At 33.5% G+C, this 72,089-nt stretch overlaps 2 long non-coding RNA genes across 4 annotated transcripts; one reads left to right on the top strand and one right to left on the bottom strand.

Moving 5' to 3' along the window:
- The first annotated feature begins 9,024 nt into the window (after positions 1-9,024).
- LOC139848255 (uncharacterized) lies at positions 9,025-11,787 on the top strand. Of its 2 annotated transcripts, none has more exons than XR_011759894.1 (5): positions 9,025-9,260; positions 9,780-9,919; positions 9,997-10,106; positions 10,455-11,030; positions 11,181-11,787. It is a non-coding gene; the product is annotated as an uncharacterized lncRNA (long non-coding RNA). The 2 variants fall into 2 exon arrangements; XR_011759895.1 differs by having other exon boundaries at positions 10,455-10,538.
- Positions 11,788-12,715: 928 nt separating this feature from the next.
- LOC139847858 (uncharacterized) lies at positions 12,716-28,722 on the bottom strand. 2 transcript variants are annotated; one of them, XR_011759719.1, is made up of 6 exons: positions 28,565-28,722; positions 18,784-18,985; positions 18,515-18,713; positions 16,898-16,939; positions 13,271-13,369; positions 12,716-13,080 (listed from the first exon to the last, which is right to left on the bottom strand). It is a non-coding gene; the product is annotated as an uncharacterized lncRNA (long non-coding RNA). The 2 variants fall into 2 exon arrangements; XR_011759718.1 differs by lacking the exon at positions 28,565-28,722 and adding an exon at positions 27,740-28,103 and having other exon boundaries at positions 18,784-19,142.
- Positions 28,723-72,089: the final 43,367 nt, after the last annotated feature.

Genomic DNA, 72,089 nt, shown 5'->3' on the forward strand with positions numbered 1-72,089 from the left:
AGATTGAATAGCAATACTATCTGTCAGGCCGGAACGTCTAATTAGAAAAAAAGCCGAACACCTCTAATTAACATATTATCTAGACGTGTTGACACGTCTAATTGACATATTTAGACGTGTTGTTGATAAAAATGGAGGAACACCTTTAATTAACATATTATATATACGTGTTGACTGCAAAGACGTGTTGTTGATAAATTAAAAAAAAAAAAAAGAGGAACACCTCTAATTAACATATTATTTAGACGTCTTGATCTCTAATTAAACACCTAATTCTTATCGTGGTTCCTCTATTAACCTAATTCTTCACCTGACCTACATTCGTAATAAACTCATACCCCATTGTGACGATCGCTCCAAATCCATATGGACGAACACGTCATTCATCGATTTCATTGCGAGGTATTTGACCTCTATATGATACGTTTTGTAAACATTGCATTCTTTTGAAAAGGCACACCATAAATGAATATTTAAATCAAAGGTTTTCGACATCTGATGATTTCTACATATAGACAATCACCGTAAATAATAGTTTACAATAGTACTTCCATTGACAATGCAGTCAAAATAAGATACATGGTGATGATTTGGTGAATGCAACGTTTCCTTGATAAATATGCCATGTAAGATTCCATGCACATAGCTTGTCTAACATATAAGCAAACAGCGGAAGACTTCTAGGAACCCGAGAATAAACATGCTAACAAGTGTCAACACAAAGGTTGGTGAGTTCATAGTTTTAGTGTTTCGCATAATTTGTATATAAAGGTGGATCACAAGATTTCAGTTGTTTCATCCGAAACGTTTATCAAAATATTCTACGAAATTGAGCACCCTGGTAACTAAACTTAACGTATATATAATTTATACCCTTTGTATAATCATCTTAATAATACACGCAAACCAACGTGTACGCTTCTCAAATAGCATACGTCCGTTAAAAGGCTAGTGCTCTAGTTCGGACGGGGATATCAAGCCCTATGGATCCATATACTACTACTCGCGCCCACCAGTTCTTATAACCGGCAGTTACTAGTTACCAAAGCTAAGGGATTTTCGGTTCAAACTCGGTGTAGAATTTAGTATGTACTTGTATCCATTGCGTTTAAAAATAAAGTGCATGTATTCTCAGCCCAAAAATATAGATTGCAAAAGCAATTAAAAAGGGAGCAAATGAAACTCACCTTAGCCGCATATAAAGTCGTTCACCAAAATGTGACCGAAACTCGGATTACCAAATAACCGTAGATCTCAACCTAGAGAACATATGTTGGTCAATAATTGTTTATCAAGCTAGGTCAGGTCATAGTGTATCACAATCCTAATGCTCGAGATCGACATACAATAGTTATCAAAAGTTATTTCAAAAAGTCAATCTGACTCCATACAATAGTTGAATGATCATGGCAATCGAATCATTTTAATATTTCACATAGTTTTCCAATTCTTGTAAAATTAAACTATAGTTTTTATAAGGCTTTAAAATATGATAAAACAATCAGTTTTGACAATTGTTCAACAAAACGAGACGTGCCTTATATAAGATTTCAGTTACTCGGCTGGTAATATTTAAAAATCCATTTTATCAATCTCGTAAACAAGTTGTTTATATCTTAATTGCAGATTCAAAAGCAATTTCAATTAACGTAAATCATAATTCAGTTGATCATATCTTTTAATCCATTTATCGAAACTATTCGATATCTAAATGAAAAGTTATTGATTTTTCGCCAGCTTTCCAAAAACATATGTATCATATACCTTTTACCAGTAATATATGTATTTAATTCGTAATTCATTATAACTGTTTAACGACGAAATTTAGCATACAAGCATGTATAAATATATATACTCGAGCACTGGACATGGATACACAATTAATATATAAAAGATAAAATATGAGTGCTTACGTATCAATATTGAGATTCAATATTGTAGGAAAGTACGTAAACGTAACGGAGATGATAAACACTAGGTTTGACTTTACCAGCATAATCCCCAAATCATACACATAACCTCCATAACTATAACCCATAATTTCCTTAGCTCTATCCCGCTCGAAAAACCATTTTGAAAGTGACACGCTCATGACCTCGTCGTAGTATTTTATGTATAATACTACTAATAATAATAATAATAATAATAATAATAATAATAATAATAATAATAATAATAATAATAATACTAATACTAATATTAATAAGATTAATAATAATCTTTAATTTAATAATATTAGTAAATAAATAAAATAAATAAAATAAATAATACGGAGTAATATCTATAGATAGATAGATAAGAAACAAATGAATCAGAAATCAAAAAACAGACCGAGTTTAAATAGATGTGGCCTGTCCAGACTTCCCATGCGATCGCATGGGTCTGAGGCACAATGGCCATGCGATCGCATGGCCTCTTTTTCCATCTCACAATCGTTTTATATTTTAGTTTGTCGACATATTTAAATATAATATATATATTATATTTAATTTATATAATTATTTATATATTATATTATATTTACGTGCATAGTTAACTTGTAACTTTTGTTCCGATAAGTCGTACGTCATCACTCGACTTATGTCCAGGTTCCGGTTTCTCGAACGCATTTTCGTACGCTTAGAAAACTAATACTTTTCGTTACGCGACGTGTACCTTTATCAAAAATTAAACTTAATCATTGATAAACTATGTCACTCGAAGTGTAGCTTTAATCAATTAAGTGTTTTGGTTATTTGCTTCTATAAATCATCGTCTCGTAGTATATATATATATATATATATATATATATATATATATATATATATATATATTCATTTTAAAATAGTGTTTTACTGTAGCAAAGTTAATTTGGCAAAGTTTTTTTTACTGTAGCAAATAGTGATTTTCGAAAACACTGTAGCTTTTCGGGTACTGTAGAAATTCGAAAATACTGTAGCAAATTAGTGTTTTACTGGTTCATCTTAAACGTTTTAGTTAACTTATCTAAATAACAATCGAATCAAACCAATAACGTCAATGCACAGTATCATTTTCATAACACATTGTTACGTTTTCAAGTTATAGCATATGTATCTATTTACATATAATTGTTCGCGAATCGTTGAGAACAATCGAAGGGTAATTGAATAGTTCAAAATTTTGAGATTTAACTTCATAGACTTTGCTTATCGTGTCGAAAACGTTAAAGATTAAGTTTAAATTTGGTCAAAAAATTTCGGGTCATCACACCCATAATCTTAATTAATTCGTGGTTACAAACACGTATCTCTCTATATTGATATAAACTCCTGCCTAGCCTGTTGGGACGAATCATAAGTTGGCGTCACCATCAACTACATTGGCTCGCTCATTCTTTTCAAAATACTTAAATTTGACTGAGCTTTCTATAATGCTGATTCCTAGGTGCCAATAAATTCTCATCGAACCATTCAGGTTATCAAATTTTTTTTTTTTTTTTTTTCAGAAGCAACATAATTTTTAATATTACCACTAATATCACATATTACATTTACATTTGTACATTGCAACTCACTGATTACATGAAACACAAAGAATGATGCTAAGGTAGCATCAAAGGAAATTAACTCACGAATCTAAGCTAAGAAAGTCGATAAGGCCAATCGATTGTTTTCTTTTTATATCTCTTCGCGATCCATTCGTAACTTTTGATTTGGATTTCACTTAACACCACGGGAGCGTTCCAACACTTATTCTTGAAGACTACTTGATTCATATTCTTCCATATGAGGTAACAACTTGTCCACACGACCGTTTGTAGAATAGACTCAGTCAAACCCGAAACCGAACCCGCACCTTGATTTAGATTGCCTAAAAGAAGCTCGTCTAAATTAACATTTGAGAACCCATTCAAACCCCACCAATTTTCACCAGCTCACATGCTTAAGTAGTTGATGATTCACCACCACTGTCATATTACTCTGAAATGAGGATGCTTGATGCTTGTGGTGGGGGTTCAAATACAACTAAAGCACTTTATTTTAAACGTTCATCAAAATCAAATGCAACATAACCATTTTATTTTAAGCATTCATCAAACACCATAGTGTAAGAAGGAAAAAAAAAAAAAGTAAACACATCCATTGCACTTAATCATCTGATAAGTAAAATACTAGAAGCAAGCAAGCAATTGATTTACTTCTTCTCCTGGTTCAAGAAGCGTAAACCTACTCATCATCTCTGTTGAATTATTGATGAATACGGTTTGAATGCCCGGATAAACCTTTGAATCGTGTAGTCACTTTCGCGATAAAGTATTTCGACCCTATACATGATTGCCTTAGGGTTACACGAAATCTTTATTCGGGATAAGACAAAGGCACAACTCCAATATAGGCAATTAAAATTGGAAGTCAAGAACATAGGTAATTTGTATATTGTGAATGCTCAAAGATTCATCATCCTGAAATGTGAGACAAATACTCTTATTTATAGAGTATGAAAGGTTACACCTTTTGGCTAAAGGGTACCATGAATGGTCACACCTTTTGGCTAAAAGGTGTCCATGAATAGTTATAACTTTTAATGAAGAGGTGCCATGAATGGTTACACCATTCCATGAATCCTTGCACCATTTCATTAAATTTTCCACCATTTCATGATTAGTTGTGTCTTTTGGCCAAAAAGACATCAACTAACAAACACAACCTTTCAATTAGATGACTTTAGTTATCTTAAACAAGCGTGTACTCCACACTCTCCTAACTTGTTATAAAGCTTAACTAGAAATCCACTTGTCTCAAGTAAATCACCTTATCACACAAAATGATCGATGACACTAAAATCACCAACAATCCCCCCCATTTTAGTGTAATCATTAGATTTACTTAATAGCTTGAACAAACACACAAACTAATGCGTAAAAGGAAATGTTCGTGAAGAATTGAATTTCCACTTAGTATATTATTTACGAGAATTCGAAAATCAGGGTGTTCGTGAAGAATTGAACCCTTCAATTCATTTGAAAACTATAAAATAATATACACATCAGTTTCTTACATTTCTCTAATGTTCGTCTTGACGCTTTTATAAGCCATGCGTCCATATCCTTTCATGAGTATATAGGAAGCCAAGTCCAAGCTTCTTTGAAGCGGCAAAACTTCATACTCACATAGGTAACTCTTTTCCGTCTTGCACCCGCATATGCAATTTTTCAAAAGAGGCATTAAGAAGTTAAACTTCAACCTACTCCACTTACGGGTCTAAACACATATTTTGGGATCAGAATATTAATGTGTTTCAATCTTCAGAAAGTAAGCTTACCTCATTGAATTCAGCTCCTAGCGTTGTACTAGAAGGGAATTGGGCGTCTCACTTTGGAAGATTTAATGGACTTCAATCCCATAACATTAGCCAACTTTTGCGCGCTTCCGGCTAATGCTTTTGTCAAGTGACTTTACCAAACTTTGTTGTGACCCAACAAAATCTACATGCATCACTTCATTCGTGATTAACCCACGAAAAGCAAGTATGTCTAAGGCATAAGTGTCTAGACTTTACTAATAAAATACATGCCTTAGTCATGTTACATCCCATAACTAGGGATCACCATGAATTTAATCTTTATTCATTATGACTTTAGTCAATTTCCTTTTGCAATCCTTTAACCAAGGATTTACAAAATTCTTATTTTACCATAAGAAACTCGCGTATCAAATTGATTGATTGATCAGTAAGTGCTTATGTCCACGTTTTCAGGACTCACCAATGTAAACGTATAATTTGTACACCCTTGATAATGGTACCTTTTTATCATTGTGTACACAAACCATTACATTAGATAGTTAGATTATAATTATAACCACTTCTAAAAACAAAACAAGAAGTAAAGACATCAAGGCATAGTGTCAATAGTTCAACGATGAATTCTTTATCCAAAATACATCATCTATACCAAGTTAAATATCTCAAGAACTTGTAGATGCAACACCTTTCATCTATACCAAGTCTAATATTCTAACCACTTGTAGATGATTATCTTCTTGATAAAAGTTTAATCAATACATCCTTAAAATACTCAAGGATCCCCGTTGTAAATTAAACCACAAGAATTCTACAAGTAATACTTAGATCTCATCACATAAGCATTTGTTGCCTTATTGGATCATACTTCCAATTTTCAAAACATAAGTTTGATTCAATAAAAGTTTGATTCAATAACGTAACTGTATTGACAGACAATTAAAATTTAATCAATATTAATGCTATCAACGTTTAGAGATCATATGATATTAACATGTGTACTGTCCAAACATGCCGTTTCAATTCTTTGAAACTACTTTGTGAATACCATTAATCGTAAATTTAATACAATGATACTCGGTGTATCATTCACCCGATTAATTTCCACACGCATGAATCAAACATTCAGAGACACTATATATTAATAAGTACACATCGTATAAATGTTTTATTATCCATGTCAAGAAGGATAAATACTCCGTATATAACCGTCACAACCGTCATAACAATTTACTTTTCTTTTGAAAACATAAATATTACTCCCTTTTCATTTGAAAACACGAAATGAAACGTTTTCAACTTTCAACAAATACCCATTAATAAAACACAAAATTCAATGAAAATAAAAGAATATTTTCATTAATTAAAAAATGGAGTTTAATACCCCAAACCAAATTTATATTAATATGTCGGTATGATCAATTACTAATGTCGGTAACACATGTCAGAACCAAACCGTTCGTTGTTGTAACGGTGCCATATGTCCCAAAAGTCAAACGTTGTTATTCATTTCATACATGTTGATTTAATTAATTCATACCTGTAATTCATGTTAATTCAGTGTATGAAAATTCATGGTATCATTCATATGTCGTTTCAAACTTAGATTAATTAATTTACTTTCATACCATCAATCCATCATCCGTTCATAAATTCTAAGAATAATGACCATTCTATCATCATTACTATCATGCAGTTCATACTTATTTATATCATGATTATAGAAAATGAATAGAAAATGTGTACTCGTTATTATGATTGAACCATTGTATTGATCCACTATTTGAATCTTCAATCCATCTCCATAAACGTGACTATCAACGGCGGTTTTATCGAATTGCCAACCGTGCGAGACCTTCGACATTATCAGTAGTAAACGTTGTATTCCATAAACCACCAACAACAAATGATTGCTTTTATTGTCTCTTGCCCATAATGTTGCCTTTTAACAATCACGTATCCCGAATCATAAATGCGAAGCGCATATCCACTTTGTCACAAATATTGACAATTTGGCACATAATCATCAAAGGTTTATCATCATATTATTATTACAAAATACTTTATCGCTTTGTTGAAATATTGATGAATACGGTTTGAATGCCCGGATAAACCTTTGAATCGTGTAGTCACTTTCGCGATAAAGTATTTCGACCCTATACATGATTGCCTTAGGGTTACACGAAATCTTTATTCGGGATAAGACAAAGGCACAACTCCAATATAGGCAATTAAAATTGGAAGTCAAGAACATAGGTAATTTGTATATTGTGAATGCTCAAAGATTCATCATCCTGAAATGTGAGACAAATACTCTTATTTATAGAGTATGAAAGGTTACACCTTTTGGCTAAAGGGTACCATGAATGGTCACACCTTTTGGCTAAAAGGTGTCCATGAATAGTTATAACTTTTAATGAAGAGGTGCCATGAATGGTTACACCATTCCATGAATCCTTGCACCATTTCATTAAATTTTCCACCATTTCATGATTAGTTGTGTCTTTTGGCCAAAAAGACATCAACTAACAAACACAACCTTTCAATTAGATGACTTTAGTTATCTTAAACAAGCGTGTACTCCACACTCTCCTAACTTGTTATAAAGCTTAACTAGAAATCCACTTGTCTCAAGTAAATCACCTTATCACACAAAATGATCGATGACACTAAAATCACCAACAATCTCGGTATATTGAAGATAGTTTTCAACTAAAGGAGCATGTGTACTACAATGAAATCGCCATGGTTATCAATAAACAAAAAAGTAAGTATGATCGAGGACATATAAGAAACTGATGGAAAAAGAATACTCAGCGTTTTATTAAAAGGAGATGTGATGTTAGCAATTTTCGTCTACAATATATTAAATTAGGATGAATAACACAATTAGGCAGACAGGTGTTATTATAAGTATATTTAACGTAATTTAAAATTGTAACATCATCAAAAAGTATCAAAATAGTAGAGTAATATTATATTATACAGTAGTAAATCACCTTTGTTCCTAGAGTAGGGTTTTATACTCATCTAATGACACTTTCAATAACTTATAGAATGACACTTTCAATAACTCAGGAACCCAATTAATGCTTTCCTTGGCTATAATCAATCAAACAAACAAACAAGTTGTTATTGTTATTGTTATTATTATTAATATGAAAAAATTTAACAATTGGGATCAATTGGCTTATTTATTTACTAACTGAAAGGAGGGAGAAAAGTAACCTTTCAAGTCTATGTGAATCAGCATCAAAAGCCCAACTGCAATGTTGGAGAACCGTTTTCCCCATGCATTCATATTTACAAAGTGAATAGTCCACTCAAATTCACGAATAAGATTTTGTAAGATTCATCATCACTACTTATTTTGTTGAACATGTCATTAGTGTCTTCCATCATTAGGTCGATTAGCCATTGTATCCTAAAATCGAAAACAGCCTGAAATCTAAAACAGATGATTAACAAACAAAATAGTTGAAAATTGATCAAGAATCAAGAATACAATAGAAAATAAAATGACTAAAGTGTTATATATATATATATATATATATATATATATATATATATATATATATATATATATATATAGGGGGAGAAATCAAGGGATAAGGAGCAAAATGGGGATAAGGAGATAACCAGATACTAGCCATAGATCTCATCAACTTTAAAAAGAACGCGGAGGGGCAAATCAGTCATTTGGTAAATCATCAGATAAAACATTTAATGGAAAAGAAAAAAATAAGCATCTGATCGCTATTTTCACTTCTTCAGTACAATTAGGGTTGCTGTTCTTCAAAACAATTAGGGTTTCTAATCCAAAATTGAACCGCAAACATCTTCAAAATCATCGTTTAGATGCTGAATATTCATCGTTCTTTGAGATTCATCACACGTTGTTAAAGTTTCAACTGAAAAGACCAACGAAGATTCATCTTTCAAACAAATTGACAAACAATACGCAATCATCGTTCATTCATCGACTTTGTTTACTCCAGGTACCACCCTTCTTAAAATTTATGATATATTGATTGATACTATACTATAATCTTGTTTATTTAGATTGCTTGACGATTCGATTGTCTGTACTTTCATGTTTGTTTCACTGTGAATTTTTGGATTAGGTGATATAGGTTCAGTTCATATTTTAATTTTGTATGAATATTAGTGAGATTAATATGAATATTATTAAAAAATTTGTACTTACATATCCAAATCAATATTCATTATATGTATGGGAATTCAGACTACACAGCCACAAGGCTTATAAATCTATCAAGTTAATTGCAAAAGGGCAGTCATTTGTAACAACCTAAATTTATATAAGGAGTAGAAATTTTCAACGATCATTAAGCATTTCCTTCCAAAATCACACCGAAATTACATATGAATCTCCCAATAATTGATAAACTACTACACACAAATCGTTCGAATGAATGCATATTGATTAAGGATGAAATCAAATGATTGAATTGTTTCAAATGAAAACGACACGACTGAATCCTGCTTGAACTCAGGATCATTTACGAATCTTCAAGATCAAACTAATCGAAATGCAACAGAAGAAATTTGGGGGAGAACTAAGCATAGATGAAGAAATCTGACGTGCTATAACTAAGAGAGATTGATGAATCGCTGATTGTTCGGCAACATTCAGGTATAAATTAGCAATTGATTTTGTATTTAAAGTTTCTAACTAGTTACATAACTTGTTCATCCATTTTTCTGGAGCAGATTGTTGGTGATGATCTCTTTGTGACAAACCTAATGGTGACGGATACAAATCCGAAGAAGCATGACGAATTATGGAACTAATGAGTTGATGATTATTTAGAAACATTCAGGTATAATTTAATCACTGATTTTTTTGTTTAAAGTTTGTACTTGTTACCTTGTTCATCTTTTTTTGTTCGTCTTCCAAGTTTGATAATTAGTGAAACTGGTGTATAAATTAAATGTGTTCGATGAATGTTAACTACACATTCCACTCTGAATACGAATTTCTTAATTAATATATTTATCTTCTTCACATTCAGTGATGCTAACATATAAATAAGTTGAAGAATTAAATTTAAATTTAAAATATGAAAGAACACAATGAGGTGTAGATGTTGAACGAGGTTTCTAAGTAGTTATTTCTTGATAACAATTTTTTTTTCTTCCTAACTTGTTTATATAATTTTGCTAATCAGCACCTGTGGCATCACCTCCAAGCACATTTCCAAGAGATGCACCACCAAGTCCTACATTGACCATGTCTTAACCAAATTCACCAGGTGAACAAAATTTTCTTTATCGTTAAATTAGTATCAGGGATGACGATTTTCACCCAATTGATAAAATGGGTTGGTGTAGGTTGCTGTTCAAATTGATAAAGTTTGCAAAAATGAAAACAAGGTCAACCCATTGAAAATTCACTCTAAGTGTATTCAAAAAACCTCCTAAATTATAAATTTGTTGATGTATGTTTAAATACTTATCATAAATTTTTTGAAACATATCAAAAGGGTGTGATTGTACTCTAGTGCAGGGCAGATTCACTTGCTGGGGACTACTTGGGCTGCTTTAACCTCTCTATAGATAGTGCTAATCTTATTGTCATTAAAACACACTTTGCTATATTGTATTGTTATCTATTGAAAATCCTTAGCATGTGCAAATTAAAATGATTCATGGTAATATACTCACCTCTTGTTAGTTTCAAATTGATTCCTTCAGGACGTGCTGAATGTGTTAGGTTTGTAAAAAACCTTTTTTGGCCTGTGCTGGTACAATTTTTTTTTTTCTTTTTCATTTTACTTTTTATTTATCAATCTTCTCAGGAGGTTCTCATTTAAGGCTTATATGTTACACATAGAGCACATTTTTTTTTATACGAACATTTTGTTTAGTTATAATAATTTAAATGTGAACCACAGGTTGGGAACTCTGTAATGCAGTCAGTTTTCAAACAACATTAGCCACACAAGCAGGTGGAAGCTCCATAGCAGTGACGCATCAAACGCTACGTGTTCAGGAAACCAACCGGGATGCAATTATTACAATACCCTCTGCATTACATCCTAGATGCATCATATTTTTATCTATTATACATACCAACTCCTGCCATTTATCAGTTTTTGAGCAACGATGCGTATCCCAACAACCTCAAGGTAGTTATCCATCTCCACAAGTGGAAACTCAAAAAGATCCACTTGCACAATACAAGCTTGGAAGTAATACTCGTAAATTGGGTCACATTGGAGTCCTAGGGTTCCTATGGCATGTCTCCAGTAGCAGGTTATAATCTGAACCCAACTTCAACAGCTGCTAATATAAACTCAAGTGAAGATCTTGGTGGGTCTCGGTTCAAGGAAAACAATGCTTATGGCGTCCAGCATGGCCAGAATTAGGAATATTACGAAATTTACTATGATGCAATTTTATGTAATTTTAGTAACAACTCATAACGTTAACATTCATCAAATGTATGATAATAATCTCTAAGCATGTTAACATTCATTAGATGCATGATAACATAGAACACCCAGAACGTTAATATTCATTTGATGAATAGTAACTTTATGTAAATTTAGTAACGATCAACACCCCATAACATTAACATTCATCAAATGTATGATAATAATCTCTAAGCATGTTAACATTCATTAGATCTATGATAACATAGAACACCCAGAATATTAATATTCATTTGATGAACAGTAACTTTATGTAATTTTAGTAACAATCAACACCTTATAACATTAACATTTATCAGATGTATGATAATAATCTCTAAGCATGTTAACATTTGTTAGATATATGATAGCATAGAACACCCAGAACGTTAATATTCATTTGATGAAAATAGTATCTTTATGTAAATTTAGTAACAATCAACACCCCATAACGTTAACATTCATCAAAATGTATGATAATAATCTTTAAGCATGTTCACATTTATTAGATGTATGATAACATAGAACACTCATCAGATGTATAATAATAATAATAATAATAATAATAATAATAATAATAATAATAATAATAATAAATCTCGTTAACATTCATTATATGCATGATAAGATATTAAATAATAAATATAAAAAAATCACAAATAATTAATGTTTATCATTGTTAATATTAATAATTTGGGAAAAAAATAAAAAGAAATTAATAATTAATATAAATTATTGTTCATATGATAATCTTTGACCAAAAAAAGTTTCAACTCATTAACATTCAATCATATGTATGATAATAACGTGAAACCACACATCAGATATCAGATGTATAATAACATATTAAGTGATAAATTAAAGAAAAATCACTTATAATTACTAATGTTTATCATCATGGATACATTCACTTTGAAGCATTTAAAATTAAGTAACATCTAAATTAATATAAATTTATTATTCATATGATAATCTCTAACAAAAGGATTCATCAAATGTATAATAATAATCTCTAAACCCAATAACAGTCATTAGATGTATGATAACATATTAAGTGATAAATATAAAAAAAAAAAATGAATCTAATAAATTGTAATATATTTTACATTGTGTGCAATATGACACCCATTTGACCCACAACACATTTTGACACATGTACAATCCAATTTGACTGTTTTTAACTTCCATCTTGAATTTGATATTTTAAGGTGCTGCTTCGGCATTTGATTTGTTGTTCTTAAGAGCGTCTCTTAGTTGTTTCTCGGTCACGACGTGTTCATTAGACCGTTTGGCATCAAGTAAACCAATGAATGTTGCCTTTGTACGGTGCAGGGGCATGACATTTTCAAAAATAATCCAGTAGAACAACAAATGAACAGACCTAAAATATATAAAAAAGATCACAATATGAATATGAATATGAATATGAATATGAATATGAATATGAATATGAATATGAATATGAATATGAATATGAGTACTATATGATAAGTGATACCCAATGACCACATAATATGTGAATCTCTTAAAGATCATAATTTAAAGAAAAGGAATTATGTCAAACAAAATACCCTGGACTTCCAACTGAGTACAATGTGGTGATGAAGTAAGGAATGTAAATGGCACCCCAAATAGGAACCTCAACCTTAGGGACCAAGATCGTGACATATCTGCATAAACCAAATGAATTCATCAATTTTAGTTTGATAAAATAATAGATAGTAGATCAAAGCACAAAACCTTATGGGATTGTGATATTAAATCACCATATGATATCTGGTGCACTACCATACTCCGTAAAAAACAAAACACGCATCCTCACTTGCATATTTTGCTACCTATATTGGGATCATGAACTGCCACATGTTGACATGAGTTTGACCCAAATGTGTATAAAGTTTTGTCGATTTTCAGTTTCTGCAGAGACCTAAAAACCCAAGAAGCTTCCTTTTGATTGCCACTTACAATAGATTTCATTGACTCAGAATCACCTTCAGACCCACTCAAATAGTTCTCAATGTGGTTTTTAATCAGTAAAAAAAAATATATGCGTTTAAACGGGCTGTGTGTGCTTTTATGGCAGCAAAAGAAACACCACACAACTATGACTACAAGTCTATAATAAAATAAACACATACAATAAACACCACACAACTATGACTACACCAATCATATATATAACTGTGAATATACATCAATTTTGTAAGCAAATAAGAAACAAGTATTCATTAGATTCAAATTTTAATAGAATCATATAACTAGATGCAACAAACCAATTACTATAAAAATCACGAAGACTCGATTTCGTTCATGACTTCTCATAACCATTGTATTTGGCTTTATATTGCAGTAAAACCATTTATCTTTCCGAAGCAGAAAAACAAACACCAAACTTCCCATGAAAGTCATTCAGGACAAAGCAAGTAAGAGTACAATGGACTTTTCACAAGAATTTGACACAAAGAAGGTAATTCAAAAGAATTTCTTGACCATATTCAATGCACATTGCTATACATATGCTAAGTCAATTTGCTTATAAATAGAGTGATTCGGATTGTGTGTAATCTCAAATTCACATGGGTGTTAGCCAGAAAGTTAAACTATTTCCTTTTTAAAAATAAAGTTAACTAGTCATAAAAATAATGAAAAAAACATAGTAAAAACGAACACGAAAAAAAAGAAAAGATACATACTAAAAACGAACACGAAGACAAAAAAAAAATAACATTCAACATCAAATACCTCTTAGCTTCTGAGGTTCTCAAATCGTTGTTGCACCTGTCCTACAAAAGAAAAAAAGAACACATAAGAAAATGAGCTTCAAATACATAGTTCAATGTGTTCATAAAATTGAACTTTTTAAAATGTTATTATCTCACTGATTAATGTGATAATTTTTGTCCTTATTGTTAAAATACAATGCAAATTTAGATAATATGAAATTAGTAATGTATATAAATATCTAGATATTAAAATGTAAAAGAAATATCTAGATATTAATATATATATATGAAGAAAAATCTAGATGTTTTTATGTGGTAAAAATATCTAGATATTTATCCATGAAAAAATCTAGTGTGTAGAAGTTTCCATGGAGTAGTATAAATATGGGTGTTGATTTCATTTGTGTGTAAGGTGTGAGTAAGTGAAGTAAGTTGTGAGAGTGAAATAAGAAGTGAGTAGTGAAGAAGAGAAGAAGAGTGTGCGTTAGCGAAAGTAGAGAAGAGAAAGCTTGTAAGTAATATTGTAATTGTAATTTAATATAAGTGTTTTTGTTAAGTTTCCCGATCAAGCCTTAGTTTATGTTTAAGTTCTTAGTGCACTTTTGTTGTTCTTATTATATGGTCGGCTCTGCCGCCTAAGTGATACATGGTCGGTTATACCGCCTAAATGATATATGGTCGACACTGTCGCCTAAATATTATTGTGCACTAAGGATTTATAAAATTAAATGCTAACCAACGTCAAAGTGTTGGTCTAGTGAGTGAGTATAACCTAGGTCCTCTATAGTGGGTGTGTTGGGCTCGTCGAAGCTTCCAACAATTGGTATCAGAGCGGGTCGTTCGGGACCATTTCTAGTGGAGGAAATCGGTAAACGTTGGACGTTTACATCGACTTGTTTTCACCAAGGCTCTAAGGGAGATTCTGTCGGAGCACAGTTAGGAACTGTGAAAGCTCATCGGTCAGGGACCAAGCTTATTGGACGTTGGACGTCATGATGACAGATCTTGCAAGTACGAGCAGTGGAATCAAGAGTCTCAATAACCACAACTATGGTTATTGGCGGACTTGTATAGAATCCTACCTACAAGGACAGGATTTATGGGAAATAGTTGTTGGTAGTGACACAATGCCTCCACCGAAAGAAAATGCCGAAGCCTTGAGAAAATGGAACATTAAGGCCGGAAAGGCTTTATTTATACTGAAGACTACAATCGAGGAGGATCTATTGGAGCACATCCGTGACGAGAAAACACCGAAGGCAGCTTGGGAAACTTTTGACAAGTTATTTTCAAAGAAGAATGAAGCACGACTCCAGCTCTTGGAAAATGAGCTCGCAGGTATCTCACAAGGAAGTTTGTCTATTTCCCAGTATTTCACCAAGGTGAAATCTATTTGCCGTGAGATATCTCAGTTTGCTCCTGAAGAGAAAGTGAGTGATGCAAGGATGAAGAGAATTATCATCCATGGCTTAAGATCCGAGTATAATGGATTTATAGCCACTGTGAGAGGATGGCCTACTCAACCATCATTAATAGAGCTGGAGAATTTATTGGCTAACCAAGAGGCATTAGCCAAGCAGATGAATGAAGTGAGCATAAAAGGAGAAGAAGAAGCACTCTTCACCAATAAGAAGAAAGCTATGTCTCGAAGACAAGAGTTGTCTTCGAAAGAAAGTAAGACATATGGGTGGAAGGGTCACCCAAAATCAAAAGGCAACGCTTCAGGGGGAGCTCAACAAGGAAGAAGAGATCATCGCCAACAATACGGGGAAAATGATAAGAGAAAGAATGGTGAATGCTTCAATTGTGGCAAGAAGGGTCATTTTGCTCGAGATTGTAGATTCCCCAGAAGGTGAACTTTCGAAGGAAATGTGTCCGCCGCAAGAGATGAGAAGAAAGAGGTCACATTCGAAGCAACTATTAATGGGGAAACAAGTATTCATTAGATTCAAATTTTAATAGAATCATATAACTAGATGCAACAAACCAATTACTATAAAAATCACGAAGACTCGATTTCGTTCATGACTTCTCATAACCATTGTAATTGGCTTTATATTGCAGTAAAACCATTTATCTTTCCGAAGCAGAAAAACAAACACCAAACTTCCCATGAAAGTGATTCAGGACAAAGCAAGTAAGAGTACAATGGACTTTTCACAAGAATTTGACACAAAAAAGGTAATTCAAAATAATTTCTTGACCATATTCAATGCACATTGCTATACATATGCTAAGTCAATTTGCTTATAAATAGAGTGATTCGGATTGTGTGTAATCTCAAATTCACATGGGTGTTAGTCAGAAAGTTAAACTATTTCCTTTTTAAAAATAAAGTTAACTAGTCATAAAAATAATGAAAAAAACGTAGTAAAAACGAACACGAAAAAAAAAAAAAAAAAAAATACATACTAAAAACGAACACAAAGACAAAAAAATAAAAAAAAATAAAAAATAACATTCAACATCAAATACCTCTTAGCTTCTTGAGGTTCTCAAATCGCTGTTGCACCTGTCCTACAAAAGAAAAAAAGAACACATAAGAAAATGAGCTTCAAATACAGAGTTCAATGTGTTCATAAAATTGAACTTTTTAAAATGTTATTATCTCACTGATTAATGTGATAATTTTTGTCCTTATCACCCATAAGTTTAACATTCATCAGTTAGATACATTATAAGAATATCTATCTTATTGCAACCGAATATACAAGACTTAACATAAAGGAATTTACCATAATGAGTATATAATAGACATAGAAAAACATTCACAACAGTATGCAAACTAAGCGAAGCTTCAGCAAATTTTCCATAACAGTGAGGTAATACGAATTATCATATAATTGAAGTAGAGATTGTATAACTGCATCTAGTTGGTAAAAAGTCAGCCAATATATAATCTACTATAAAGCTTTAAACTTATCTATGCAAATAAGCATAGTTTTATGGTAGGGAAATGACATGATAACATCCACTAGAAGTGATTTAATTTGCAGTTGGGACTGGAGATGTAAGATGTGGTTTTAGAATGAGTAACTAACCATGCGTGATAATATCATAAGTAGTAAATATAAAAAAATTCATCAGATGTAGATGTATGTTAACATTCACCGGATGTATGTATGTTAACATTCACCGGGTGTACAATAAATGTTAACATCCATTAGATGTACAATAATAATATATATCATATGTACAATAAAAATTTCTCAGCACATTAACATTCATCATATGTATCATAACATATTAAGCAATAAATATAAAAACTTCATCAAATGTATGTTAACATTCACTAGATGTACAATAATTATTAACATTCATCATATGTATGTTAACATTCACAGATGTATAATAGAAAAATTTCAGCACGTTAACATTCATCAACTGTATGATAACATATTAAGTTATAAATTTAAAAAATTAATGAAACATTAATATTTATCATCATAAACTAGATTAATGACCCGTGAATTTACGGGTTTGACGAAGAAATCGACATTATTTATAATATTACACCATTTTAGTGATTAAATGTCTTGAAGTAATGCATAGAAAGTCATATAGAAGCAACTAATTTTTTTTCCTTTGTTTTGTTTAGATGAAGACAAAATAACAACTAAAAGATGTATCATTTTTGTCCCCATGTCAGTAGCTTTCTATGCCCATTTCCAGCCTCACATTGTTATTTATAGGGAAGTGATGGAAGTGATATGTACACAACCACTTTTTACACATACACAACCAAACATGCTTTACAGTGTTGTACTGTACGACACTATAAAGCATATTTGGTTGTGTATGTGTAAAAAGTGGTTGTGTACATATCATCACCCTTATTTATATGACTTCCACCTTTCATTTTGACCCAACTTTTACACCAGTGTATTTTAGGGTGGTAAGTCCATTATATTCATCACTACAAGATAGATAATAAATTAAAAATCACCGGGAAATGTGGGTTACACATGTGGAGAATGGCTTAACCTCAACCTACAATTCCTTTGTATAACTTGCAAATACATATGTATATTCACATATATTATATATAAAATTCATAGCCAAATACAAGAGCGCGGAAGAAAAATTCGTTACCTTCTCAGGAGGCTTATGATTTGCGATAACTCTATAAGGTATTACAGAAACTTCCTCCTTGTGAAAAAAGAGTTTTCCTCAATTTGCATAGGATCAGAATGTAAAGAATATTTATTAGAGGAGGAGCGATATGGTAACAACCTCACCAAATCGGGGTGCAAAGTTCCATAAGTGTACACATATATATCTTTTCCTTGACCTACAAAGTCAGCTAACAGATGTCAGTTTCATGTCAGGTTCTTCGGGCTTTTTAAATTTAGGCATCTCACCTGCACTTTTAAGTCTCCGAGCAATTCCTCTTCTTGTATTCGCAGAAAATTTGGAGTCCAATACGATGCCATGGTTCAACTTTATTTCAGGCTTAATCTTTTGTTTGCTCTTGGACCACCCACGGATAAAAGCGAGAACGGAATTTATTATATAACTACTATGTTCAGTTAGTTGCCCGACCAAAATAAGAACTGATATGCACTGAATGTGGCAAGAAAGGCAGAGTAAATGAGTTGGTGGCTAATATAAGAACTTATATGCACCGAAGGTGGCCAAAATGACAGGGTAATTGGGTTGGTTAGCAGCTCAGCATAATGATCAAAACATGATACGAAAATTTAAAGACATTCCCATGAACCTCTTGTTGGAGTATGATACAAATTCAAAGCGAGCGGAAGCATTTTTAAAACTTTACAAAATCATACTCTTCCACGGATCATTGTACAAAACTTTAGCAAACAAAACAAAATTAACGAAATTAAACAAAAGAAGATTAAAATACAACCTTTGTAGCCTTTTGAAGATCGAATCTGAAAAACCCAAAGAAGAGTTCCTCTAAACGGTAGACACCCAAAGTTCCAACCTTGTTTCAATCTATACCTTCTACTTAACGGATCTTTTCTTTTTTCTTATTTCCACCAAAACCGAACCCAATTATAGATCTCAAGTATTTTGGTTACTTGAAAAAGAGAAAGAGAAATATCATTTTGTATGTGTGTTTTTGTATCTCAAGTTTCTATATCTTTTCAATACCAAGATTTGGTATTATATAGAATTAAAATTGATACAATAATACATATAATACAAATATAAAGATTTTAAAAGATTTTGAAAAATTTGCAAAATCAAATCTTTATATAAAATAAGATTTACAACTCAAATCAAATCTTATTTATATCAAATCAAATCTTATATATTATATAAAATATGATTATAGTACAAATCTTTATATAAAATAAAATTTATAAATCAAATCAAATCTTATTTATATCAAATCAAATCTTATATATTATATAAAATATGATTTGCAAAATCTAATCAAATCTCTACATATTTAGATTTGTAAGTATATGTACACACATAAAAAAAAAACTTAATTTATTAAACCATTAACTAATGATTAATAAATTAATTTCCGATTAGAAGGTATATCAAACAATTTACGATTGGCCTTTGTGTGTGACCGAATAGGATAAATGAACTTTTATTATTTAATGTCATGGGCATATCTTCGGAATATATGTACCACGGTCAAACCACGGTCGAACCATAGCCAACCCGAGAACATATTTCCAACAAACTCCCACTTGCACTGACATTAATAATATTGGCTAGTCTTAAAGACACACCATGTGTAACAACTAGTCTGCTACGTTACACTCCTATATTTTTATTTATATCAATCATCCTTTTGTTCTAGATATCTTTATGAACGTGTGACATGGTTAAGTGTCAATCATCATCGTTCAAGATTATATTTCCCGATAGAGATTTGTGGTGATCAAATAGACTGCTATTGCATCAATTCAGTCGTAGCATGGCCATGCATTTAATGCAGCACAAATCAACGAGGGGCCCAGAGATATCGCTTCAACTTGCTATGAGAAGAAGGAACAAATTGCTTCAACTGTATAGACATCCACCACATCCCATATTGTACCTGATCTGCACCCTTATGACTGGCATTTACGCACATCGTTAAATACAGGTCAAAGTAGAATATAGTTTGTGTCAGGATTCCTCATACATATCCACTCTAGGATAAATGATATTGCCATCTTAGAGCTTACTTGTGACTTAAAACCATGAAGTAGCATCTAAGTGTGGTCATTCCAGAACCTTGAATCAACTATCAAGTTCCTCATGAATGTAGTTTCATATAAGCCTATATTACTACACTTCATAGCAGCCTTAATTCAATTCTCTCTTCCTTAGAGAATGACCGACTGTGGAAGTTTATGAAATAGTATTCATTGGAAGTTAAAACATGCAAAATGAAACATGGCAATATACAATGAAATGATCGCATCGTGCGTATAATATAATCTCAATATATTAATCATCAGATCAATTGCAACATATATTATTGCCCAATGTTTAAAGTTTCAAACTTAACATAATAAATACAATCAAACTTTATCATCAATGACACGAATGCCAATAGACATGCTATGAGCATCATGCTTAGTCTGTGGCAAAGGCTTGGTGAAAGGATCAGCCAAGTTCTTAGTCGTGTCTACTCTACTTAATAATATGTCATTTTCTGCTACAAGTTGACGGATGTAATGGTACTTTCTGAGTATATGCCGTGTGCGCTTTTGTGACCTCGGTTCTTGAGCCAAGACAACCGCACTCACATTGTCGCAGAAAATCTCAACAGGATCATGGATTGTAGGAACCACTCCTAGATCCCCGATGAATTTCTTTATCCACATGGCCTCTTTAGCAGCTTCATTTACCGCTATATACTCGACTTCTGTCGTAGAATCAGCAATAGTACTTTGCTTGCCACTTCTCCATGTGACGGCTCCAACGTTCAACATAAATACAAATCCTGATTGTGAAGAGCAATCATCTCTATCTGATTGGAAACTAGCGTCTGAGTATCCATTGACGCTCAGCTCGTCATTCCCACCATAGACCAAGAACATCTCTTTGGTCCTCCTAAGATACTTTAGAATGTTCTTGACTGCTATCCAATGAGCTTCACCAGGATTGGCCTGATAACGACTAGTCATGCTTAGTGCATACGACACGTCAGGCCTAGTGCATATCATCGCATACATGATCGATCCTATAGCTGAATCATATGGAGTACGACTCATGGTAGCTGACTCCAAGTCAGAATTAGGACATTGAGACTTGCTCAATATCATTCCAGGGTTCATAGGAACGCACCCTTTCTTAGAGTTATGCATACCGAATTTCTTCAGTATCTTATCTATATATGCACTTTGGTTTAGCCCAATTAATCTCCTTGACCTATCTCAATAGATCTTTATTCCCAAAATATATGATGCATCTCCTATGTCTTTCATGGAGAAACATTTCCCTAGCCAAGCTTTGACATCTTTCAGTGTCGGGATATCGTTTCCCATGAGTAATATGTCATCGACATATAGTACAAGGAAGACTACAACACTCCCACTAGACCTAACATAGACACATGGCTCATCTTCGCCTCTAATAAAACCAAATTCTTTGATCTTCTCATTAAAGTAAAGATTCCAGGTACGAGAAGCTTGTTTAAGTCCATAAATGGACCTTTGAAGCTTGCACACACTATTAGGATACTTAGGATGTACATAACCCTCAGGTTGTGTCATAAACACATCCTCTGTTAGTTTACCATTAAGGAAAGCTGTTTTTACATCCATTTGCCATATCGCATAGTCATAAAATGCAGCTATGGCAAGAAGTATTCTAATGGATTTCAACATAGCTACTGGTGAAAAAGTTTCATCATAGTCTACACCATATTGTTGCGTGTAACCCTTAGCCACCAGTCTGGCTTTGAATGTGTGTACATTTCCATCCATATCGGTCTTCTTCTTGAAGACCCACTTACACCCAATAGTTTTAATACCTGGTATATGATCAATCAAGACCAGACTTGATTATCATGCATGGATTGGATCTCGTTGTCCATAGCCTCCTTCCATTTGGCAGACTCGGGGCCTGTCATCGCTTCCTGATAGGTAATAGGTTCATCAGAATCTATATTTTTGTCATCACCCTCAAATATGTGTAAACTATATTTCTTTGGTGTTCGACGCACTCTATCAGATCTACGTATGGGTGGTGGCTGTAGGCCAGTTTCTCTTTCAATTGCAGGCTCGTCGACCTCTTGAGGAGAATCGGTTCCAATATCGGTTTCCATGTCGGTTGATTCTTGAATTTCTTCAAGGTCAATTTTGCTCCCACTGGTTCCTTTCGATATGAGATCCTTTTCAAGGAAGACTCCCCTTCGAGACACAAAGACTTTGTTCTCAGTAGGGTTGTAAAACAAATATCCAAAAGAATCAGTCGGGTAACCAACAAATAAACACTTTTCAGATCTGGGTTCAAGTTTATCTTGAGCTTCACGACGAACGTAAGCCTCACAACCCCAGATTCTTAGATATGAGAGAGACACAGTTTTACCATGCCATATCTCATAAGGTGTTTTGGAAACTTTCTTGGTTGGGATGAGGTTAAGGATCCTTGCGGCAGTTTGTAGGGCGTAACCCCAAAAACTGATTGGAAGCATTGTGCGGCTCATCATGGATCGAACCATATCAAGTAATGTTCGATTCCTCCTTTCAGTCACACCATTATGTTGTGGTGTTCTAGGAGGAGCTAATTGTGAGATTATCCCACAACCCCGTAGATGATCACGAAATTCATCATTAAGATATTCACCACCTCTATCAGATCGGAGAATCTTAATTCTTTTGTTCAGTTGATTTTCTACTTCGTTTTGGTATGCCTTGAACACTCCAAAAGTTTCAGACTTTTGTTTAATTAAATAAACATAGCCATATCTACTGAAGTCATCAGTAAATGTAACGAAGTATCGTTCCTTGTGTCTAGTAGGCGATCTGAACGGACCGCACACATCAGTGTGTACCAACCCCAACAGATCCTTTGCCCGTTCACAGCTTCCTGTGAAAGGTGCCTTTGTCATTTTTCCTGATAAGCAAGATTCGCATTCATCATACGATATTATATCAAATGATTCTAGAATTCCATCTGACTGGAGTTTGGCTATGCGTTTCTTGTTTATGTGGCCTAAACGACAATGCCATGGATACGTTTTATCCAAAACATCTTTGGATGAATCAACATTGTAGATTGAACTATCATTTAGCTTTGCTGTGGTTTCTAAGATGCCTTTACAAGGACTAGCCTTGAAATAAAACATCCCATTTTTGTGAACAAGTATTGATCCATTATCAAAACTAAAATTAAAACCATCATTAAATAAAGTATCAAAAGATATAATGTTTCTTGCCATTTCGGCACTGTAGCAAACATTAGATAAAACAATACATAAACCAGAATCAAAAGAAAGCTTGTATTCTCCAATCATGTCAACAGAGGCAACATTCTTATTCCCCATGATTAGATTAAGCTCCCCGGTCTTCAACTTCCTACTTCTTGTGAGTCCCTGCACATTTGTACAAATGTGAGTACCACATCCCGTGTCCAATACCCAGGAATTAGAAATAGTAGTATTGTTTAGTTCAATCATGAACAAACCTGAAGGTACGGCGACTCCCTTAGCCCGTAGTTCATTAAGTTCCTTCAAGTACTTAGTACAATTGCGCCTCCAATGTCCTTTATCCCCACAATGAAAGCATATTGCTTCTTCAGGAGACTTGGTTTGCGGGATCTTTGAAGTAGAAGAGTTAGCAATGCCCTTAGGTTTAGGTTTGAAGTTGGACGTGCCAACCTTACCCTTGCCCTTGTTCTTGCCCTTTGCTTTGTTTTTCTTCTTCTTAATCCCACCTTCACGAATGGCTAGAACGGTAGTTGCGGGTTTAGCTTTGGCCATGTTAGCCTCAGCGGTTTTTAACATGCCATGGAGCTCCATGATTGTTTTCTCCATATTGTTCATATTATAGTTCATAATGAATCCTTCATATGCACTAGTCAGCGAGTTCAGGATAAAATCCGTTGCAAGCTCCTGACTTATGGAAAAACCAAGGCGCTCCAACCGGTCTATGTACCCTTTCATTTGTAGTACATGGACACTAACACTACTTCCCGTTGCCATTTTGCAAGATACGAGAGCTTTCACGGTGTCAAACCTTTCTTGCTTTACTTGTTGTTGGAACATGTCCTTGAGTTGGTTAAGCATGTCATATGACCCTAAGCTCTCCATGCCCTTTTGGAGCTCTGGAGACATGGTCGCCAACATCAAGCATGCTACCTCATTAGACTCGGAACGCCGTTTTTCAAACTCGTCCCTAGCCGCTTGAGTAGCTCTCGATCCGGGTTCTGCCGGTAAGGGTTCCTCAATAGCCCTGATCTTTCCTTCCATCCTAAGAGCAATTTTTAGGTTGCGAAGCCAGTCCATGTAGTTCAAACCCGTAAGCTTGTCCTTTTCAAGGAGCCCTTTAAGGCAGAAATTAGTGATTGATGACGGAGTAGGATTTGTGTTTGTTGCAGACATCTGTCATATTTTTATTTTTAAAGTAAGTTGTATTAGTTAGTTTGATATGTTTAAACCTTGTTAAGATAATTACCCAAGTGTGTTTAATATTCAAACAATTATAATTAACAAGGCTAAGATCCATATTTCACTTATGTTAACGACGGGTTCGCCGCGGATCGCCAACCATAAGCTATTTAGGTAGGTAACTATATTACCAATTTCATCCATTATGAAATTCTTAGGTTCTGCGGGATTTAGTGATAATCAATTATTTCACTTGGCATGTTTAATCCCTTCTACGCTAATCCTTCCTCGTGGCGGGTTTGCCGCAAACAACGATTTCAGATTGTAAACCGTCCGTGATAGATACACGTGAAATCCGGCCCAAGACTCTCGGGTATCGTGAAATTCACCTCACCCTTCCCAACACCCAATTAAAGTCCGGCCCAAGACTCTCGGGTATCGCGAACTCTAACAGGTAGAAGGTTCGGATGTGTGTACTACTCATGGATAGCGTAAAGTTTACATTTAAAACGGGTTTTTGTTTTCTTTTAGCAAAAGTAGTTTACACCATTTTAAAACATTTGCTAATTATGTATTGCGTGTTGCGTTTGTTAAACTAATTTTAACCAAACCGTTTTATATGATTATTGTCCCTTTTGTTTTGTTTTTTTTTTTTTTTAAACATTTTCTAGCTAGCATGGCATAGACAAATAATAAAACAATAATAATCATGACACGCAATTATCGGTAGTATGCCTCGAGTCCTATGCGTTTTTCCGGTGAGCCAACACACGGAAAAACATGGTCAACTAGGGACATAACCTTGTGTGAGAATTGGCTCCCACTAAAACCGCCATCTCCATTATATGCTCGGATGGGCCGCCTTGTGAACATCGTCTTCTTGATTTCAATCTTGGTTGCATTATCTTACAAAATAACTATTCTATTTTCTATACTATTACAAATACAATATAAATAGAAAGACGACATGCAAGTCGTTTAATAAATTATTACATTCATCCCGAATAAATAATAAATTAAATCATACAACCAAACATCCACACAAGGGTCTTGTTGAGGCAAATACTACCGATTTCATACAACAATCACATACATAACAAATAGAGTGCCAACCGTCCATTTTCATATAACATGTTTCGATAAGGATTGATTTAAACAACACTTAATGGCACTTATAATATTCAATCCTTGTTTACATAACATATGTATGTAAACCCACTTCATATTTTGTAAGTATGGTTTTAATGCCAAAACCATCCAAATAAACATATTAAGTGAATCAAAACATGTTGGAGATTTATTCACCTTACCAAAGCATAAAGTCTAAAATTAATAATTTTAATTTTCTCATTTCATGTAAAACATGAAAAGAATTCATGTACTTTATTTTCCTAAACATTGAATCTTTAATAGTCAACATGCAAGTTACCATTAAAATTTTCGGATTTTGGCAGATTCATACATGTAACTTTAAATGGTCATATCTTACTCATTTCTAATCCGTTTTCGATGAATTTTTTTTTCAAATTTAAGTTCTTTCAGTTAGCTTTCAAATGCAATTGGTCTCATACAATAATATTGAGTTTAAAGCCCCGAAACAGTCCATCAAATACGGACTGTCCAGGCTGGAAAAAATTTCTTAAATGAAAAAAATGAATTTAACCCATTTTACATTTTGTCAAAATCCAAGATTCAAATTAGTATTTAGGAAACATAAAACATAAATTATGATACTTGTTTTGCATGTTTGTTATGCATGATCATCTCAAAGAATCATGCATAACGCATCCATCAAAACTAAATATCATAAGAAAAGTTTGTTAAAACTTGTACAAGATGGCTCGGATACCACTGTTGGAGTATGATACAAATTCAAAGCGAGCGGAAGCATTTTTAAAACTTTACAAAATCATACTCTTCCACGGATCATTGTACAAAACTTTAGCAAACAAAACAAAATTAACGAAATTAAACAAGAGAAGATTAAAATACAACCTTTGTAGCCTTTTGAAGATCGAATCTGAAAAACCCAAAGAAGAGTTCCTCTAAACGGTAGACACCCAAAGTTCCAACCTTGTTTCAATCTATACCTTCTACTTAACGGATCTTTTCTTTTTCCTTATTTCCACCAAAACCGAACCCAATTATAGATCTCAAATATTTTGGTTACTTGAAAAAGAGAAAGAGAAATATCATTTTGTATGTGTGTTTTTGTATCTCAAGTTTCTATATCTTTTCAATAACAAGATTTGGTATTATATAGAATTAAAATTGATACAATAATACATATAATACAAATATAAAAATTTTGAAAGATTTTGAAAGATTTGCAAAATCAAATCTTTATATTAAATAAGATTTACAACTCAAATCAAATCTTATTTATATCAAATCAAATCTTATATATTATATAAAATATGATTATAGTACAAATCTTTATATAAAATAAGATTTATAAATCAAATCAAATCTTATTTATATCAAATCAAATCTTATATATTATATAAAATATGATTTGCAAAATCTAATCAAATCTCTACATATTTAGATTTGTAAGTATATGTACACACATAAAAAAAAACTTACTTAATTTATTAAACCATTAACTAATGATTAATAAATTAATTTCCGATTAGAAGGTATATCAAACAATTTACGATTGGCCTTTGTGTGTGACCGAATAGGATAAATGGACTTTTATTATTTAATGCCATGGGCATATCTTCGGAATATATGTACCACGGTCAAACCACGGTCGAACCATAGCCAACCCGAGAACATATTTCCAACACCTCTTCAATCTCATAAGCAATCCCAGTAATCAATCTTATGTAACCATAAACATCCATCTTAGAGATGAGATCTTTAGTTACAAAATCTTCATTACCCTATAATCGATCTTATATTTAAGATACAGTAATATGTTTCCAATAATCATTTATGTATATGTTTCAATTGTTGTTTCTAATATATAATTGTCTGGTGTAAAATCTGGATGAATCTCTATGAGTTTCTGAAATAAAGTCATAACGTACTTAAAGATACAATTTGCTCGCATTTTTAACAAGATCGACTAACTTTTTTTTATTTTTGACACAAAAAAACGTAAGAGGTGCTATCTTTCTTCATTAACAAAGCTACAAGAAACGTATAACTTAAAAAATAGAATCTTTGGTGAGTATTTGAGTTATCAGTAAAAATAGAATCCAAACAAGCTAAGGCAATAACTACAGAATTCAACATTTAGAAAAACATTGACTCATTAACTTGACTATCATAATATGACAATTCATATATTCATATATAATTCAATTCGTTGTGTTCTTACTTGTTTTTTAAGACCGTATAGCTTTTAGTGTGCATTGGTGGCTGAGACAAGAAGCTATTTGATGGAGGTAGTAGTTAATCAGCAGAGCAACATCTTAAAGTACATTCATAATACATATTAGCAATTGCAAAGGTAATAAAGCCATTTTTCAATATAAATATCAGAAAAAAAACATTACCAGATCAACGTAAACACATCGATGTAATCAGAACAAGCAACTATTGAAATAAAAATCGGAATCAGTAAAATTTAGGAAAAAATATTAGCGAATTAGGTGTTCTTAAATTACCTTTCGAGGAAGCAGAAACCATTACAGAAAATGAAATTAGAGTTTCTTCCTATTCAATCTCTCGTCAATTACAACAAGGCATGTAATTAGACTGAGATTTAGGTGATGAATTGATGGGAGCAAAACAAGAAAGATGAAGATTAAAAGAGGCGATCGACGATGATGAACTAATTGAAGCAGAACAAAGAGAAAGAAGATTGAAAGAGGTAATTGACAATTGACCTGGATGCCTTAAAAATTTAGGTAATGAATCGGTATGTAACAGGAGGGATGTTAATTACCAAATTAACCTTCTCACTATAATCTGAATAAAACGCGGGAGCAGAGAAATTAGGGTACACCTTGAAGAAGAAACGATGATAGACGGTAGGATCTTCACTTATTCCCTTATTCCAGATTTACCTACTTACCGCTTGATCTTTACCCTCTATATATATATATATATATATATATATATATTGTTATAAAATATCTAGATTGTGTTATAAAATATCTAGATTGGATGTTAATTTTATTATTATTATATTTCTTGCATAGTAATATTTTATACTATAAATAGACATGTATGGTAACCATTTAAGGTGTACCATTTCTCTTGAAATATCAATATTTCTTCTCTCTTTCTTCTCTCTTTTCTCTCTCTTTGTTCTTATAACCATTAAAGGTAGTTATAAGCCTACCAAATTATAACACGTTATCAGCACGAAGAGCTTAGTGTAATCAAAGGATATCTCAAACGATCACGAGTCACTAATCAAGGTATGAAATTATTAATAATTTTCAGACTCGGACATATCAAATTTTGGACTACTAACATTTTGAACTACTAATTTTTATTAAGTTCTTAGTGCATTTGTATTGTTCTTATTATATGGTTGGCTCTGCCACCTAAATTATATATGGTCGACACTGTCGCCTAACTATCATTTATGTTTACTAACTTTTATTAACTTCACTAACATTTATATTTATGTTATTTAAGTTATATATGGTCGGTTATACCACCTGAATTATATTTATGTAATCTAACTTTTATTAACTTCACTAACATTTATATTTATGTTATTTAAGTTATATATGGTCGGTTATACCACCTGAATTATATTTCTGTAATCTAACTATTATTAACTTCACTAACATTTATATTTATGTTATATATGGTCGGTTATACCGTCTGAATTATATATTCTGTAATCTAACTCTTATTAACTTCACTAACATTTATATTTATGTTAATAAGACCTTATGATTGTACGCAACACGTCATTTGACAACACGGTACTTTATGTACGCAACACGTCATTTGACAACACGGTACCATGGGTCGAGATTAATTCCGATCAATACGAATACGATGGGGTATTTATATGTTATCTAACATTTATGATTACTTATGCAATTAATCATTATTTATTTCATGCATACTAATGTTTATTCTTAAATTTATAATCTTAAAAGTTAAAATAAGAAAAAGTAGTTTGTACTTTTATTAAAAGTAAATCTTAAAAGTTAAAATACAAAAAGTAGTTTGTATTTTTATTAAAAGTAAATCTTAAAAGTTAACATACAAAAAGTAGTTTGTATTTTTATTAAAAAGTAAATCTTAGAAGTTAAAATAAAAAAAAGGAATGGTAAAATGGATTAGCTTTTTGTCAAAAATGAAGTATTGAAAATGAAGTGGTCTCCTTCTATAATTAAAAAAAAATATATTTTCATCAAATGAATTTTTATTGTGGCCGACAATTCCAAACACGAGTCAGTGTTTAGTTTATCAAGAATATCTCTTGCTTTGGTGAAAGGTCACGATCACGATATCGGGTGTTGTGAAAGAATTAAAAAATTGGTCAAGTGATTTTTTTTTAAAACAAAGAAAGTGTTTAAATGAGTTTTACAGAAATGGGGAAAGCAAAGTAAAATTTTTTTTTCCAAACTTGTCAAATGTTTTGTTAAAAACGTGACCGTTGAAAAAAGGAGGTTGAATAATAAAACTTAAAAAAAAACAAATTATTTTTTTTAAGAGTGTGCATCAAAATGGCCATAATGCCAAAGTGATGTATAAAGTTAATAAAGATGCAAGATGATCGTTTTGTATGTTGAAGTTAAACAAAAATTTGATACAAGTGGGGTTTACATATATTATTTAGTTACTATTAGTCCACTAACCTCCACTCAAAACATATTTATAAGTTATAAAAAAAAAGGGTTTGGTGGCAATGCTAATTATTGAACCGAAAAAAAAAATTATAAACCTTGGATGGCCACGAACCAAAACAAGAGGAGGCATGGATTTTAAGTTAGTATATATTCTGAAATGGTACGGGTGATGGATCCAATGAATCCGCATCAAGGACCCGCGGGTGCTATCCCTAATTGTGACAAGTACAAATCAACTAAAAGTCTAAAAGATAAATGCTCTTATAGGGACCAAATGTTCACAATAATTGCCTAAGCTAGATATGAAACAAATAGTTCATCAATAAAAAATATGCATCTAAAGCTTCTACTGAAAATTAATGTGCAATGTACAACATATAACTATATGGTCAAATTCATTTGAGCCTTCGGAGTCACAAGTATATGATGTATATATATTACTCAATTAACAAAATAGTAAATCGAAATTAATTCATATGAATAGTAAAAAGAAATTAATTAATTTACTATTCACATAAAAAGCGCATATGATGAAAAGCACATATGGTGAAAAACACAGCGCATATGATTAAAAGCGTATATGGTGAAAATGATATATAATGAAAAAGCACATATGGTGATTTATGAAAAAAAAAAAAAAAAAAAACGCATATGATTATTAATGAAAAGTATATTGTGAAAAAGAATCACAAATGTTTCTTGAAAGAATTCAAGGTAAGATATATGAACCAATTCATCCATCATGTGAACCATTTTGATATTTCATGGTTCTAATAGACGCATCTAGCGGATGGTCTCATATTTGTATGTTATCAAGCCGTAATATGGCATTTGCAAAGTTTCTTGCACAAATTATTAAATTGAGAACACATTATTCTGATTACACCATTAAAAGGATGAGACTTGATAATACCGGTGAGTTAACATCTCAAGCATTTAATGATCATTATATATCTACAGGGATTGTTGTTGAACATCCAGTTGCTCATGTGCATACACAAAATTGGTTTAGCTGAATCAATAGATAAACGCTTGCAGCTAATAACTAGACAATTGATAATGAGTACAAAACTCTCGATATTTATATGTGGACATGTAAATTTACATGCTGCGACATTAATTCGCATTATACCATGTGGAAGTCATAAATATTTTCACTTACTATTTGATTTTGGCCAAGAGCCAAATATTTTCACCTTAGAACATTGGTTGTGCAGTGTATGTTCCAATTGTATCACCACAACACAATAAAATGGTTTTTCAAAGAAAGATGGTAATATATTTTGGATATAAAACATCTTCAATCATAAGATATACTGAACCCATGATGGGTGATGTTTTTACAGCACGTTTTGCTGATTGTCATTTTAATAAAACATTGTTCCCTAGATTAGGGGGGTGAAGTAAAAAATAAAAAAATAAAATGATGCTTCATGATGTGAACATCAATTAAGGTATATTGAACTCGCACAAAAGAATGTGAAACGAAAGTTCAAAAAAATAATGCATATGCAAGAACTTGCAAATTAATTACTTTATGCATTTACAGATATAAAAAAAAGGTGACTAAATCATATATACCAGCGATAAATGCTTCAGCTCGAACTGAAATTCCAAAAGCTGGCAATAATGTCACTGTTGAGTCTTTGCCACGCATCAAACGTGGAAGATCAATTGGTTCCGAAGATAAAAATCCTCGAAAAAGAAAATCAGCTGATAATGAGGTAAAAGAAAGTGTTCAAGAAGAACCACAAATCAATATTCCTTCTGCAGAGGATATTGATAAATGTAAATACTAAAATTGCGATAAATTATGCAATATTATGGAACCGAAATGAAATTAAAATCTCTATGAGATATTTTCATATAATGTTACAATGACATCATGAATAAAGATGATGATCTGGAACTAAAATCTGTCATTGAATATACAAAATGGACATGATTGAGCTCAATGGAAAGAAACAATACGAGCTGAATTAGAATCGCTCGATAAAAGAAAAGTTTTCGGATCAATCGTTATCACTTTTAAAGATGTGAAACGTATGGGATACAAATGAATTTACAAGGAAAACTAGACTTGTAACTCAATATTTCCCACAAAGACCATAAATGAATTCGGAGGAAAACTTATCCTCCTGTAATGGATACAATTACTTATTAGATACTTAATCAACCTGGTAGTTATTTAAATGCATCTCATGAATGTTGTTACTACTTATCGGTATGGATCACTTAATAATGATATATATGAATATACCTAAAGAGTTAAGGTATCATAAGCATCTAATGTAAAACCCAAGGGAATATATTCCATTAAATCACAAAGATTTCTAAATGGGTTTATACAAACGGGACATATGTGGTATAACCGATTAGATGACTACTTGATAAAAAAAAGGGTATAAATATAAACTTATTTTGCACGTATGTTTTATAAAAACAATGTTCGGATATGAGATCGTAGTTGTTTATGTCAATGTTCTTAACATCATATGAACAAATAAAGAGATCTATGAAATCATTCAACTTCTAAAGAATTATTTTGAAATAAAAAAATCTTGAAAAAACCAAGTATTGCCTTGGATTGCAAATTGAGCATATGCCTAATGGTCTACTTGTACATCAAACAACTTATACTGAAAAGATTTTAAAACATTTTTTTTTAAAGATAAAGCCAATTGGTTGTTAGATCACTCAATATTGACACTGATCCATTTCATCCCCGTGAAGATCATGAAGATATTAACGGATCAGAAGTTCCATATATTAGTGCAATTGGGACTGTTATGTATCTTACAAATTGTACAAGACCTGACATTTTTTTTGCAGTTAATTTGTTGACAAGGTTCAACTCAGCCCTTACAAAAAGACATTGGAATGGGATAAACACATATTTTGATACCCTTGAGAAATTGCTAATTTTAAAATTATTTTATTCTAACGTTTCAAAACAAGATTTGGTTGATTATGTATATGCAGGTCATTCATCAAATCCTCATAAAGATCAATCTCAAACTCGATATGTATTCCTAAATGGAGGTACCACAAAAATCATGGCGTTCTTAAAACAAACACTTGTTGCAACATAATCAGATCATGACGAAGTGATTGCATTATATGAAACTACTCGAAAATGTGTTTGGTTGAGATCAATGACACAAATCATTATTGATTCTTGTGGACTAGAACGCTATAAAAGACTAAAAACTATCTTCACCAACAACTATATATGAAGATAATGCAGCTTGCATAATACAAATGAAAGAAGAGTATCAAAAGTGACTGAACAAAATATAAATACTGACGAGGCGCCAAAGCCATAGACAGTCTTAACGGTCATAAGTTTGATGGAAAAGAATGGTATGTTGGTAAGGCTCGGAAAAGACTACAAGGGAATATGAATTGAAACAAGGGTTTGAGCAAACCATGAAGGAGACTGTAGACAAACACAGGGGCTAAACTTGTACATAAAAGATTTAGATGATACAGTTTCAGATGAAAACCTCAGATTCTTCTCATATACTCAAGATCTCGTAAAAGACAACCAGATTAAAATGAGATACGTTCAATCAACAACTCTGCTGATCTTTATACCAAAGCACTGCCAACTGCTATTTTCAGAACACACGTTCATAATATTGGCATGAGGCATGTTCAGAAGATGTAACAACTCAGGCGTTGCCTACTTGAGGGGGAGTCAACTCTATACTGCACTCTTTTTCCCTTAGCTAAAGTTTTATCCCAATGGGTTTTCTTTAGCAAGGTTTTTAACGAGGCAGTACTAGTTATTCTCTAATAAAATTGTCATCCAAGGGGGAGTGTTATAAAATATCTAGATTGTGTTATAAAATATCTAGATTGGATGTTAATTTTATTATTATTATATTTCTTGCATAGTAATATTTTATACTATAAATAGACATGTATGGTAACCATTTAAGGTGTACCATTTCTCTTGAAATATCAATATTTCTTCTCTCTTTCTTCTCTCTTTTTTCTCTCTTTGTTCTTATAACCATTAAAGGTAGTTATAAGCCTACCAAATTATAATTAATATATATATATATATATATATATATATATATATATATATATATATATATAGGGTAAAGATCAATGGCGAATTAACCAATCGGGGAGAAGCGGGGGGAAGCTAATTTTTTTTTCGTTTTTTTGGAATTTTTTTCCCGGCATCAAGATCACACGAAAATATGAACATTTAGAAAAGACACTTCGTGATGAATGTTATTATTTAGGCTGGAAAACGATCGACAAAAATAACATTCAAGATAATATTGTTCGTGAAGAATGTGAACGTTTTTTTCCTTCATGTTTTGTGAAGTAAAATTTAGCCCGATTTAGAGTTTAGGGTTTGGGGTTTAGGGTTTGGTGTTTTGGGTTTATTCCATAAACTCAAAACCCTAAACCCTAAACTCTAAACCGTTTGTGTTAAAAACTCAATCTAAATCCTAAATCTAAACCCTAAATCTAAACCCTAAACCCTAAATTTCTAAACCGTGATATCTAAACCCTATAAACCATAATATCTAAACCCTAATATCTAAACCCCAATATCTAAAACCTCAAAATACGCTCGAAAAACACGATAATTGTTATATATTACTTCTTCGAGCATATTCCCGCCAAAATAAAAACATTTATCACAAAGTGTCTTTATTAAATGTTCATATTTTCATCCAATCTATTGTGACGACCCGGAAATTTTCGACCAAATTTAAACTTAATCTTTATATGGTTTCGACATGATAAGCAAAGTCTGTTAGGTTGAATCTCAAAAAATTTGAACTATTTTCACTTATGCAATTACCATTTGACCATTTTCGATGATTCACGAACAATTGTATGTAAATAAATAAATATAGATATATATGTATAAATATAAATATAAGTAAATATAATGTTTTGAAATAATAAAAACACAATTGAACCATCTGAATTAAAATGAATCTATATATATATATATATATATATATATATATATATATATATATATATATATATATATATATATATATAATGTAATATATATAAAATATGTAAACATTCAATATTCAATATATGTTATTATATATGTATCAAATATTACATACTTAATAATATGTAATATTAATATAATAAATTTAATTACAAGAAAAATATAAATGTTATATTTATTACTCTCATGATTATTATTAACATCAATATTATAAATGTAGTATTATTATTATTAATAGACAATAATACAATTTATTATTATCATTAATAATATTATTAATTATCATTATTAGCAATATCATTATATTATTATTATCTGTATTTTTAAATGTATCATTATTACCTTATAAATAATAACAAGATCATTATTATTAATACAATTATTAAAAATTAGTATTATAATTATTATTATTACTAAAATATTTATATTTATATCATATATAATTCATAAAAACAGAAAAGAAAAAGGAAAATATGTACAAATCAATTTCATATTACCATCAAACTGTATGGATTTTTTTTTTCTGTCTCTGAATTGGATACGAATCAAAATCAGATATAAAAATTCAGTAAGATACAAATTGTTAGATATTGAGATCAAAATGTAGTACGAATATGTTATTAATCACAATCCACTTTTATTTCTTCTTCTTCATTCCCTGCTCACAAAATTCATTCTGTCGGCTCCAATTCATTACAAAACAATTACAGAAACAATTCAGTTAGACATTGGGATCAGCTTTATTCATTTTTATATATTTCTCTTGATTTCTTCCCCTGCTCAAGATTCTTGGACGACTTCAATTAAACACTACAAAACAACTGCAATTTCATTATAAAACAAATTGGTTATAAATCAGTAACAGATAAGCGTACGAATTTGTTACAGGTCATAATCTACTTTATATTTTTTCTTTGTTTTCTCCTCCTGGAACGAATATTTCTGACAACATTCTCAATCTGTTTTCTGTTATTATTTTGTTGGTATCTCTTCGGATTGATTCTTCGTGTCGATACCTTCTTCAATATAAAACAAATCAATCGTACCTTTGAATTCTATTTCAATCACTCAAATGCACAATATATATATATTCGCTACCGCAATTGTGAAAATAAAACAAAAATATGAAGATACATACATATATTACTTACGTATAAAACACGCTTACATGATCACTCCACTTTCTTCATCATCGACTGCCACCTTTAATCCTAACATTTATGTTTTCGGTTGGAAATCACCACAACCCTCACAAGTAAGTATTGTTGCTACTTTCCCTTCATATCTATCATCTGTTTCGATTTGAACCAAAAACACCATCATAACAAACAAACAATTATTACTGCATGTTACCTGTTTCCTCTTTCATTTTTGTCGATCATCAAAACCTACAACTCAACCATACAACCATCGTGATCATCATTTACCACCCTGGTTTCTGTTTATACTCATTCAAAGACAGCCTGAAACCACTGCCACCTATCAACCCGTTTATCTCGTCTGTTTCGTTTTCAACTAACCACCCCAACCATTGAACCAGCTGTGAGACGCTACTAGGTTTATATGATCATTATATGGTTTATATATATTAAAGAAAGGTTATAGAAGGAAGCATACCTAGTTGTTTTAGAACCACGTACACTCAATTTATATTCAATTTAAATATATGGAGCTAGTGAACTGTATTTCCTTTCTATTTTGTTGGCCGACAATGGATGGATGGAAATGATGTTTAATTACATTATTAAATAGGTAAAGAATATGATAATGATACAAGCCACCCACTTGTGTCCTTTGTTAATATTTCCATCCATAAACTCCAACGATTTGGACTATTATTTCTTCGATCCTGTCTCCCTGCTCGATTTCCATAACCCACCAAATATTCCACTTGCAATTACCATAATACCCATTTGTTATTATATAATCCCATTTAAACTATTTCGTGTTTTTAAATCCTATCCGAGCACCACCTTCGAATCAGACCATTACAGCTGTTTGTTCCTGTTTCTCTTCCTGTTGAAAATCTAGTCGACATCTTGGCATTATTTTAAATGAGTGGGACAAATTAATACATAAAGGTGGACTATGATAATGATAGGTACACGATACTGCACTTGTTTTTCTTTGGGGCCGACAAATTCCAATCAGGAATTCCCACTTACAAAATTAGTCGCTAGTGGATTACAAGAGGTAATCTTAATTCATTAATGGAGCATGATGGGAACTAAAGACAAATGGTAAAGTTGAACCGGACCCTTTAAACTATGACACAATTCATTCTAATATGATAATGAAGATTGATGTGAAGTTATAATGATGATAAGAGATGATGGGGATGGTTTATGAAGTAGCAATGATAACAATTACATTATAGTATTATACGATATTAAGATGATTGATGAGAATGATAAGATCATAAGAAAAATATGATAAATGATGATAGGGATAATTAGGTAACAATTATGATAATGATGTTAGGAAAACGATTATTGTGATAATTGTGATTATGATATTAGGAATATGATAATGGAATTATGTGATGAACGAAAGTTTAATCGAAGATAATAATGATATATAATGAAAGATGATGATTATGTCATGGATGATGTTATGATCGTGATGGTGAAGACGAGAATGAATGATAATAGGTTTGATTATGTTATGATGATGTATGAAGTAGGGATGAAGGTAGTACACGATCGATCACGATGAATGAAGAAACGATGACTGTGATTATTTGTTATTAAAAATTCTGGTTCCTGTCGACATCCACCCACGAACACATCCCTACTCACGTTCAATCAATAACCTAAATCATCTTGGGCTTCAAGTAGATTAATGTGTTGGGCCGTATATTTTTCTGTTGGGCTGCATAATTGGGCCGAGACTATGCTGAGTTATTGATTGGGCCGAAAAGTTTAGATGATGATAGGATACGTGAGGATCAGGAGATGTAAGATGATGATAGATTAAATAAATTTTTAGGGGGATTTAATCAGATGGAAAAAAACATAGGGATAGTTAAGTATGTTTTGGTTAAACGAGAGGTCTTGGGTTCGAGCCCGGGCTGCGACATATTTTTTAAGCTATTTCTTTAAGGTAGTATACTTATTATCCCTATTTTTATTATTATTATTATTATTATTATTATTATTATTATTATTATTATTATTATTATTATTATTATTATTATTATTATAAGTATTATTATTACTAATATCAATATTATTATCATTATTATTTTTATTACTAATATTATTATTATTATTATTATTATTATTATTATTATTATTATTATTATTATTATTATTATTATTATTATTATTATTATTTTTATCAATATTACTAACTATAACTTCGGTTTTAAATGTATTTTGTATATAAAATATAACTATATTTTTATGATTTTAAACTAAAAAGATAAATATTATAAGTTAGATACAAACATTAGATATATAGAAGTATATATAATAAATATACTACTTTTACTAATAAAATACTTTTTGTTCATTTACGTTTTAATATAACTCGAACTTATTAAAAATATTATCATATTAAAAATTATGAGTATTTAAAAATATTGATACTAAGTATTTATTCTAAATATATTAATAAAGTATATAACATATTATTATCATAACCTAATGAAATATATAAAATAGAAATATTTAAGTAACTATAAATATTACAAGTATATTACTAATATAAAAATATATATTTATTTGAATATTATTATATGTGTTAATATGCATACTTGATATAGGTTCGTGAATCCGAGGTCGACCCTGCATTGTTCAGTATCGTCGTATGAATATTTTTACTACAAAATATCGTATTGTGAGTTCATTTGCTCCCTTTTACTCTTTACATTTTCGGAACTGAGAATACATGCGCTGTTTTTACAACTGCTTTATTAAATGCTTTTGAAATATATTTTGAACTGCGAATACATGAAATGCTTTTATAAATGTTTGACGAGATAGACACAAGCAAAACATTCCTCGAATGAATTATTATGCAGACAGAAGTTCTGCGGATTATTATTGAATTATGTGGACATGATAATTGCCACCATTGAATTACGTGGACATGATAATTGCCACCATTGAATTATGTGGACATGATAATTGCCACCATTGAATTATGTTGACATGATAATTGCCACCATTGAATTATGTGGACATGATAATTGCCACCATTGAATTATGTGGACATGATAATTGCCACCAATTGATGTGAATGTTATGTATCGAGAGAATGATTTTTATACACAGATTATGTGTATTATATTTTGTGCACGAGATATGTGTACGGTTACTAAGATTTATGAAAAATAGATTTCGTACACGAGAAAGGTGTACTGTATTTAAAAGATATCGCATGTACATTACAGGTGGGTGTAGGATTCGGGCCCATTTGTACCATGCAGCATTTAAATCTTGTGGTCTATCAAAATGATTAATTTTATTATTTTATGATAAACCTATGAACTCACCAACCTTTTGGTTGACACTTTAAAGCATGTTTATTCTCAGGTATGAAAGAAATCTTTCGCTGTGCATTTACTCATTCTAGAGACATTACATGAAGTCGTTCATGGCATATAGACGTCAATTCATCGCGATGGTACCAGATGTTATTGTATTCGTTCAGGAAGATTTTGGACGGGGTATGACATCTATAATGTTCGTGAACAAAGTTTTTTTTAAAAACAAAAAAAAAAATTTGCTTCCTCCCGCTTCCCCCCGATTGGTTACTTCCCTCTTGATTCCTACCACTATATATATATGTATATATATATATACTAGATTTTTGAGCCCGTGCGTTGCACGGATGTGTAAAAACCGTGCAAAAAATGTAATTTGCAGTTCATATTGGTATATAAATAGCGATACTAACAAATACGAAAAGTATAAGAATTATATAAGAGATCGTGGTGTTGACACATTTAAAAAAAAATGAGTTTAAGAGCCCGAGCTGTTGACAAATTTTAAAAGTTCATTTGAGTTTAAGAGCCCGTGGTGTTGAAAGATTTTAAAAGCTCTTTTGAGTTTAAGAGCTCGTAGTGTTGACAAATTTTAAAAGTCGTGTTGGATAGTATTAGTAACTTAATGACTACAATTTTTTTCTCACCATTAGTATCTTTTTAATTATATATAAATTGTATACTAATAATATTTAGTAAAAATATGAGTACATTAAAAATTTATCATGGAATGTAACGTTAATAAAGTTTAAGTTATATTATTATAGAATTATTATATACAATTATTTTTAGAATAAAAGGGTAATTTGCGAGTTTAATCTTAGAAAAGTTGTTAGTCATTTCTGCAAAATAATGGTACTCGGAGGAGTCGTTATCTGTAATTAATATTATAATAGTTATATTTGCATGTTCATAAATATTTAAAGGACTTAAACTGTAAATTCAATCACTTTCTTATTTATTGCTAAAAAGAAATGCTTCGTCGGTAGTGCATCAAAGTTCCGTGTCGAATACAATTTATTGCGTTTAATTCGTAAAATATTTCAAGTTGAACAATGATGGCGGTGGAACCTAACTCGTGGTGTGCAGAATGATAAATCCGTTAAAAAAATATTGTGGGTTTTGTTTGATAGGTTTATATTAAATAGTGAATTTACCTTTTATACATCTGAAGTTATCTATTATACCACTGATTAAGTGTAAGGGAGTAAATTGTAAATTTAACGAAAAAGACAAAAAAATAAATAGGAATGTCAATTTGTAATTAAATTATAATTAATCTTTATATTTATATGTAAAGTTTTTAGCATTTAACTTGGTAATAAACTAGTCCGGAGCAGCCCGCGCGATGCGGCGGGGACTTTCTGCCTGCATGTTCGTATTTAACGTAGCGCTGTGTATGTACAGAGAGGGAAACAACCAATGTGTTAAAGACCCGTTTAGATGTCGGTGTGACTAGCATTTTTAAAAAGGTATCCGTTTCAGACGTGGTTAGTCTCGTTTTGTTCGTAAAATTATTTTAAGTTTAATGGTGGTAGCGGTGAAAATTAATTCATACTGAGTAGGAAGATAGGGCCCGTTGAAGTTTACGGTGAGTTTTCTCTTTTGGTTTAAATTAAAAATTAAAGTTACGCTTTTAACTCCTAAAAAGTTTAACAGGCCAAGATAGTTGAGGGGATAAAGTGAAAATTCGCAGTGTGAAAGGGAGGTTTGAAACAAAAAAAAAATAAGGGGGACGACATGTCTCCCCACCTCTTTTAGTATATATAGTATTAACTAGAAAAAAATTTGACCGCGCGTTGCTGCGGTTGTATTCGACGCGCGGTCGAATTTGGATATACGTTGTTTGGTACCTAATATATCTAGTAAGTTGGGTTGTTTGTTGGACGTGTATGTATATGTATGTAATATAGCCCGAAATATTTAGTGTTTTTTTAACGATGTCCGTTTCGTGTATAGTTAGTCGCGTTGTGTTCGTAAAATTATTTCGAGTTAAACGGTGGTATCGAAAAAATTTAACTCGCACCGAGCGAGAATATAGGGCCCGTTATCTAGTTTTTTAACGATGTCCGTTTCGCGCGTAGTTAGTCCCGTTGTGTTCATTAGATTTTTTCGAGTTGAACGGTGGTCTCGGAAAAATTTAACTCATACCGAGCGAGAAGATAGGGCCCGTTAAAAATTCGGGTGGAATTATTTTCTTTTATTTTAATAAGATTATATATATTTACGTTTTTTACCCCTGAAAAAGTGTAAAGTTTAGGGGCCGTTGTGTAAATTGAGCCGAAGTTGAGAGACCGTTTGTAGTGTGAACGTAAACTCAAAACGATAATTCGATAGAACTGAAACGACGAATTCTGGCGCGTGTTTTAGTGTGTAGGTTTACGCGTGTTTTAGTATTTAGGTATAATATAATATAATATAATTAAGAGAATGCATACTTTTGAAATCAACAAATAACGATGAAAAAAAAAAACCACCTCATGAGTTGATCGTAATATTATTTGTTTTCAAATCATAAAATAAATTGAATGAGAGTTTCCTATTTAGAATGGATTAATGATATATATATATATATACTAGGTTTTTGAGCCCGTGCGTTGCACGGGTGTGTAAAAAACCGGGCAAAAAATGTAATTTGCAGTTGAGCCCTGCGTTGCAAGGGTATATAAAAAACTGTGAGAAAATATAATTTGCATTTCATATTAGTATGTAAATAAAGATACTAAAAAAAATAGGGAAAGTATAAGAAATTTTTAAGAGCCCGTGGTGTTGACAAATTTTATAAAATCTTTTGAGTTTAAGAGTCCGTGGTGTTGACAAATTATAAAAGTTCTTTCGAGTTTAAGAGTCCGTGGTGTTGACAAATTTTAAAAGTAATTTTTGGTAGTGTTAGTAACTTAACGTCTACAATTTTTTTATTTGTCACCATTAATATCTTTTTAATTATATATAAATTATATACTACGTAATATTTAGAGAAAATATGAGTCCATTGATAATTTGTCATGGAACGTGTCACATAAAAACACATTAGTAAAGTCTAAGTTATACAGAGTGTTATTTTCTAGTCCGTAATTATCATATACAATTATTTTAAACAAAAGTGTAACCCGCGATTTTAATTTTAAAAAAGTTAGTCATTTCAACAAAATATGAGTTCTCGGGGAGTCGTCATGTATAATTAATATTATAATATTTATATTTGCATGTTTATAAATATTTTAAAGACTTAAACTGTAAATTTAAATCACTTCCATATTTATTGCTAAAAAGAAATGCTCCGTTGGTATTGTATCGAAGCTCCATGTCGAATACAATTTATTGCGTTTAGTCCGTAAATTTATTTCGAGTTGAACGGTGATGACGGTGGAACCTAACTCGCGACGAATAGAAATATAAATTCATTCACAAATTTTGATGGGTTAAGTAGAATATTTTTGGTTAATGATATATATAATAAAAAAAAATTAATATACATGGAGTAAGTAGAATTACTTTGGATTCTTACAACATGATTACCCAGTATATAGAACCAAAAAGTTCGGGTATATATTTGAAACAACCCAACCCGTATTCCATACGATAATATTTTTTTTTATAATACACATTTATGCGCCAATTAAATATGTAAACCATTCCATAAGTTCCATTTAAACGTACATCAATTTAAATGTTTACAAAAGGCACGAAAGCCATTAATTAAGTTTAATACAAGTTTGACCCACTACAAGGATAGTTTATAATCCAAACGACCTCGAGCATGGTTTGGGGCTAAACTACCCAAAACGTTAGGCCAACTTCAAAATCTAACACCAAAAGCACCCCCGACAACATAAGCGGGAGACCACTAGTCCAAACGTATGCCCTTACCCTTGTCCAAGCCGGAACCTATAAAATAGTAAACAACGAGAGAGTAAGCAAGGCTTAGTGAGTGCAACAATTATATATACATATATATAACCTACTTACTTGCAAACCCTCACCAAATCCGCATACATACTAGTTACATAATTAGCATACCCTTCACATGTATAACGCTAAGTACCACGATAACAAGACTGGTATAACAATAGCATATAACACAACATTACAATATGCTAAACAAAAATATAACGATGATGTTCACAACATCCATAGTACTCAAGATCTCAAGGCTAGCCCAACGAATGGTATCGTCAACATCGAACTTAAACCCCATTCGCCTACATTAATGTGGTATCGTCAACACCGAACTTTAAACCCACATATGAGGTATCGTTAACATCGAACTTTAAACCCTCAGCAACTCACTACAATAGTCGTATGGCATCGTCAACATCGAACTTTAATTCCATACGTGAGGTATCGTCAACAACGAACTTTAAACCCTCATCACAACACAATATACTCTAGTGTATGGTATCGTCAACAACGAACTTTAAACCCCCACACCCCACAAGTAAATAAATTATATACATACACATATAATTATTCCACTCACCTTGTCACAAGGATGATGATTTAGCACTTCCGAGCTTCAACGCAATGTACCTAAATCATTAAGTGCACATTCAATTTCACAACTAGTGGGATTAACCACAATACTCCCACTTGAGCATTTAATGTTCCAATTTGCATTCAATGACTCCACTACTCACAACCGCCCATAAATGGCTAAGACTCGACTTTAATCACTAAGACTAGTGAATTAAAGTCTATTAACTTCAATTAACACAAACTTAGGGTAATCCATACCCATTTCATCCCATTAGGTCAACTAGTACATTTTGATCCATTTTAACTCACTTAAACTCACAAATCAAGTCAAACTTACCCATTAACCCTTCTTTCATAAATCTTAAAGTGCATTAGTGACTAACAACACTAATTGACACTTACAACCTCAAATCACAAGGCCAAAACCCTAGATTATGGCTATTAGGGTTTAATTACAACAACATAACCCAAACTCACCCATTTTACCCTCAAATGGGTCATACAAATCACTAGTACCCAAAATCCTAGTCATTAACCAATAAAAACTCAAACTTAGAGTTAGAACTTACCGAGACTATCAACGCGTAGCTAGAGACACAAGGAACAACTTTAAATCTCGCTCCTAGGTTTGATTCACAAATCTCCAACTTCAAATCTCATGATCAAGCTAGGTGGGTTTTGTGTTTTGGGAGAGAAATAGGAAAGAAAATGGAAATGAAAATGAAATAAATGGATGTGTGGTGGAGAGTTAATGCTCCCACCAGATTTACATGTCAAATTACCATTTTGTCCCTCAAAGTCATTTAATTTAAGCTAAAACCGGAATCAGAACTGCAGGACTGTCGCGGCGCGACCTTAATCGTCGCGGCGCGACACATAAAGGGAAAATATACCCTTCTTAAGCCAACTTTTGATCCCAATTTGCTTGTTATGCCGCGGCGCGGACCCAATCGTCGCGGCGCGGCCTAAGGCTAGAACTGGACAGCTCGGCCAACTTATACACTTTTCGATTTTATTTACCTTGCACAATCCAAACCCGCTTCCTATGTTCACCTAGCCTTCCATAAGAGTCTCACAAGACTTAACGCTAACCAAACCCATGATTAAACTTATACATGCACACATTATCAAGTGCACATATATGTATATATATATATATTCATACATTTATGCATAAGCTAACGAGTTATAAACGTACAAATGATTAAGTAGGTACCTTTCAATACGTACGGGAAAAACGGGATGTTACAACTCTCCCCCACTTGAATCAGAGCGCGTCCTCGCGATCCAAGCCGCATGACAAGAAGGGAGATAAACCAACACAAACTCTTCGGGCTCCCAAGTAAACTCAGAACCCTTACTACGGCGCCATTGAACTTTAAAAGTCCTAACCTCTTTATGTCTCAACCTTTTGACCTTTTCATCAAGTATGGCAATCGGTTCCTCGATATACTCTAACTTATTATTTAGCTCAATCTCGTCTAATGGCACCCAAGACGAATCATCCGCAAGACACTTACGGAGATGAGAAACATGAAATGTACTATGGATCCCCGCAAGCTCTTCGGGTAATTCCAAATGATACGCGACTTCACCAACACGAGCTAAAACCTTGAATGGTCCAATAAATCGAGGAGCTAACTTTTCTCGTTTCCGGAATCGAATAATACCTTTTCATGGCGAAACCTTAAGCATCACCATGTCACCTTCTTGAAATTCGATCGTTCGTCTACGCTTGTCGGCATACGACTTTTGCCTATCTTGAGCCTTTTTCAAATGCTCTCGAATCATATCAATCTTACTATTTGTCTCTAAGACCAAATCGGTACTCCCGATTTCCTTTTGTCCCACTTCACCCCAACAAATCGGGGTTATCTACGCCCATAAAGCATCTCATAAGGTGGCATCCCGATACTAGTATGATAACTATTATTGTACAAGAATTCCACCAAAGGTAAGTGCTCGTCCCAACTACCACCAAAATCGATAATACACGCCCGTAACATATCCTCTAAAGTTTGATTCGTACGTTCGGTTTGACCGTCCGTTTGAGGATGATACGCCGTGCTCAATTTCAATTGCGTACCCATATCTTCATGAAACTTTTCCCAAAACCGAGATGTAAAACGGGTATCTCGATCCGAAATAATAGATATAGGAACACCGTGTCGTGAGATGACTTCCTTGATAAACAACTTAGCCAAGGTCTCCGACGATATCGCTTCCTTAATGAGAAGAAACAAAGCACTTTTCGTCAATCGATCAACTATAACCCAAATCGAATCAAATTGGGTTCTCGCCGTTTTAGGTAACTTTGTGATGAAATCCATGGTAATGTGCTCTCATTTCCATTTCGGGATTTCTAACGGTTGTAACTTACCATACGGCTTTTGGTGCTCGGCCTTAACTTGCAAACACGTGACACATTGTTCAACATACTTCACAACATCACGTTTCATGCCCGGCCACCAATAATCTTTCCTTAAATCAAGATACATTTTCGTCTCGCCCGGATGAATGGAATACTTTGACTTATGTGCTTCATTGAGTAGCGCTTGTCGGTAATCACCCATCTTAGGCACCCACACTCTTCCTTGAAAAGACAACAAACCACGCGAGCCCATAGTAATGAACTCCGATTGTCCCACAATTCGTTCCGCATGCTTGTTGTGAACGTAAGCCTCTATTTGAATCACACCGAGTTTTTCAAGAAAATCGTTAGTAATAATCATACGTAACAATCCCAATCGTAATGCCAGGTGTTGACTCTTTCGACTTAACGCATCCGCGACCACATTCGCCTTGCCCGGATGATAAAGTATCACACAATCATAGTCTTTTACCACATCCATCCACCTACGTTGACGATAATTCAAATCTCGTTGATTAAAGAGATGTTTCAAACTCTTATGATCCGAATAAATCGTACACTTGACACCATACAAGTAATGGCGCCAGATTTTTAACGCATGCACAACCGCCGCCAACTCAAGATCATGAGTCGGATATCTCGTCTCGTGTTCCTTTAATTGTCGAGAGGCATAAGCGATGACTTTACCTCTTTGCATTAGAACACACCCGAGTCCATTTAACGAGGCATCACAATAAACCGTCATGTCTTCCACCCCTTCCGGCAAAACCAACACTGGAGCTTGACATAACTTCTCTTTTAACAATTGAAAAGCAATTTCTTGCTCGTTCTCCCAAACAAACCTCACGTTCTTCCTCGTCAATTTCATCAATGAAGAGGCGATCTTAGAAAAGTCTTGGATAAACCGACGATAATAACCGGCCAATCCGAGAAAACTTCAGACCTCCGTAGGCGTAGTCGGTTGTCTCCTACTTTTCACCGTCTCTATCTTCCCCGGATCTACTTGGATACTGTCTTTGTTCACAATGTGGCCAAGGAATTGAACCTCCCTTAGCCAAAATTCACATTTGGAGAACTTGGCATACAACTTCTCCTTTCGTAACGTCTTCAATACTTCACGCAACTGACGTTCATATTCGTTCATACTCTTCGAGTAGACTAGTATGTCGTTGATGTGTTAAGACATAACCTTTAAAATGTAGACAATATGCTTAATAATTAACACATAATACAGGCAACTAAAACCCGATCATGTAGTAACTAGCAAGTAAATTGACCAGTTCGATCCACAGGGAGAAGTTTATTTAAATGATTTTACCACGATTAATTATTCTAAAAAGGGGGTTTGTATTTGAAGTTGTGTTTTTGTTTAACGAAACAGTAAATAAAAATAATAATTAACAAGAATGAGAATGCGGTGTTTACTTCTTTGCTTGATAAATGACAGGGATTGTTCTTTTATAATTAAAACCGTTATGCGATAGTTACAATAGAGTAGTTTATATCAATTTCACAATATCTATAAACTTAAGAACTATGTTTAATCAACAAGATTCTTTCTTGGTTAAATTCACATAAAACCTAGTTTACTAAGATCACTCTAAGTAAACTACATGATTGTAAAACCTAAATATCATCCAATTACCATCCTATATTCACATATAGGTGTCTAGATCACTAGGTGTTGAAGTACAAATTATAGCCTTTGATAAATTCACATAAATCAAGTCATAACTCGTATAATTGAACTAGAATATAAAGATAGTTACAACAATGGATTTCTTGAAAGAACATGGTGATTTAGATTGATTAACTAACTAGATTCAACCCGGTTAAACTCACGTGAAACCTTAATTACAATAATCACTTGAGGTAATTTCATAACTATGTTGCTTTGGAACTTATTCAATTACCGAATTAAACACATAACAAAATCACTTAAGTGTATGTATCTAATCGTCTAGATTACTAGATGTATTGAAGTATAGATTGTTTTCCTAGTTAACTCACATTAATAGGTTGCAATCTATATAATTGAAGTAATGATCTAAACATGCATAACAATGGTTCTTACGGTTGAACTAGATAATTAAATCAATCAAACATATGTATAACTAGCATAACATCAAAGTATAGAACAATCCCAAGCCATAAATCTTACATTGAAGCAAACACACAAAGCTTTTAGCCTAACATAATCATAGTAGAACTAATGAAACAGTAAATACAAGTTGAATTCATGTTAAAAAGATATAGAACAATAGTACCAATTGCGATAAACGATCCTAGCTTAATATTGATGTTGAAAGAGTGGAGATTAACTTGCAGCCTTCCTTGGACCTTGAAAATCGTCTTAAAACTGGGGGAGAACGTAGTAGTAAAGGTGTCTCAAGTAAGTAACCAAAGGCTCCATTAAATAGCCTCAAAAGTTAGGTATTTTGGCCAGAAAGTGACCAGATGCGCCGCATCTCTTTGGGATGCGCCGCATCTCTTTTCGTTCAGTAGATTCCAGCTCGATTATGCACTCAGAACTATCGGCAGGGGGTCAGATGCACCGCATCTGGGACAGATGCGCCGCATCTGGCTTGGATGCGCCGCATCCATCTCAGATGCGCCGCATCTGGGGCTATTTTGGTCCAGAAGTCTGCATGCTCCGCATCTGAAACTGTCGGGAATTATTTGGTGCATAGATGCGCCGCATCTAAGAGAGATGCGCCGCATTTAGACCTGTTTCAGTGGTTTTGGGCTATTTTGCGCGTTTAATCTTCGTTTTAACTCTGTTTTTGCTGTTGGTCTTCATTTATTCATTCACAATGGACTTTTACAAATATACATGAATTACAATACATACGTACAACAATTACATACAAATGGAACAACTTTGGATCAAAATAACGGCAATAAACATGTATAATTTTGGCGTTATCAAAATCCCCATACTTAAACCTTGCTTGTCCTCAAGCAAGACTTACAAGAATTTGAAATTTACTATAGTACACACACTTATTTAAGTGAGAACACAAAAAATGGGACTCACACTCACTTGATAAAATACACAAGACACACAAGTTATTTAGTAACATAATAACTCACGCTATATGGAAATCACACTCGGGTCACAATATATACACACTCACACTTTTATTTCACACGCGAATCAAACTCACGCGTTTTGAGTATACACACACCTTTGGAGTACACACGCAAAATGAAATCACGCTAAAGTCGAAAGGTGGGTTTTAAAGTCCACATTTCTTGAAAATTTGGATCCTTAGGGAAATTAGGACCTTTGCAAAAAACCTTTTATGTTTTGAAAATTATTCATGTTAGTTTTTACACTAATCAAGTTTTCCGGTTTTAACCTCAAAGTCCGGTTGAGGGTAACTGAAAATCGAAGCCTCAGTCGGCACTTAGCAAGCTACTCACCCCCATGATTGAAGTATCATGGAACTTGAAACCGGATGTTCTAAAAATGGTTTTACACAATATAGTTCATAAAATAGCATAAGTTTTAGAAGAAACTATATCATGTCCAAATATCATCGGTGAACCATGAGTTTACACACCTCAATTTGTTATGGCATATGTATGTTGACCGCGGTCAACATAGATACGGTTGATCTTTATGGAGATCATCCATCTGGGGATTAGATTTATTAGTCTTAAAAGCTAATTTGCACTGTGCCCCCCATTGTACGAGACAGATCCATCTCATGGTTAGGATAAGTCTGACCACCAAAAACCTTGTTTGATGCTGAGGTGAGGTGGATTTCCAGCCGATGATATAGATGACTTTTCAAGATTTTTCGTCAACCTACAGCTGTTCTGGACTACGACTTCTAATATAAGTTAGCAAGTGTGTCATATTGGAAGACTTGACTTCCATCACAATCATTACATGGATGAGCATTGGATTAGATTGTTAGAACAACAAATTACTTGATGATTTTCATTTCATCCAGAATGTGGTATAGCATGATGATTATATCTTTTATATGACTACTATTTTTATGATTTTTAACAAAATAAACTCAATCATTTGATTGTTTCTTAATTTGTTTTGTGATAATAATTTCGGAGTATACACCTAGTTTTAAAATCTACAAATTTTATACAAAATTTGAATTTATAAAGATAAAAGTTTAAATTTTTTTTACCATTTTAAGCCTTTTGAACCAAAATCAAAAACCCAAAAGAATTTATAACTTCCACCCCACACTTGAGTTCATCTATCGCCCTCGTTACATGAAATTAGAAAAATTTAAATTCAAGAGGGTTAAAGAGTGTAAGAGAGTTTATTACTTTCATGGTTTAAAACCGAAGTTCACGGGATGATGGTGCGGAACTGAATGCCAGCATAAGAACATCATCCGCTTCTTGCAACCACAAAACAATCACCAATCAAGTATGTGCTGAACTTACTGCCAGTCTTTGTAAAAATGCAGCATATAGCACAATGCTCACCTGTAGCAATTCAAACAAAGGTACATACGATTCACACAAATAAATGGGGGTGTACTCCATGTACTAAAAACCCCACTTACAATTATCTAAATTATTCAAATTACAATTATCCAAAATATTATCTAGTTATTACACACCAAACTTGAAAAGAAATTGTTTTTGAAACAAACCAACATCAACCAAACCTGTCACACATCAGGAAAAATTACGTCATCTTCAGAAAAAATCCCCAAAATGAGTTACTTGGGCCAGCTCCACCTTCGCTTTGATTTCCCGCGTCGTCGTCCTGAAATATTGAGGGGTTGTACCCCTGATAAGTTCCTTGAGCAGGGACGATCGCAGTGTCTTCAGTAGGCGGGTTAGGAGGAAGAGGATAAGGCGCAGGATATGGATCACCCATTCGAACCCAAGGATCGTATGCAGGCCAAGGAGAGGGGGTATAGTTAACAGGATCTGCAGCGTATGACACTGTCTGTTCATGTATCCAATTAAGCTGATTTTGATGCCCCGCTTGAGTGTACCATGTTCGATCATTCCCTACATCAATGTAATGTTGCATCTCCCTGTTACCTGCATCGTAGTGATCAATTACCTTTTGGGTGTTTCGATCACTATGGAGTCGCATATCCGAAAACTGGCGCGCCATGTAAGCCTCCCAATCATTTCCCGGACCCGAACTACTTCCAACATTTGGCTGTAGATCTGGTTGCTGTTGGGGTTGTTCTGGTTGCCTGTTCACGGGATCCTCATACCTAGTTAGAAGGCCGTTCGACCCCCTCATCAAAATGTTTGCCCTTGTATAACTCACTCTATAAAAGGCAATAATATGTTTCTCCTCTAACCCACTTGTGTTGATTCGAAAATGTTCGGCAATCCTGGTTACAAAATGGCCGCCCATGATTGGTGTAATCTTTTTCCTTTCTTCGAGGAGGAAAGTGAGAATCATTCGTGGGATATGAACATGGGAGTGATCCATTATCGCGTGAATGTACCATATATCCAAGTTGGTGACTTTTTCACTACTGTCTTTTTGACAGTTTATGGTACTTGATATGAATCGTTGGACGCATCAGTGCTCGTAGGTACGTAGCTTGCTACAAGTCTGCTTGCTTGCACTATATGCGGTATTGCTCATGTCCACCCATGCTGCTGAATGATTAAAAGAAGAAACATAGTATATACATTGATTAAAGTAATTTTGCATCAGTTGATGTGGCAACCCTTCATAAATATCCAACGCCTTCACAAATTGCAGCAGCGTTAATGTCCTGTCTTGCCCTCCAAGCCTAAATCTCATAAATGTACCCGATGTTGGTGACGTGTAATCAACCCTAAGTGAACCAACGAATTCTTTGACTAAAAGTGGATACACTCTTTCTTGCATTCTGAACAGGTTTTCCCAAGCAAATATTCGATGGCCGTGATACGTTACTCGGAAAAGGTTGCGAAAATTTTGATATTAGCCGGCTTCTTCTAATGGTGTCCAATCGATATATTTCCCCGGATATACGTCTTTGTGTAGAAGTGCCTTCATCCGTTCATGGTATTCCGGATGCCTCAAAACTGCATTGATCCATGGATCCGGAGTGGTTAATCCACGGACATTTAACTGCCGGTTGTCAATATCCATTTCTTCCTCTTCAGCAGCATGTTCTTCTTCACTTGTATCCTCATCTACAATTGCCGGGGCTTTTTGCTTCTTTGATTTTGGGTTTGATGATGATGCTCTAGTCTATAAAAACACAACAAAACCAAATAAACAAAATAACAAACCAAGTTTATTAGCGTTAAAGAATTTCAAAACATCTTTCATATTGTACTTAGCGAAAACCATGTGGATATGTTAAGTTCCAATTAAATCTCAATGTTTATGTTAACCAATATCTTAACATGGTATGAACTATTTTCACTCTTAACAAACATGTACTAGTATGCCAATTGATTCAAATTACTTTACAAGTATAATCATACATAGCATGCTTCATTTCACCAAACACTTGCAATGTCATAACATATGGAACCATAGGCATTCATCAAAAAGCATGTTAAACAATATTCAATCAATGGTTTTCATACATTTAGAACATTAAATTCATCTCAAGTCAACAACTTCATCACAATGCTTAAGCATATAATCCTTAACTTATATAATAATTACTTTCAACTCGAAATAACATCAAGTTAAGGTTCACATGTGTTTAGCATAAGTAATGATTTGCATAACTTCAACTTAGAACACTTACTAGTTAACAAAAGTCAAAATCCCTAATTCAAGAACCCTAAAATTCAATAATTTGTGTAATCGTGTAATTCAACAAACGTTCATGCGATTTTGTTAATGTATACTAGTAATCAAACTTCAAAATATCTCAATTGAATAAATTAATGGCCAAAATTCCGAAACCCCTAAATTCATGAAGAACCCTAATTTCCAAAGTAAAGATTGAAGCAAATAATCATGAAATTAGGGCATGAATAAGGATTAGTAGCAACAATTTAAGCATATAATGACCAAAACATGAACATTCAAACATCCTCACACTAAGAACAAGCTAAATCCGATTTTTAGATTGAAGAACACAAGAATTATGAAGTGTTTAGGATTAATCTTACCTTTCTCATGTTGATATTCGGATTTGATGCTCAAAGATGGGATTAATCGGTTCAATTAGTGAGTAGGGATTGAAATTTTGAGAGAGAATGAGATGGGATTCGGAGTAGTTGGTGAAAAAATAAGAAAAAATGATAAACTCCCGTATTTGTGCAAAAAAATTGGGCAGAATCCAACATACAGACACAGATGCGACGCATCTGGCTCAGATGCGGCGCATCTGAAGCAGATGCGGCGCATCAGATGGTCCAAACGCGGCGCATGACCCTTTCTCGGCGCATTCAAAACTCACGGGATTTTTCTTGTCTGCAGATGCGGCGCATCCATCATAGATGCAGTGCATCTGCCCCTGTTGCACCAGATTTTGACGTTTTTTCGCGTTTTAAACATTTCAGAAGATCCCTAAACAACTTGGTTCGTATAATAACTTAGAAATCACTCAAAAACACTCAAATTTATTAAAATACGTACACGAGTGGGACTATATACATGTTGTGAAGTTTAACGAGTCGTTCACGCGACTCCGTCCCAAGCTAATTAGCGTTGGGAAATAGGGTGATGTCATCTCGAACCGTGGTGTTCACTCCATCGAAATAGAGTTTCAAGCGATGACCATTCACCTTAAAGGTATTTTTGTTTCCAAACAACTCAACATATCCCGATGGGAATGCTTGTTTCACCAAATAAGGTCCCGTCCATCGGGACTTCAACTTTCCGGGAGAAAATTTAAACCGTGAGTTAAAAACCAAAACCTTATCACCGGTTTTAAACTCTTTCACTTCTTTCAATCGGGCATCATGCCACCTTTTCGTTTTCTCCTTATACGAGCTCGAATTCTCGCACGCTTCTAACCTCAACTCTTCCAATTCATGCATTTGCATGAATCGATTTTCACCAGCCTTTTCCATGTCTAAATTACAAAGTTTTAATGCCCAGTACACTCTATGTTCCACTTCAACCGGAAGATGGCATGCTTTACCGTATACAAGTCTAAATGGTGTGGTACCGATTGGTGTTTTAAAAGCAGTCCTAAAGGCCCACAACGCATCATCTAACTTGCGTTGCCAAATCTTAGGGTTGTTTTCAACCGTCTTCTCAAGTATGCGTTTCAAAGCACGATTTGTGTTCTCCACTTGACCACTCGTTTGCGGGTGGTACGGAGTAGAGAAACGATGAGTTACGCCATACTTCTTCAACACCTTTTCAAGAAGGTTGTTGGCAAAATGAGTTCCTCGATCGGATATGAGCGCCTTTGGGATTCCAAAGCGCGAGAAGAGATTTTTCAAGAAGTTCACCACCACCCTAGCATCATTCATAGGTAAAGCTTTTGCTTCAGCCCACTTGGATACATAGTCAACGGCTACTAGGATGTATTTGCATTTATGGGAACTTGGAAATGGTCCCATGAAATCGATTCCCCAAATATCAAAGATTTCACAAACTTGGATGCCGTTTTGAGGCATCTCATCCTTTTTCGTGATGTTACCCGTTCGTTGGCATGCATTGCAAGTCCGAACAAAATTATGGGCATCTTTGAAGATCGTGGGCCAATAAAAGCCCGAGTCAAGGATTTTTATTGCGGTGTGGTTTGGTCCGAAATGACCGCCGGTGGGCCCTTAATGGCAATGCTCGAGAATTTGTTGAGCCTCTTTTCCGTACACACAACGGCGAATCATTTGATCCACACCAACACGAAATAGGTCGGGATGTTCCCAGAAATAGGACTTCAAATCCGCAAAGATTTTCTTCTTTGGTTGATAAGAAAGTCCTTTTTGAAGAATGCTTGAAGCAAGATAGTTTGCAAAATGGGCAAACCATGGGATTTCAGATTCCTTGTCAACCCTCATTAGAGATTCATCAGGAAATGTGTCCTTGATGATTGTATCATCAAGTTGTTCTAATTCGGGGTTTTCAAGTTGGGATAAATGATCGGCGGCTAGATTCTCAGCTCCTTTCTTATCACATATCTCAATGTCAAACTCTTGAAGTAGAAGAACCCAACGTATGAGACGATGTTTTGCATCTAGTTTCAAGAATAAGTACCTAAGAGCCGAATGATCCGTGCAAACAATGGTCTTGGACAACACCAAATATGACCGAAATTTATCAAACGCATAAACAACCGCTAGGAGCTCTTTTTCCGTAGTGGTGTAATTAATTTGAGCTCCCGTTAGCATTTTGCTCGCATAATAAATTGGACGAAAATGATTATCGGGTCATTTTCCTAAGACAGCTCCTAAGCCATAGTCGCTCGCGTCACACATTAACTCAAAAGGCATACTCCAATCCGGAGACACGATAATGGGAGCTTGTGTGAGTTTTGACTTTAGAATGGAGAATGCATTCTCACAATTGGAATCGAAGTCAAATGGAGCATCCTTTTCAAGAAGTTTGGTCATTGGACGGGCAATTTTAGAGAAATCTTTGATAAATCGCCTATAAAATCCCGCGTGACCAAGAAAGCTTCTAATTGCCTTGACATTCGTCGGTATAGGTAGCTTAGAGATAACTTCAATTTTAGCTTTATCTACCTCTATTCCCGCACGAGATATTTTGTGACCAAGTACAATGCCCTCCTTCACCATGAAGTGGCATTTTTCCCAATTCAGGACCAAATTTGCTTTCTCACATCGGATAAGCATACGTTCAAGGTTAAAAAGACACGATTCAAAGGAGTCTCCAAACACGAAAAATTCATCCATGAAGACTTCCATACAATCCTCTACCATATCATCAAAAATTTCTATCATGCACCTTTGAAAGGTTCTGGGTGCATTGCATAAACCAAATGGCATGCGGCGATAGGCAGAGGTCCCAAAAGGACAAGTGAATGTGGTCTTTTCTTGGTCGTTGGGATCAATTGGAATTTGGAAGTAACCGGAGAAACCATCTAGAAAGTAATAGTATTCTTTCCCCGCTAATCGTTCAATCATTTGATCAATAAAAGGCAACGGGAAATGATCTTTTCTAGTGGCATCATTGAGACGCCTGTAATCAATACAGACTCTCCAGCCGGTAACCGTTCTAGTTGGAACGAGTTCGTCTTTTTTATTTACAATAACGGTTGTACCCCCCTTTTTGGGTACTACTTGTACTGGATGAACCCAAGGACTATCGGAGATGGGGTAGATTAACCCGGCGTCAAGAAGCTTGACTACCTCCTTTTTAACAACCTCTTTCATGTTGGGATTTAGCCTGCGTTGTCTTTGTACTATTGGTTTGAAGTCATTCTCAAGGAGAATTTTATGTGTACAATAAGACGGGTTTATCCCTGGAATGTTGGTCGTTTTCCAGGCTATAGCCTTTTTATGGGTTTTCAAAACAGAGATTAACCTTTTCTTCTCGTTACCGGAAAGATGTGAAGCAATAATTACAGGTAATTGAGATGTACCTTCGAGGTAAGCATACTCCAAGTGTTTGGGTAGCTCCTTAAGCTCTAGTACGGGTGGTTCTTCCAAGGAATTCTTTATTCGGAATCTATCTTTATTTCCGATATCTTCAAATTATTCTTCTTCCTTACGAAATTCTTCTTTCATGGTCTCATCATCCGTGACCACTTTCATCAACTCATCAAAATCCTCATCAATATTGAAATATTCACTTTCACTCACCGGGGCAAACCCCGAGGTATCAATTTCAAGTAGCTCCTGTAATTCATTCTCAACACAAAAGTTTATAACATCAATTTGAAAACAAGAGTCATCGGTGGAAGTGGGTCTTTTCATGTCTTTGTCAATATTACAAACTATTCTCTCATCTCCCACACCTAGACTTAATTGTTCTTTTTGGACATTAATGATAGCATCTGCAGTGTTAAGGAAAAGACGTCCTAAAATGATAGGAACTTTTGTGTCCTCTTGCATTTCTAGAATAACAAAGTCGACGGGAAAGATAAGTGAGCCAACTTTTACAAGAATATCCTCGGCTATACTTATGGGAGTATCAAATGATTGGTTTGCTAATCGAATACCCATCCGGGTTGGTTTCAAATCTCCTAAGTCAAGTTTCAAATATAACGAGTAAGGCATTAGGTTAACACTTGCACCTAGGTCGGCTAGCGCATCATACACTACCGAATCACCCATCATACATGGTATGCTAAAACTACCCGGATCTCCCAATTTTGGAGGTACATTTTGCTTTTTCAAGATGGCCGAACACTCCTCATGGAGGAATGTGGCAGATACTTCTTGGTATTTTCCTTTCGAGGATATGAGATCTTTCAAAAACTTCCCGTAATGGGGCATACCCTTAAGAACCTCCGCGAGTGGCATGTTAATGCTAATTTGCTTGATCATATCCGCAAATTTCTGATATTGGCTCGCGAGTCTGTCTTTCTTCAACGCTTTTGGGTATGGAATAGGTGCCTTGTACACCTTCACTGGTGGTTCTTCACTTTTCTTCGATATAACCTCCGGTGGATCACCTTTCTCTTGCTCTTTTTCAACATGCTCATCTACATCAACAGGCACCTGCAAAACAGAAGGATACAAGGGAAATTCCGGGGACTTAAGGGTCTCCGGGTTAGTAGTTAAACTGCTTCTAGTGGTTATAGCATTTACATGCTCATTCCTTGTTTGATTGTTACTAGGATTCACTTGAGTATTTGAGGGGAGAGCACCAGGTGGTCTCTCTGCTAGTAACTGTGAGATCCTTCCAACATCCCTTTCTAAGTTTTGAATCGTAGCTTGTTGATTGCGAATTTGTTGAGTTTGAATTTCTGCATTTTGTTCGTGTTTAACCATAAAATCTCTCAACAGATCTTCTAAACCGGATTTCTTCTCAGGTTGTGGTTGTATAAGTGCTTGTGGTTGATTGTGTTGGAAATTATTTTGATAATTTCGTGGGGGTTGATTACGATTGTTTAGATGATTGTAACCCGGTGGTGCATTTCTTTGATTTTGATTCTGGAAATTCCGGTTATTTTGGTAACCTGCATTTCCTCCGTGGTAGTTGTTGTTTGAACTTGAAGGTCGTCCTATTTGATAACTGTTGACAGGAGGATATTTCCGGTTATTTGCTTCAACCGCCGGAAAGTCGTCAAAATTCATCTCACCTTTTCGCATGTAACCTAGGAAATTTGCTTGCTCTTCCATCGTCGTTTGGTCGTAATCTCGCGTGAGATGGGGACCTTGGCACAACTCGCACCCTACCCTGATAGCGTGCATTTCTTTGGTTACCTTCTCGATTTGCCTTGCTTGATTTGCCAATTGAACTTTTAATGCAGCGATTTCATCGTTGCTTTCGACATTAGCAACTGTTGACGATCTAGAGAATTCCATCTCCTGATGCCAATTATGAGAATGGGCTGCTATATCGGCAATTATCGTGTGAGCGTCTTCGGGCGTTTTTTTCATGATTGATCCTCCTGCTGCAACATCTATATCCTTCCGGGTAGCCACGTTAACTCCTTTATAGAAAATTTGGACTTTTTGGAATGTATTCAACCCGTGTTGAGGACATACCCTAAGCATTTTATTAAATCGGGTCCAAGCTTCATAAAGAGTCTCGTTAGACTTTTGCTTGAAGTGATTTATGTCACTTTGCAATTTTGCTGCTTTCGAAGCAGGGAAGAATTCTGACAAAAATTTATCCATCATATCATTCCAGTTTTCAATATAACCTTCCGGTAATGAGTCTAGCCAATCTTTTGCATCATCCTTTAGGGACCATGGAAAGATTTTTAGACATGCAACTTCATCGGAGACATCTTTGATTTTGAAAAGCTTGCAAATGCTTACAAACTTACGAAGATGCTCGTTAGCATCTTCATTTGGGGCCCCACCGAATTGGCATGTATTAGTCACCATGTGAAGAAATTGCCCCTTTATTTCAAAACCATCAGTCATCGTAGGTTGAACAATTGCATGGCCTTGTCCTGTCCTTGTTGCCTTCATCAAAGCATCCATTGTTTGATTTGTAGCAGTCATCTCTTCCTCTTCTTTAATGACTGGCTCGATGATTGGTCGAACAATTGGTTCAGAGTTAGAATCTAACGAAAGTGATTCTAAACCTTGAGCAAGAGATTCTACTTCTTGAGCTCTTAAGCATTCGTGAAGTTCTCTTTCAGGTTCAGGATATGAAGGAATTAAATTAGAGTTGGAAGAACGTAGATTCATGCATTAATACCTATCCTGCAATCACAACACCACAAACAAACCAATTGCAAAAACACAAGCTTACAATAAAAAGTAACTTTTCTAGGAATTGAATTCCTACAAAAGGATCGAATAATTCAAAGTTTATTAAAATCTTTTAACAAAATCGCTCCCCGGCAGCGGCGCCAAAAAGTTGATGTGTCAAGACGTAACCTTTAAAATGTAGACAATATGCTTAAAAATTAACACATAATACAGGCAACTAAAACCCGATCATGTAGTAACTAGCAAGTAAATTGACCAGTTCGATCCACAGGGAGAAGTTTGTTTAAATGATTTTACCACGATTAATTATTCTAAAAAGGGGGTTTGTATTTGAAGTTGTGTTTTTGTTTAACGAAATAGTAAATAAAAATAATAATTAACAAGAATGAGAATGCGGTGTTTACATCTTTGCTTGATAAATGACAGGGATTGTTCTTTTATAATTAAAACCGTTATGCGATAGTTACAATAGAGTAGTTTATATCAATTTCACAATATCTATAAACTTAAGAACTATGTTTAATCAACAAGATTCTTTCTTGGTTAAATTCACATAAAACCTAGTTTACTAAGATCACTCTAAGTAAACTACATGATTGTAAAATCTAAATATCATCCAATTACCATCCTATATTCACATATAGGTGTCTAGATCACTAGGTGTTGAAGTATAAATTATAGCCTTTGATAAATTCACATAAATCAAGTCATAACTCGTATAATTGAACTAGAATATAAAGATAGTTACAACAATGGATTTCTTGAAAGAACATGGTGATTTAGATTGATTAACTAACTAGATTCAACCCGGTTAAACTCACGTGAAACCTTAATTACAACAATCACTTGAGGTAATTTCATAACTATGTTGCTTTGGAACTTATTCAATTACCGAATTAAACACATAACAAAATCACTTAAGTGTATGTATCTAATCGTCTAGATTACTAGATGTATTGAAGTATAGATTGTTTTCTTAGTTAACTCACATTAATAGGTTGCAATCTATATAATTGAAGTAATGATCTAAACATGCATAACAATGGTTCTTACGGTTGAACTAGATAATTAAATCAATCAAACATATGTATAACTAGCATAACATCAAAGTATAGAACAATCTCAAGCCATAAATCTTACATTGAAGCAAACACACAAAGCTTTTAGCCTAACATAATCATAGTAGAACTAATGAAACAGTAAATACAAGTTGAATTCATGTTAAAAAGATATAGAACAATAGTACCAATTGCGATAAACGATCCTAACTTAATATTGATGTTGAAAGAGTGGAGATTAACTTGCAGCCTTCCTTAGACCTTGAAAATCATCTTAAAACTGGGGGAGAACGTAGTAGTGAAGGTGTCTCAAGTAAGTAACCAAAGGCTCCATTAAATAGCCTCAAAAGTTAGGTATTTTGGCCAGAAAGTGACCAGGTGCGCCGCATCTCTTTGGGATGCGCCGCATCTCTTTTCGTTCAGTAAATTCCAGCTCGATTCTGCACTCAGAACTGTCGGCACGGGGTCAGATGCGCCGCATCTGGGACAGATGCACCGCATCTGGCTTGGATGCACTGCATCCATCTCAGATGGGCCTCATCTGGGGCTGTTTTGGTCCAGAAGTCTGCATGCTCCGCATCTGAAACTGTCGGGAATTATTTGGTACATAGATGCGCCGCATCTAAGAGAGATGCGCCGCATTTAGACCTGTTTCAGTGGTTTCGGGCTGTTTTGCGCGTTTAATCTTCGTTTTAACTCTGTTTTTGCTGTTGGTCTTCATGTATTCATTCACAATGGACTTTTACAAATATACATGAATTACAATACATACGTACAACAATTACATACAAATGGAACAACTTTGGATCGAAATAACGGCAATAAACATGTATAATTTTGGCGTTATCAAAATCCCCATACTTAAACCTTGCTTGTCCTCAAGCAAGACTTACAAGAATTTGAAATTTACTATAGTACACACACTTATTTAAGTGAGAACACAAAAAATGGGACTCACACTCACTTGATATAATACACAAGACACACAAGTTATTTAGTAACACAATAACTCACGCTATATGGAAATCACACTCGGGTCACAATATATACACACTCACACTTTTATTTCACACACGAATCAAACTCACGCGTTTTGAGTATACACACACCTTTGGAGTACACACGCAAAATGAAATCACGCCAAAGTCGAAAGGTGGATTTTAAAGTCCACATTTCTTGAAAATTTGGATCCTTAGGGAAATTAGGACCTTTGCGAAAAACCTTTTATGTTTTGAAAATTATTCATGTTAGTTTTTACACTAATCAAGTTTTCCGGTTTTAACCTCAAAGTCCGGTTGAGGGTAACTGAAAACCGAAGCCTCAGTCGGCACTTAGCAAGCTACTCGCCCCCATGATTGAAGTATCATGGAACTTGAAACCAGATGTTCTAAAAATGGTTTTACACAATATAGTTCAAAAAATAGCATAAGTTTTAGAAGAAACTATATCATGTCCAAATATCATCGGTGAACCATGAGTTTACACACCTCAATTTGTTATGGCATTTTATTTTGACCACGGTCAACATAGATACGGTTGATCTTTATGGAGATCATCCATCTGGGGATTAGATTTATTAGTCTTAAAAGCTAATTTGCACTGTGCCCCCCATTGTACGAGACAGATCCATCTCATGGTTAGGATAAGTCTGACCACCAAAAACCCTGTTTGATGCTGAGGTGAGGTGGATTTCCAGCAGATGATATAGATGACTTTTCAAGATTTTTCGTCAACCTACAGCTGTTCTGGACTACGACTTCTAACATAAGTTAGCAAGTGTGTCATAAGTTAGTATTTGTATCACTAGGTAGACTTCCCGGTTTTCTTTCACCTATTAACCTTGCTAGGTTACTTACTTCTTGTTCCAGGTTTTGAATAGAAGCTTGTTGATTTCTAAATTCTTGAGCATTTTGTTCATTAGTTTGTTTCTGAGATGTGAAAAACTGCGTTTGAGTTTCAACTAGCTTCGTCATCATATCTTCTAAATTCGGCTTTTTATCATCGGTTTGTTGTGGTGGTTTGTTTTGAAAATTAGGTCTTTGCTGGTTGTAAGTATTATTGGATACTTGTTGATTGCTAGGACCTTGTTGGTTGTTGTATGTAATATTTCGGTTATAATTCTGGTTTTGATTGTAAATCGGTCTTGGCGGTTGATAATTATTCTGATAATTATTTCCAGGCCTTTGGTTTATGTATGAAATATTCTCTCTTTGTTCTATTGTTAATTCAATACTGAGACAATCTTTTGTCAAATGTGGTCCTCCACACTGCTCACAACTAATTCGTATTGAGTGAATATCTTTAGTCATCTTTTCCATTCGTCTCTCGACAGCATCTATCTTTGCGGAAATGGAATCTAAGTCATGGCTAGAATCGGCTCTAGCTGCTTTAGATGATCTAATGATATCTTTTTCTTGGTGCCACTCATGTGAGTGGGAAGCAGTGTTATCAATAATTTTGTAAGCATCAGTTTCGGTTTTCTTCATAATAGAACCACCAGCTGCTATATCTATGTCTTTCCTTGTAGTGATGTCGCATCCTTGGTAGAATATTTGTACTATTTGACAGGTGTCTAAACCATGTTGCGGACATCCTCTCAATAACTTTCCAAATCTAGTCCACGCCTCATATAGAGTTTCATTCGGCTTCTGTGTAAACGTAACAATTTCTCCTTGAAGTCTTACGGCTTTAGATGCAGGAAAGAATTGTTTAAGAAATTTTTCAACTAAAACATCCCATGTATCAATCGCCCCTTCAGGTAACGATTCCAGCCAATCTTTGGCTTCTCCCTTTAAAGTCCAGGGAAATAACATGAGATATATCTGTTCATCCTCCACTTCTCAGATTTTAAATAGTGTGCAGATCCTATTAAAGGTACGTAGATGTTCATTTGGATCTTCCTTCGGCGCACCACTAAATTGGCATTGATTAGTCACCATATGTAGAATTTGTCCTTTGATTTCATAATCTGGCGCATTAATGTCTGGATGAGTAATTGCATGACCTTGCCAGTGCGTTTAGCTCTCATTCGGTCTTCCATACTTAAAGGTTCCAGATTCTCCATAATTGAATTTGTTGAATCGGAATCACTAGAGGATTCTGATTTAATGCTTCGTTCCTCAACAATCTCTGTTTGAATGATTGGTGGTTCCGGAGGAAAATTTAGTGGTTCAGGATCTATGAATCGTCCCTGAATATTCTCCGGATTCTCAATTGTGAGGTCGGGTTCAAAAAATGGATTATCGGAAATTTGAACTGGAGTACTTGGTCGACTGGATGACGATTCTAAAGAAAAATCAACGGCGGTAATATTTGTTAAATGTCTTGATCTAGTTACAGGTGGTGAACGTACAAAAGGTGGTGAACGTCTTGCTCGGTGCATTCACTGAATATCCTATTAGTTTTTAAAAGGAAAGAAAAATTATAATAAGTTATCCAATTAATAGACTTTTCTGATTTTGCCCACGTTTCGAATAGCCAAAAGATGCAGCAGAGGGGCAGGATTCGTTTGGTCTCAATATAATTGAGGACTGTTTGGCTCCAATAACCCGGTCCACGTACAAATCCAACTATTACTACGAACCAGAAAATTTTGATGTCTATCAATTTAACCACTTAAAATAAATTTTCGTAATTTTAAGAAATTTAGATAAGAAGTAGAATAAAAATCTATGTCCTAAAACTAGAATAGCGAGAAATAAGAAAGAAAAAGAGCGTGTCGAAAAAAGTCGAAAAAGAAAAATGGTTGAAAAATAAAAGGTGACGGAAAAATAAAAGAAACTTATAACACTTAAAAATACTTGACTAACCTAACCTTATTACTACAACTAACTTAAAATTATAATCACAAATTGAGATTACTAATTGGAATGATAATTGATACATAGGTAAAAGTCGTCTAAAAAATATTAAAGCTTACAGAAAAAACTATATCCCAAATGGAAATAACTTAAAAAGAAACTAAAACTTAAAAAGACGTCGCAAAATTCTAAAGTACCTAAATCTTAGTCTAAAGAAAAAGCACTTAAGGAATTCTACGGCAAAGCATAAAAATCTAGAAGTAAAAATAACTATGGCAAAAACTAAGTTTAAAACTAAATATGAGCTAAAAATACAAATATTACGCTAAAACGATTAAAAAGGGACAAAATATAAAAATAAACTAAAAGTTGTAAAAAATACAATTTTTATAAAAATATTATTTTTATATTATTTATTTATTAAAACTATTAATTTTATATTTTATTTAAACTAATTTAACTAAATAAAACAAATAAATAAAAACTAAACTAAATAATATAATATAAATAAACTAATTAGGGTTTAAAATTAATTAAAATTAATAAAACCCGTAATTAATGCGAATTAGGGTTCCTGTGTACCCGTGTCAGGTCTGCTCCGCGAGTCGCGGTATTCGATGCTTCAAACTCCGCGAGTCGCGGGGTTTCAAAATTCAACTCAGGTACAGTTTTGAAATTCGACGCGTTTTTCTTTTTTATTTTTTTATTTTATATTTTCTGTTTTATATTTTCTGTTTTAAAATCTAAAATATTTATATAATAAAAACTTATATTTTAAAAACTAAAATAGAACTACTTTATAATTTTATAAATAAAAATCTTAAAACTAGATTTATATATATATATTTTTTTCGGTTTTTTTTAAATAAAAACAAAATACTTAAATAAAACTTATATAAAAATAAAGAAACTTTATAAAACTTAAATATTTAACAAAATCTTAAAAATACTTATATTTTTGTTTTTCTTTTTATATTATCGAATATTTAAAACGTATTTTTATAAAAACGAATTTTAATAAAAGTAAACTAAAAATCTTTTTTTTTTCTTCTAAATATTTAGCGTTGCGCTTTCGGCGTTTAAGAAATCCCCGGCAGCGGCGCCAAAAATACTTGATAGTTTGAGCAGAGGGGTATAAAATACTATTAATTTTTTACAAGAAAATACTATTAAATACGATACAATTTTACACAAGATATTTATTTATTTATAGAATGGATATACTTAAACCTGGCTACAACACTTATAGGCAGTGTACCTAATCGTACAGTAGTGTAGTTTTTAGTAAGTCCGGTTCGTTCCACAGGGAATCTTTTTCACAAAGCTTAACGCTATATTAGTTTAAATTTATAAAAATACAAATATATATATAAGTAATATTATTATTATAAAGGGGGGTTTTTACCGTTTAATGACCGGTTTGTCGATTTTAAAACTTTAGTCGCAGTTAAAACCAAATGTAAAATAATAAATAAATACAAGACTTAATTTAAAGCGTAAAGTAAATAACGATAATGAAATTGCAATAATAAAAGTGTGATAAAATAAACTTGCGATAATTAAAAAGTACGATAATTAAAAGTGCAATTAAATATAATAACAATAAATAAAAGTGCTATAATTAGAAGTGCAATTAAATATAAAATAAAGGAAATTAAATATGAAATAAAAGAATTATGCTTATTTAAACTTCCGTAATCATGATGTTTGACGTGTTGATTTTAGTTTTATGCCCATGGGTTAATTGTCCTTTGTCCTGGATTATTTAATATGTCCGTCTGGTTTTTGTCCATAACAGTCCATCAGTCATAAATATAAAGTGCGAGTGTCCTCGTCAAATTATTCTTATACCCGAAGTTAAATATTCCAACTAATTGGGGACTTAAACTGTAACAAGATTTTAATACTTTATTTAATAATTACACCAGGATGTCGACTGAGTGTAACCCAAGGTTTTAATATTTTGTTATCAATTATACCAAGTGTCCTTGTACATAATTTCACCCCTGTTTTAATTATTCTAGTGGCTATTAATCCATTCCCGTGTCCGGTTAAATGAACGATTATTCGTACATATAAATACCCCGCCCATCGTGTCCGATCGAGTGTATATGGTAATTTATAGGGACGCCCAATTGTAAATCTTTATATTAACATTAACAAACTATCATTTAGTTAAACAAATATAAAGCCCATTAATAGCCCATAGTCTAATTTCCACAAGTGTCGTTCTTTTGTCCAAACCCCAATTATGGTACAAAGCCCAATTACCCAATTTTAGTAATTAGCCCAACATCATGATTACTTCGGATTAAATAAGCATAATAATAACTTAGCTACGAGACATTAAATTAAAAAGGTTGAACATAACTTACAATGATTAAAAATAGCGTAGCGTTACACGGACAGAATTTCGACTTATACCCTTACAACATTCGCTAACATACCCTTATTATTAGGATTAAAATTAAAATTAAAATTAAAATTAAAATATAAATATAAATATATACGTTTAGATAGATGGATGGATATATATTATATGTTTTTGCGATCAGAATTCGTTTGCTTTTATAGGGAGTTTCAGTTTTTGGGGCTCCGCGACTCGCGGCCCATTCCTTCTTCAAACTCCGCGAGTCGCGGAGTTTGTTTTTACAGCTCACCCACATTTGGCTCTTTGTTTGCCGACGATTTATTTTATAAATATAATATATATATAATTAATATAATTAATTATATATTATATTATATTTATATACATAGTTAACTTGTAATTTTTAGTCCGTTGCGTCGAGCGTTGAGAGTTGACTCTGGTCCCGGTTCAGGATTTTCGAACGTCCTTGCGTACAATTTAATATCTTGTACTTTGCGTTTTGAATCTTGTACTCTTGTAATTTTGAGACGTTTCTTATCAATAATTGGAACCTCTTTGATTGTCTTTTGTACTTTTGAGCTTTTTGGCCGTTTGCATCTTCAATTCGTCGAATCTGTCTTTTGTCTTCACCTTTTATTATTTAAACGAATATCACTTGTAAATAGAACAATTGCAACTAAAAGCTTGTCTTTCTTGGGGAATAATGCTATGAAATATATGTTCGTTTTTAGCATTATCAAATATTCCCACACTTAAGCGTTGCTTGTCCTCAAGCAATATCGTCTTGAAATACTAGAATCACTTCTTTATTCTTCACACTTTGTACATCAGTGATTTCTATACGGCGGTATAAACAATGGTAGTAACGATATGGTTTACAGTCCCACATGACTATAAAAATTTAGATCCATTAAAGAAATTGGATCTTTATGAAAACATTTGATCTTTTGAAAATTAAATCTAGTTTTTACCCTAGATAAGTTTTCCGGAATAACCCTTCACCGGTGTTTGCAAAATATTTTTGTGGGTTTGGTGGGTTTCAGATTTGAAAATTTTAGCTCAAAACTTATGGTTTTGTGTCACCCACTTGCTAACCTTGTATTTGGAAAGCAACACGTCCAGTTTACTTGTCCCGTATATTACCTTTTGGTAAACTACCGTCCGGTTGTAAAGGAAAGCGTTGAACAAGCAACTGTTAAGGCAATATCCCCTGACATGCTTTTAATTATGGTCTATAACATGTCAGACGCAATTACTATCCTTGGTAGGAGCAATAGTAAAGCTCACCCTTATAATTTGTAGGTTTGGCACAAGGTCCTGTCTTTGACCATGCTATGCAACCACCGTTCTTACGGTTGACACCCGATTTGGTTCAGATGACCTAATGAATTCCCGGTGAATTCCTAGGATTTTACGTTCAATGGTAATGAATGCATTGAAAATGGGTTTTCAGAAAACAAATCGGTTTATAATTTGATCAAAATATTTTCTCGTTCAGGCTCGAGTTTAGATATCATTGAATTCCATGAGTTTGTAATTCTCAATCTTTAAGGTCAATCTCAAGGATTGAGTAATATCAGGCTTAAAAGCTGATTTTTAATCTTTTAAGGAGATTATCCTTTCTGGGGATTTGATTCATTAGTCTTATCCAGCTAATTTGCATGGTGCCCTCCCCATTTTACAAGACAGATCCTCTCATGGTTAGGATAAGTCTGACCACTTGGCGACTCGGTTTAATGCTAAGGTCCGTGGATTTCCTGCTGATTTTAGAGATGACTTTTCTAGATTTTTCGTCAACCTACAGCTAGTCTGGACGACAACTTCCAGACCTAAATCAAGAAGCGCGTTTCTTTTTCGGAAGACTTTACTTCCTTTTAATGATGGAATTGATTCATCATGTAGATCCATCTCTTCTTTTCTTTCATTGGGTAAAACAGTTTAGTTTAGTCCAAAGCAAAAGTATTTTCAGTTATTTGTTACAGAAATATGTGACATATGTTTAAGATAACTTGGTAATTTTTCCCACACTTGGCTTTTATTTTCCTTTTTATTGTCCTCTATTCCATTTTAAATGAATTTTAACATTTTGGTTTGTTTTTCAATTTATGTCCTTTCTGAGGTAACAATAATTTCGGTGTTAAAACCTAGTTTTATCGTTCATAAATATGTATAAACATGATTTTGAGTTCATTTAATTGAAAATTTTGAAATTTTTTTACTAGAACTGGGTAGTCAGTATATAAGACTAGGGCTGTTCTTTATCATCAGAGAGCACTAGATTCTAATACAACTACTACGTTACTAGTATTTTTAATGGTAACCAAGTGTTTAAGATAAAAATTTTAAAATTCGAAAGAATTTAACCCCTTCCCACACTTAAGATCTTGCAATGCCCTCATTTGCAAGAAATCAGTAATAATTTAAATTATTGAGGGTGATTTGTGTGAAAATGATTAAATTTGACCAAAGTTTCCAAACATATTTGTGTTTGTTTGCTGAATGATAAATGGTGCACATCATTTGTTCATTCCGTCTTGTTGTTATTTCACATATATTTTGCATCTTGTCGTCAAAATTAGTTGCTTTTGCTGAACGTAATGCCAGTCTTTGAAAATGCGTTGTTTTACCCTGTTGTGTACATAAGATAAACTGCAAACATATATACATATTTTTGAAGTTTGGTATATTACCCCACATTCAAAAATTATTAAAATCTAAGAATAAAAGTTAAAAAATTATAAAAAACTATTACAATATTAACATAAGTATTAAACGTATCAACATTACAAATTACAAAATAAATAAAACTAAGTAGACTAGGGATGATACTGATACCAATAGGGGTTCCATGCATAACCATAGGTGCTATAAAATGCTTCGGCTGGGTTATACGTAGGATACGGTGGTTGAATCTCTATAGACCAGGGAGGGAATATGGGCTTTGGAGTAGGAATATAGTTTCTACCTATATGTTGGCAATAAGCTATGATTTAGTTTTGATGAACTTGCCAATCTTCAAATGCTCTTTGTCTAGCATTTTCGTACTCCTGTGAAGCTATAAACCTTTGCATTTCTTGCATTTCATTTCCCCCTCCTACATTACCTTGCTGTTGGTTTCTCTCAACCTGTGGATGTCTACCATGGTATTGTACTGCGGCGTTATTTCGCCTCTTCAAAACTTTCTCACCATGGTATACATTTAAACCTATTGTATCGCGGGGTTCTGGTTCTTCGACTAATAATCCCCCCCGACTTATATCCACACCGAGATATTCAGCAATCAAAGTAATAAATATACCACCTCCTATTATGCTATGCGGTCTCATCCCCCTAACCATAGCTGATAAATAATAACCCACACAATAAGGTATATTTACAGCGCTTTGTGGGTCTCGAATACACATATGGTAAAATAAATCCTGTTCATTTACCTTTTCCTTGTTCTTACCTCTTTGTGTAATCGAATTAGCTAAAAACCTATGAATTACTCTTAATTCAGCTCTATCTATATCCAAATAAGAGTAATTTCCTCCTTTGAATCGGTGATGGCTTGTCATTTGACTCCATACACCATGTGTATCAAAATTTTCATCTATCTTTCTACCATTTAGTATCAACCCTCTACAATCGGCAGATGCTAACTCCTCAGGCGTATATATACGTAAAGCCTGAGCCATGTCTAGTAAAGACATGTGGCGCATCGAACCTCCTAACAAAAATCTAATAAAAGATCGATCGGTTAAACTAGCTACCCGATCATTTAATTCTATACTACACAACAATTCTTCACACCATACTTTATATACAGGTCTACGCATGGTGAATAAACGTACCTAGTCGTTAAAAGTAGAATTACCATACCTCTGTGCAAGTAATTCCCTAATTGGCCCGGCCAATTCTACAGCTTCTAATGGTCCCCATTCTATGACCCTAGGTACCTCAACAACTTTAGAATGAAGAGTATGCAAACCCCTTTGGTATTTTGGATAATCTATCCAAAGTCTGTCAAATCTCAGGTTCGGGTGCAAATCTTCCAAGTGCATATCAGAAAATGTCATGACTGGATGAGGTATATCTTGTTTGTAGTAGTTATCCACCTCCTGTTGTTCCGCATTTTCAGCAGGAGCATTGCGAGCTTGGGATGAAGATTCACCCCTTTCAGTCTGCAAAACACATCAAACACAATTTTTTTGTGCATCCAAATATGCATTAGTGTCAGCAAAATCATCAATCAAAATAATTACAATGACATGATCAATTTATATCAAACTTAAGCTCATTTTCATATTTTCATCAAATCTACACTTTTTCAAATAAGCATATACGAAAATGTTCGCCAAGTTCATAAGCATTCAACTCAAATAACATGTCAAAATAATCATTACTAGCAATTAAACAAGTTTCAAATGGCATTATCTCTCAAAAATCAAGTTCATGAATTTTAGACTTGAAAAAGTCCACTTTAATTCTCAAAATCATGTTTAGGCTCAAAGTTTGGATCATTTAACTACCTAAACATGTTACACTACTTAATTTAGCAACAATTCATGACAAAAATCGGCCATAACCTGTTTATATCAAAAAGGCCC

This window comes from Rutidosis leptorrhynchoides, chromosome 5, assembly GCF_046630445.1.
Source record: "Rutidosis leptorrhynchoides isolate AG116_Rl617_1_P2 chromosome 5, CSIRO_AGI_Rlap_v1, whole genome shotgun sequence".
NCBI classification, from domain to species: domain Eukaryota; kingdom Viridiplantae; phylum Streptophyta; class Magnoliopsida; order Asterales; family Asteraceae; genus Rutidosis; species Rutidosis leptorrhynchoides.